We start from the raw sequence: 69032 nt of genomic DNA, 5'->3' as shown, positions 1-69032 counted from the left end.
GCCGTGGTGCCCGCTGCGGAGCCGCTGCCACCCTTCTGCCCTGCCGGCCGGGGTGCTTCTGGGGGGCAAACACCCCTAATACACTGCAAATGCCAAATAAGTAATCGATTTTGGCCAATTAATGTCTGATAAAAACTAATAACCCTTCTCTCCCTTTCTTATTACCGAATGACCTCCAGCAATCCATTAGGTTAACAAATGATGTGCGAGTGTTCAGCATGGCTAATGACTCTGGATTAAACCCGGTGACACCTAATTCATCAGTGTGCTCCTGCACTGCAGTGCCCATTACGCCTTGCTCTCGTCCATCGCCGCCGGTTTCTCACAGCACCAGTCGGCGTGCTCCTGGCACCCTTGCGTGGAGGCGGCCCCGGGGATGCCGCATGCTGGGTGCTGTGTCCCCTCGTCCTCTGCTTGCTCCGCCTGAAGCCACCAGCGCCTGTGCTGGACGGGACCCCGCTTCACCCGGCAGCCTGGCGCGGCCGCCCCGCGCTGCCTTCAGGGGCCGGGACTTCAGGAGAAGCCATCTCGGGGTTCAGGGACGCCGCAGCCCTGCGGTGCCTTGTGCCGGCACGGCCGAGCAGCCGGGTGCCGTGTGCCCGTCGGCCGTGGGCTGCGTGCATCTCCCCGCTCCACCACCCGGGCTGCTGCTCACGGCTCCGCCGTCCCCGCTCTCTACGTACACTGTCCTAAAAAGCTAACTAAGCTGAAATTATTTTCTTTCCTTAGAAAAGCCTTTAAATAATGTATCACCCTCACTTGCTGTTACTGAATGTTTTAAAAATCCAAGGGACTTTTCCTTCTCGCTCGTGTATTTGCATCTGTTTGTTGCAGGGCCATGAATTACCCTTGGCAGGGGTCATCAGAAATTCCCCTTCAAGGCGGCTGCCCTGGCAGCCTCACCGCAGCCGGCGTGCCAGGACGCTGGGCACTGCCTGCGCTGCGGCAGGAGGTGGGTGCGGAGCGGTGCTGGGCAGGTGGGCGAGCAGCACCCTGGCCGCCTTGCCACTGGCAGGAGCCCTGAGCCCGCGGCTCATTGCTGGCCCGAGGGGCTGGGCGCCGGCTTTGGGCACCCACCATCCCTGGCATATCCAGCTTTGGGGTGCGCGGTGTGTCATCGCAGAGCAGCGACAGCTTCGGGGGCACCCACATGCGGCACGTTCGTGTGCAGTTGTACCTGAAGCGTCTCGCCGTCGCGCTGCTGGAGGTCTGCTCGGTGGGCTTGTCACCCCCGTGAGCAGCCGCGCTAGAGCTGCAGGAGCTGCTGGCCATCAGCTCCGTTTTGATGTTGTGCTACATTTCCCGCGTCAGAGACGCACAGCGCAGCACTGACCCGCTCTGGAGCAGGGACCTACATCCCCCCGGGCGGGCGAGCGGCTGCGGGAGGGTGGCATCTCCCAGCTGTTAGCGAGGGGGATCACCGGCATGGCCGGGATGGGGTTGGCAGGGGCCTCGTCCCTTCCCCTCACCTCTCTGAAGGCAGACAGACGCTGGATGACCGCGGCGAGGGCAGCGCCTGGAGCCCCCAGCTCCCTCCCCGGAGACGTCCCCGCGGCGGGGCTCGGGGCTGGCCGAGGGCACAGCTGTGGCTGCCGCCCCCCAGGTGCATTCCCCGTGGGCAGCAGGAGCCCGGGCTGAAATCCAGCCCCGCCGCTCCAGAGGAGCCGTTTCCCACCCGCCTGGGTGCCCGTGGTCCTGGCTGGCCCTGCAGCTCCCCGTCCTGCATTCAAGTGACAGTGAATTGCAATTAAATTCGAACCACTGGAAACAGAGCCCCTAAAAACATCCTCCAAAGAACTGTACCTCCTGGGAAATGGTGATAAGAAGTTGCTGAAGGAAGGACAATTAAATTAGGGGAACCTTCAGCAAAGCAAAGACATCCTGTCCGGAGCAGTGAGGGAAATGTTTTCCTTTCTGTGCTGGTGCCGGACAGATTCTCATGTACTCTGCGAGGTTTTAAATATTATAATCAAAATCAACCTGGCATTTATTAGGCCGTCAGGGCTCCAGTGCTCACATCCCATTACGTGGTGTTCCTGCGGGCCAGGGCTCTTGGGCAGCTGGAGGGAGTTCACTTATTTGAGCCCCTTTCCTAGCTGGCTGAGCAGCCAAACTCATTTGCAACCTGAATTTCACAGGAAATTAAGCTCTCCCAAAAGGCCTAAAGAAGATATGAAACTGGGTAAATGTTAAACCTGCTAGAAATTCCTCCCATAAAGTTCCTTCCAGATACATTCCCCTTTTCCCTCAAGTGACAGTATTTTTGAATCATGTTTCCGTAAAGCACAGGCGCTCCCGGGGGGGCTGCCCGAGCGGCGCAGCCAGCCCCTGCCGCGGCTGCGGGTCCCCGGGGAGCTGCGGGGCATGAGCTGCTGCTCGGTCTGGCGTTTAGACCCTGCAGGGGCAGGGGCAGGGGCAGGGGCAGGGGCAGGGGCAGGACCTGGCAGCGCTTTGGGGACCGCAGCGCCCGGGCTGGGCAGGGCACAGGCTCCCCAGGGGTTTGGGGACGGGGATGGGTCGTGGCTTATCCCCACCCGTGCATCGGGAGCCAGCCTGCTGTGCCGCCGCATCAAACACCGAGACGAGGCACTGTATAAATATTACATCAAACTCCCCAGGTTGCTTTTCATGTCGGACCACCGCCTTCCAGCCGAGCCCTTTGACTGCGCTGTCGGGGTACGTGCACAGCAATTACTCGGGATGGCAAAGGGCTGCCGAGCGGAGGTGCGGCCGGGGAGGAGGAGTTGCGTGAGGTCCTGCCTGCTGCCCGCGGGCGAGGGGACCTCTCCCCGCTGCTGCTGCAGGGCAGCTGCGCGGGGCAGCGGCGTTTTCTGAGCGGCAGGAGCTGTTGGGGCGCACGATGCCCCTGTGCCTCGTGGCCCCGCTGCTCCGCACCGGCACCCACGGCGCAGGCACCGTGGGGCCGAGGTTGGCGAAGCGCTGCTGCCCAGGCCCAACACCGTGGTGATGGGTGCCTGCAGCAAGCCAACGGGATGCTCTGCGCAGCTCGGCGCGGTGCTGCGCTGGCGCAGGCTGTCCTGCGCAGCTGTGCCCTGCTCTCAGCCCTCTGCACCAGCGAGACCCAGCTCTCCCCGGCCGCCTGGGTCCCTGCTGGGCTGCTTGGCACCGAGGGCTTCCAGTGCGGCCACGGCTGAAGAGCCTTTCTGTTAGCCTTCACCCAGAAACACTGGCCCTGGGGGCAACGGCTATTGCCCAAGAGCTGCTGCAGGAAGAGAGGACCAGGGGAGGCTGTGGGCCGTGGAAAGCGAGGGGGGGTAAATGCAAAGAGGTCGGTGTGAAGCCAGTGCGCACTGTTCCCAGCACAGCCGGTAACGGGCAGGGGATGCAAGGCGGCCGCAGGAGGACTTTCCTTCCTGCAGGACAGGCCCCTCTCTGTGTGGGGTCTGTCACAGTCCCGGTGTGATGTGTGACCCCGTTGGAGGGCGGCACGGCTCGCAGGGCTGTTGTTTCTTCCATGCCAGCGGTGAATCACAAGGAGTGTTTCTCAGCCTTCAGTTAGCCTTGGCTTGAAATCTTCGTCCCTCTCCAAGGCCGTCTCCCGAGCTGGCGGGAGGCGTTCGGGACCTGCCGTGAAAGCCTTCCCTCACGCTGGCAGGGACCCCAGGGGCAGCTCTGCCTGGCAGGACACCGTGAGCATCGGCACCGGTGGGGCCGGGCGGGGGAGATGCCGGCTCGGGCCGGGAGCGGGTGCTGCTGGCCCCTTCCCCCCAGCACCGCTGCCCCCAGCCTGCCCGGTGCAGGGGAACGATGAGTTTGGGCAGCCCCAGCGGGTGACGACCCTTTCTGGGGAACTCGCAGCCCCCTAAGCTGGAGAGCAGGAATGTCTCGCCGCTTGCTGGGGCTGGGGCCGGCTCGGGCAGCGGCTCTTTCTGCCAGCCTGGCACTTTCTCCGGCTGCCGCTGCCGTTCAGGCTGGGGCTGGGAATACAATAAAGAACAGTGTAATATATGGAAATGAATCCCCAAACTCATACTGTGTCTGTTTTGCATGATTGGTTTCTATTAAATTACTGCTGTGCAAACACGCTGGCAGAGCCCGGTGGGTTTGTGCGTTCTCGAGAGCGGGAGTCTCCGCGCCAGCTGCTCCGAGACGCGTCTCCTGCGAAGAGCTGCTCACGCGATCGTCCTCTGATTCTCTCCCCCGCAGCATATTACTGTCTGCGATGATTCAGCTTTGAGCCTCTCATTTGCTTTAAGGGAGCATTTAATATTTAAATCCTTGTCACCAGAGCTGGAGGCTCCGAGCACAGTCGGCGAGGGGTCTCCTCCTCCTGCCAGCCCCCGTTATGCCAATGGAGCCGCGCATGGGCACTGCCAGGGGACCGGCCCCAGCCCCGGCCGGCCCCACGACGGCAGTGAAAGCAGCGCTCTTAATTACAGAAAGCCCATTTTCAATTCTGTTTCTTCTCTTACTTCGTCTTTTAATCCTAATTACAAATAATCTTAGATGTCAGTCTGAGGAACAGAGGAGCTCATCTGATGTGATGGCCCAGTCGTCTCTGCCGCCGCTCACGGGTTTGGCTGTGCCTCGTGCTCGGAGCGATGGGACTGGCTCTGGTGGCCGAGTCCTCCCTCCACCGGCTGCCAGCGGTGGCCGGGGCGTCCGGCCGGTGGAGGCCATGGCTGAGAGGACGCCACGTTCCCGAGCGCACCCCGGGTCTCCTGCAAGCCGATGCTGCTGTGCCTGTCAGCACCGGTGGGGCCGCATTCGCCAGGAGACCTGTGAGTCCTCGGGCAGCCCTGGAGGATGCGCAGCTCGACTGGGGGCCGGTGCGTCCCCCCCACGCTCGCGGCTGGGGACAGCTCTGAGCCGAGGCAACGCTCCCGCTCCCGCTCCCCTCTCCGCTGTGAGACCCTCCCAGCCCCGAGCCCAGCCGGGATCTCCCCGCCGCCCCGGTGCTGTGGGGCTCAGCTGGGGTGAAGTCCCCTCTCGGGGCATCCTCTCGTCCCCCCGGACCCCAGCGCCCACCCTGGGCCGCAGCTGCCTGCAGCGTGGCTCTGCCCGGCAGCGCTGCCGTGGCCGCGGCTGAAGGACGGCCGCAGCCTCCTCCTGGGCGGCTTCCCGGGGGCAGCTCCCTGCGCACACGGGCTCGGGCTTGGGAGCCAAGGGGGATTTGCAGAGCTGCAGGGATGAGAGGGAAGGTGGGAGCTGCTCACCAGAATAAGGTCTGTCCCCGCCACACCGGTTTCCGTGCTTGCTGACTTAGGGAATTACAGCAAATGAGCCTACTTTGCAGAAATTGAGGAAAATCCCATTTTGCAAATATATTTTCATGAGGTTTGCAACATCCTATGTTGCTTTGATGCATTTCACCCAACTTTGCCCAAGACTGAGCCACTGAAAAATAAACCCAGTGTCTTTGGAAGGTAATTGCGAACAGCAGGGACTCGACGTGGCTCCCCGCACTTACGCCAGCACCCGGCAGGGCAGGTAGGGCACTGGCGATAACCCGACGGCCTCGGTGCAGCTGCTGCTGCCGCTGGCCAACGCTGTTGGGTCCTGCTGCAACGGCCCCGGAGAAATCAGCTGGCTCCTGGAGCAGAGGGCTTCGGAGCGGCAGTGCCTGTCTGCAGGTGGGCGTCTGAGGGGCCGAGGGTAAAAGCTCCCAGCCCAATTCACAGCAAAAAAAGCTGAACAGCCCCGAAGACTGTAGGGAGAAGGATGAGAAGGGCTTCTTAGTCTTGTAGGCTTCCATCCGCCAGCTCCTGCCGCTTGCCCCGTCACCCCGACACGTGCCCGGCAGCTCCCGCTGCCCGCGCTGCTGCCCCGCGTGCTGGGCGGCTGCGCGCCCTGCCGGGAACGGCTCCGGGCTCACGGCTCGTTCCGGCCGGCCAGCCGCCAGCCGCGGCAGCGGGACTGCAACAACTCCTCCGATTTCAGCAAAGCTCTTTCCTGCGAGAGTTTACGAAAGAGGCCCCAGCCTAATTGGTGCTATTGCCGGCGCTGCGGCTAATTCTGGTGTTTTACAGCACCAGGGCTGTGTTTTCTATTGATTTCATAGGTTGCTAATGGTCTTTTTTGTACAATAAGAGGCTTCTGTGGGAAGAGCTTAATCCAGTCCTATCACAGGGTGAAATTGCACATCTTACTGCTTAGATTTCCAGGACGTGATCTGCTTTAATAGCAGAAGGACTTTTATCTAATACATTTAATGCTCCAATATTTTTATGGCACGACGGGTCCTAATTGAGCTGCGTTTCTGTACCAGGCGTGCGGGAGGCCGGGGCTCTGCTGGGGAGGGGGTGGAAGCTGTCATGGCACGTGGCAGCTCATGGGGACCTTTGCGGTGTGACCGTCACCTTCACCAGCCGCTGTGCCAGGCCCCGGTGCTGCCACGGACATGTGTTATTAAGGTGATCCTCACCCTGATGGCGAGGCTGGTGCTGAACCGTGCAGAGATTGGAACTTCGTTTTCCCCAGGGCTTAATTTTGTTTTTGTTTCCTCTCTCGGGCGTTGCTGCTCCTGCCGCTGCGCGGGAGCACCGCTTGCTGTCGGGTCGGGGGCTGGGGGGCAGAGCCCCGTGCCAGGCGGGGGTGGTAGGGGCTGGGGTGCCGGTGCACGGTGCCAGCGGGCAGCGCCGGCACGAGCACGGGCTGACGGGCACTTCTCGGGGCAAGGGAGTGCCGGGGCAGGGCCAGGCCCCGGGAACTGCGGGACGTGCCCTCCCGCAGCGCAGCGCAGCGCAGGGCAGGCAGGACGTGCTGACGTGGCGACGCAGACGTGCTCTCCCCGGCGTGCGGGACGTGCTCGTGCTCGCCCGTGGTGCAAGAGGTGCTCACCCCGCCACGCAGGTCGGCGTGGGCTGGCCCTGGCCTGTTTCAGCCGCGTTTGAAGCAGTCGGGCCCATCTTCTCGTGGGCTCGCGGTGGCCGAGAGCAGAGCTCCGAGGGCGGCGTGCGCAGAGGGGATGGGGCTGCGCCTTTGAATTAAGGATACAGGAGATATCTAAATGGGTTGTGATGGCCAGGATTAAAGGTTAGGAAATTTCTCTGAGTATCTTATGTAAATGAGGACTAATGAGGTTTTCATTATTACCTTCAATTAGCTTTTCCACAAGTAGTGGTGATTTATATGGTGTGAGCCTGGATGGCTGACACAGGCAGATACACACGCGGTGGAGCACCTTCATTAAAGCTGTTTTTAAAAATGAGTCTGCAATATGCAAATTACCTATTAAATGCTCAAGAAAAATATTTTAAGGGGGAAAAAAGGCACAAGCAAGGCACCAGCTCCGCAAGACCTCCGGGGTGCGGTGTGCCGGGGCTGCAGGCTGGGCTGTGCCGTGCCTGCCGGTCGTGCCGCGGGGGACGCTGCCGCCCTCGTGGCCGTCCCGCGCGGGTGAGTGCAGGGTGGCCCCGTGCAGAGCAGCCGTGCCCTGCGCCGGCTGCGTGCCCTGCGCGGAGGCCTGTGGTCCCAGGGGATCTCTGCAGGGGATGCTCCATCAGCTGTGGCCAGGGGTCCTGCGCGTCCCCTCCTCCCCTGCCCTGTCCTGCTAGCTGGACGCACTCTGGCAGCGTCACCTCCTGCTCCGCCACGTGCCGGGGACACGTCGGGTGTGGATGCTGAGCCCCCCCGCCTGCCTGCGGGCAGCTTCTCAGAGCCGTCCCGAGCGCTGCGGAGTTACCGGCAGCGCCGGCAGGGCCCGGGCAGAGCCTGCACCTCCCTGGCCTCCTCCAGCCTCAGCCTCTGCCCTGAGCCACCCTTGCCATCCCACGGGAGACAGGGCTGCGGGGCTGGCGTTAGTCAGGCAGCAGCCCGACCTCCCTCTTTTCTAACTCGAATGGAATCAGGAGATTTCCGTTGCCAATAAAAGACAAGAATCATCATTTCTTGTGGTTGCAGAGAGAAAGTGGGAAATGAGGCCTCCAGAACCTGGAACGTGTGCGGCAGGTGGTGAGAATGAAGGGAACCGCGCAGGGACATGTCCGGAGCCATGCTCAGTGAACCGGGCTGGGGTGGCTGTGCGGCCGTGGTGGGTGCTGCGTGCGCAGCGAGCGCGGTGCCGGGTGCTACCGCGGGGCCCTGCGGCATCCTGGCCCCGAGACCTGCACAAGGGGCGTTTGGGGAGAAATGTATTTAAACTGGAGCCAGAAGCAGCTCCCCTTGGAGCTTCCCTGTTGATCCTGAAGAGCAGGAAAATAGTGTTGGGTGGGAGGAGAATGCATCCTACCAAGAGAGAGGGGAGTGAGTGAGTGAGATGGCTTGGACAACTACATCCAATTAGCCTGACATTAATCCTGGGCAAACGGGTGGAAAAACTAATGCAAGATGCAACTAATGGGAAAATTAGACCCTGGGAATATAAATTCATGCCTGTCAACATGGTTGAAAAGAAGTAGGTCCTGTCAAACCAACCTGATTTCATCCCGTGATGAGATTACAAGTTTGGTTGATGGAGGCAGTGGCACAGAAATAATGGACTCCGGATGGTGTTTCACTCGGCGCTGCGATGCCCTGGTTAAAAGCTGGTGGAAAGTAGATTAGAAAATGAGACCGAAGAACGCATGAGGGAATATTGCTGCTGTCGCTGTTTTGCAGCTGGGTGGTGGTGGTGGCCCCGTCCTGGCCAGGGTCTCGGGAGCACCGGTGTGCGGTGCCGCGGCGCTGCGGTGCTGCGGTGCCGCGGTGCTGCAGGGCGCTGGCGCTCGGTGCTGTAGCAGTGTGAACGGAGGAGAGAAGTGAGTAATATTCACGCTGCTCTGGGGCAGTAAATCGCCCGGGTGCGTGTGTGCTGCCTGCCCTGAAGTTACGCCCTGGCTCTCCGGGGAAAATGCTTGTCTGCACAAAATGTCAAGTTTGCTTTATTTTCGCAAACGGTTACGTGAAGATGATTCTAAGTGTAGCAAAAGCAGCGGAAACTGTGCCCAAAGTAAGACCCAAATCCATCTGATTATGAATGGATTTAATTAACCACCATATTCCCTTTTATCAGAGCTCTAGCAACAGACAGATTTATGCAGCTCTTGCCTCATCCCTCCTCACCACTTCAGTGCCTCTTTCACGGTGAAGGGAGAGGTCCCTGGCTGATTTAGCACCTGGCTGGAGCCCGCGCTCTGCCTGGGTTGCTGTTGTCTCCAGCACCCGGAGCCCTGGGCAGGGCCTCGTGCCCGCAGCCCCTGTGCTGCAGCGTCGGCTCCTCTCTCCGTGGAAGCTGCGAGAGCTGCTGGGCTCCGAGCGGTCACCGGTGCTGCCGGGCGGGCACCATGGCCGGGCTTGCCCGGGATGCACCGCGGCCGGGGGCAGCCGACTGCTGCCCCACTCACAGCGTCTGCTCTCCGGACTCGGTTCCTCCTCCGGGAGTTTTCGGGCAGTTTTGGGACATGCAGTCTGCCACCCACCGTGCTGGGTGCTGGAGGACTGCCCAGCCCCACGCTCGTGGCCGTTCGCCTCACCGGCTGCCACGCTGCTGGAGCTGCGTGTGGGCGCAGGCACGGTGCTCCCCAGCCAGGAAGCACCGAAAGCGTGCCAGGGGCCAGCTAGCTTCCTGCCTGTGAGAACACAGGGCCTGCTCAAGTCCTTCCTTGCTGCTTTTTAAAGAGCACTTTTTTCTTAAAATCCAACCCTTGCACAGCCGTACTCGCAGACAGGTACAAATGACACGCCGCACTAAAGCACGTGGGGGAGAGGAAGCAGCCAAGGGCAGGAGAGCAGCGGGGAGGCAGCGCATGCACTGCTGACAGCCGTCCCTCCCTGCCTCCCTCCCCGCATCCCGAGGGGCCGGGGACGGCCGGCACGGATGCTCTCGCCGGGAGGGCTGAGCCGGCAGGGCCGTGCCGTGGCGGGGCTGCGGCTGTGCCGTGGTGGGGCTGCACTGCCCCGTGCATGCTCAGCCCCCGGTAAACATTACAGACCCCACGTGTCCTTCATGTGCAAAGAACCCCATTAGGGTGCATTAGTAAGCCATGACTGATTGCCTTTCTTCTCTAAAATAGTACAACAGCTTTTCAAACACACCAGTAATGAAAATTTTATTGCAGCCAGCTTGATCTCCTGCAGGTCTGCTGTTTCAAATCAGCGCTGGCAGGTCGGAGCCCACCCAGGGCCCACAAGAGCTGTCATGAAACGCTGAGTGGCTGCAGGGAGCAGCTCACCGAGCAGCGGGGACTTTGCTGGAGGTGCCGGCTGGTGCGCTCCGGGCAGCTCCTGTCCCAGCGGCAGGCTGCCGCGGGCACCGCGCGGCTGCTGGGGCTCCTCTGCCAGGAGCTGCACCGCCGGCAGGAGAGGAAGGCTGAGCTCAGAGTCCTGCGTTTGGGGTGCTCTTTGCAATCCCCCCAGCTCCGGCAGCTTGGCTGGCAAGGCAGACCCTCGCTGTCGCCCTGCCCTGTCCTGTAAGCACCCCACCGCGCCGTGGGCCTTATGCTCTCCCTGGCTCGCTTGTGGGGCCGTTCCAGTCCAGCTTCTTTCTGTTTTTCTGTCTCTTGCTGGCTGATCATCTTGCTGCCCGTTCATGCACCCGCTTCCCTTGCACCGCCCTGGGCTCTCATGTCTGTAGGCAATGGGTCCCCCCAGCTTCCCGCTGCATGCTGCTGCGGGATGCTCTCTGCCGGAACGCGGCTGCCGCCGTGGTGCAACGTGGTGGGGGGACGTGCATGCCGTGGGGTGCGATGGCCAGGGCATGTTCGGGGCTGCGCAGTGGCCTGGGGCAGTACCTGGCCAGTACACTGGGGCCAGCGGTGGCCCGGGTCTCCGCAGGATGGCGCAGGGAGCCTGGAGCGGTGCTCGGGCGTGCAGTGAGTAACGGCCCAACTCCTGTTTCCCCGGGGCTGACTTAAAGTGCAACAAAGCAGCACCGAGTGCTGGGGCTGCCCTGTCTGGGGTGACGGGCTCCCATGGTGCAGGCAGCGCATCATGGCCGGAGCGACTCGCCGCCCTGGGCCTGGCCACCCACCAGTGCGGCTTGGCCGCAGCGGCTGGAGGATGCTGCCTGTCCCACGCTCCCCAGGAAGACAACAGGCAGCCGGGCTGGTGGCTGCCAAGCACCCAGCAGGAGGTGCCTGGCTTCGGCACCGCCGCTAAGTTTTCCAATTTACCCCTGGAAATTGTTTCTGTCAATATTTTAATTTCATTTGGGCTGAGCAGGTGGAGTGCAGGCAGCGCATCCTGAGCAGATCGTTTGTCTCCCGCTCTGGATCTCGGCAGAGGCTCTCTCGGCACGTGGGATGATGCCGGCGGCTCCTCACTGGTGGAGCCAGGGAGCCGGCTGGGCAGGACGAGCTGGGGCAGGAGAGGACCCGAGCCCCACCGCCCCCCTCACCCGGTGCCCTGCTGCGGGGCTGGGGCTCCGGGGCAGGACCCTGCCCGGTGGCCGGAGGCAGGTCCGGGGTGGGGGCAGGACGGCGTGCGGAGGGACCTGTCGGTCCTTCCCGAGGGCTGTGCAGGGCTGCCACGCTCCCCCAGCGCCGTTCAAACGCCAGTGAGCCTGGAGCCGGGCTCGGCAAAGCAAAAGATCGCAGCGGGCTGCTGCGCCGTGCGGCGTGGCAGGGCGGGAGAGGCCCTTGCCGTCTCCTCCGCTTCTCCATGTGTCTGCAGATGCCATTTCTGCCGATGAGGTATGTTTATCTGGGGGAAAGAAATGCGGTGTTAACCAGATGGTGGGGCTAATAAATTGCTCAGGAAAGGCAAGCTAGTACATGCAGCCCGCGTCTCCTCTGCGTATCTATTGCAAAGTGCCAAAAGAAATCTGTCTCAGGAATTATTTCAGAGAGGGTAATTTCTGTTTCCCAGTTGCTGTCATACATTAGAAATATCTGAAATGCCTCCAGTTGGTTGCCAGTGGTGAGGAGCAGCCAGGGGCTGCCATGGATGAGAAGCACTAAAAGAAAATAAATTAGCCTCTTGCACTCAGCCCTTCCCTCAGCTGCTGAACCACAAGTGACAAGCGGCTGTTGCTTAAGTAACGACCAGAATAATGAGGAGAACAAGATCCGCAAGGGAATATTAACTCGGAGAAACAGCATTTTCTCCCCCTTTTGAAGTTTGCCCTCGGCAGCCCCCATCCTGGTGCGGAGGGAAGCTACGTCCCGCCAGCGCCGGCAGGGAGGGGTGCCGGGTGCCGGTGCAGCCCTGCGGCTGTCCTGCGGCATCCTCTGTCCCGCGCCCGCAGTGCCGAAGCTCTTCCCTTCCTTTCCCCGCACCAGTCCCGTGCCAGTCCGTCTCCTCCTGGCTTAGCCAGGCGTGAACCCCCCGCCGTGCCTCCCGTAAGCACCCAAAACCAGCCGCCTGCAACCAGGGGAAGCAATGCTACCGATGCTGGTGCCACGCAGCGCAGCACCGCTCGCACGCACACGCGCTCACACACCAGCCCTGCAACGAGCCCAAGGAGATGGGAAAAGGCCAGATTGGACTATGCAGCTAAACCACATGTTTTCAAGCAGGCTGGCACAAATTAATTTAAGCAAGTAGCTGGAGCAGCTAGAGGCTCATTAATGGCCATGTCTGAGCCCTCGCTTCCAGGCGACGAGGGCGAGAGGAGCCCGCCGCTAACAAGCAGCGAGGGCAGGAGCTGCAGCACGGGGGACTGACCGCTCTGCTGGCGGTCGCAGGGTGTTTCCAGGAACTGCCGCCGAGCTGACAAACAAGGAAACCACTTGTGAGCACCCAGGAGTAAACAAGGCGATGAGGAACAGCCCACACGGATCTGTCACGAACAAACCGCCTCATCCAGTCTAATTTCCCTCTAGGACAGCGACCGCTCTGGCTGCGGTGCCCGGGTGCTGGCGGGGCTGGGTGCAGGTGATGGGGCTTTGGTGGTTCGTTTGCGCCCGCGAGCAGCACCCTGGCGGGACCCGCTGCCAGGCGAGCCCCCGCGTGTCCTCCCGCCGGGGACCTCCCGCCCCTCCCGAGCCCTCTGCAAAGCCGCGGGTATTCGCTGCGGGTGTTGGTGGACGCAGCTGGAGAGGAGCATGCAGACGGCGGGACCTGCCCTGCTCTCACTTTGCCTACAGGAGAAGTGGCAGTGGGACTCATCTGAGCCTGGTGTGACTGTTGGCACGGGGCTGGTGCCTTGGTTCTCTTTGCAGATGCATTAGCCAGGGCAGCTAGCGGAACAATGAGATTTCCACCAAGAGGCACCAACGTCTCCTGCCCAGGGCTGCGCTGTGGGCTCATTCTGCAGAGCCTGAAGTGCAGGTCCTCTGTGCAGCCGGTAAAATGCAGCCCCACGTTTTCCATCGGTTCTGCAGATCGTCTCTTTAGAGTGCTGGGCGATCTCTGCTTCGGGTGCAGCCTGGCCGACCCGGAGCAGCGACAGCACTTCTGCTGCCGGGATGTGGCTGGCAGTGCACGCACTCCTGTTCTTTGGAGGCATGAAATGTCTTAATCATAGGCTTGGTAATGTGCACCCTGAGCATTGGCAATCTGTCCCCTCTTATTTCTCCACTTCCAGCTCACATTGCTCTAACTGCTGGTTTCACTAATTCCAGTGAATGAGCCGCTGCGCGGGGGCCGCTGGGGCTCTGGTGCTCTGGCAAAGCTGAGTGACCGCAGACTGGGACAGAGCCGGGCTGGGGAAATGGCGGGAGACCGAGTGGTGTCTCACACTATTTTGGATCTGCTTTGTTGGCAATCAGAGATGCTGTCATTCTGCGCAGCATCTCGGGCACCCTGCTAGCACCTGGGAACCATAGCGGTGTGGTCCTGTCCCCACGCTCTCCCCACACCTTCAGTGACGCTGCCCCATCGACTCCAGTTCCCGGGGCTCCGCTTGCATGTCCTGAATCTGTTTCTCTGGAGAGTGCTCTCCAAAAATTAGGCCCCCTGGAACTGCTTCAAGGTGAGCACCCAAAGCTGCCAATCGCTCCTGAAAGCACGGGCACGCTGTGCCACCCTGCTCGCTCCTTGGCGTTTCCTCATTATAAATAATCACCGTTACGGTGTGAGCCGTTCTGCTCCGGGTGACAGTAACTGTGCGCACTGCGACCGTGGCGGCTGGAAATGAGCGTGAGCGCCTGGGCTCGGTGCCGGTAAAGCGCCCGGCCAGGCACCCTCCTGGGGGCACCGAGCACCCCGGCGATGGCCCCAGGGCCAAGAGGAAGCAGAGTGAACCCGGAGGCTCATTGCGGCCCCTTTGCTCCGGCCAGAGCCGCTGGCACTGAGCTCCCCTGCGGCCGCTCCGTGGGCACCGTGCACCCGCCTGCCCTCCCGAGCTTGCCTTGCCGGTATTTCGTATTTCACAAAGCCAGGCGGGTGCGTTTGTCCAGTTCTTAAGAGGAATGACCTGGTTTTGAGCCCTGCTGTGTTGTAACGAGCATTTTAAGGAAGTTCATCCCTCTGACCATGTAAACTGGGAGCACTCCTGAATTTCAATTCCTTTATCTCCTCTGGCTGAGTCACCTGGGGAACGTTACCCTGACTTACTGCTCCTCGTTTGTATCCACTAACAATTATAGGGGGGTGCAATTTTGAGAACTACCGCGTTTCACGGTGTGTGATTAATGACGGAAATCTTCTGTCCCATTTAGCAGGTTGTTAGATACCTGTTGCAGCTGCAGCTATCCCCAGGAGGACGCGTGTTCACTTAATGTGTCATCGCAGCGAAAACAAGGCATTCTTCTACTAAAGAAAGGCAACAAAACAAACCTAAATGGGGCTGTAAGTTTTCTTTGTCTTGTTTCCCTCCGGCACCCTTTTCTGTCCATCCCACGCGTGTGGGCAACAGGGAAGAAGTGATTTCACTGTGTGCTCTCCCCAAGGGAAATACTGGGCTGTCTTCACCTTGAACTTTCCCGTGGGTGTAATCGATCCATTGAGCGGCTGGTGTTGTGGGGGCCGTGCTGCCCACCGCTGCGGGGCCGGGAGCGCTGCGGGCAGGGTGGCAGCCGCCGCCTCGGCTTGCAGGTGCAGCACGTCTTGCCCTGGATGGTGACGACCACTGCAGGGGCCTCCAGGGATGGGTTTCGCAGTGCTTGGCTGCTCGGAGGGAAGTAACCGCCCTGGCAGCCGCGCTGGCGTGCCTCTGGCGTGCCGCTGGCGTGCCTCTGGCCGCTCCTGCGGGGCTGCGAGGCCGCAGGTGGGGTGATCCCTCCGGCTGCTCCCGTGGCCGAGCCGTGGCGAGCAGCGGCGTGGCCGTTGCATTAATAATGCAGACGGGCACTTCTGCGGGGCCTTCCCCATCGGGCTTCCTTGGATTCACGTCAAGATCAGATTTTCTTGCTCCTAATCCTCCAGGGTCAACGCAGCGCAGAGGACTGTGCCACAGCCGCCTTGGCTCGCAGCGGGATCGCCGTCTGCCTGTGGGCTGGGGTGGGAGCCTGGCACCCCCGGGACGGACGGGGGCTGCCCACGTCTGGGGTCAGACCCGCTTCCCAGGGTGCGGGCAGCTCCTCGGGTCTTGGCAGTGACGCTGGTGGGAGCTGGAGGGGCTTTCAGCTCCTGCCGTCACCGGGGACAGGCCGCACCACTGCCTCTGCCAGGAGCCACGCGGCTCTGACGTCTCCCCTGCCGCGCTCCATAAATGCAGGGCTGGCTCTGAAAAACAAGGAGTATTTTGCAGGTGCTGCCTTTTGGGATGGAAGCAGAGCGTGCGCAGAGCGCGCGGAGCCGTGGGGAGCGCGTCGCCCGGCCCCGCAGAGGGCGGCGGGAACAGGCAGGGTCTTAGGATGGGCTCATCGGGGCCGGGCTGGCGTGCCCGATGCAGAGGGGGAATTGCCCCGTGCTGCCGGCAGAGCCCGTGCCTGCGCGTGGCCTGGCAGCATGCCATGGCCGAGCCGGGACGGGGACGGCGTGGCACGTCCGGCAGACGCAGGGCTGCTGGCTGCCGCAGCGGCTGCTGGTTGGGGGGGAGGCAGCTTTTGGCAGCGTCTCTGCCTTGGCAGGCTGCGGCCACAGGAGTGATGGCATTAAAATGCTTGTGTTGATCTGGCAGAGGCAGCTCTGGGACATCGACAGGCGATGTTTTGCTGGGAAAAAGGAAAATGACAATACTCTCCATCAAAATTATTATAGCGCTGTCCCTTAGTGTCAACAGTCTGAGAGCTGTGAGGGAGGTTTTCTTGTTTGCTTTTATTTTCCTAACAGGGAGAGTTTTAATGGCACTTAGCGCAGCTCCGGCCGCAAGGCACCTCGGCACCGAGCCATCCAGCGTGCCGGCGGTTCGTGCTAATTGCACCGAAGCGCACGGCATTGCTGAAATGATGCTCCCAGACTGGGGCCGGGGGCCGGCGTCGGTGTGAGGAACCCTCCCCGCTCCGCTTATTTCTGCAGAGACGCACATCTGAACAAGCTTGTCAAGTGAAATTTTCTGTCTGGTTAGAAATGGATTTTCGAGCTCCTCGCTCACATGTAAACATTTTTAGTGGTCCCCAGCCAAAGCAGGAACAGCGAAAGCAAACATCAGCCTGAGCAAACCCAGTCCCTGCAGGGAAATCACCGGCCACGGAAGGAAACAAAATGCATGATGGCTTCAAAAGACATCCATTAAACTGTGTGCTGAAGTGATTCATGGTGCTGGTAGTTAGACTTTAATTAGATCTTAATCGCGTAATTTTATCTTTGTTTTAGAAATTAGAGCTTAATGACTGTATTGCTCTCATAACAGCGCCGTGACTAAATACAGTATTATCACATGGCAGCACTGCAGCGGGCAGAGACGGGACAGAGATTATCTGCTGGTCTTGGATCATTATTTCTTAAATAAAGAAATGTATTTAAAATACACAAATCCAGCAGCACCTGCCAGCGCTCAGAGAAGGTTGGAGAGGGTAGGAGCTGCGTAAAGAGGAGGGGTACGGGCCCAAGCCCCTCTGTCCCAAGCCCAGCGATGCCCTTGCCCGTGGGAAAGGTGCCTCTGCCCTCTCCTTCCCGGGGAGCCCCCGAGCCCCGACAGCCCAAGCCCCGCAGAAGCTGAGCGAGGGCCCGGGGCTGCCTGCGCAGTGGGTGCCGCAGGCAGCGCTCGGGGGAGCGGGGCTCCCGTGCCGGGGCAAGGTCTGCGGTGGGACCTCCCGAAGCCCCGCAGCCCTCACGCCTTCTGCTTGCCACCTCGCCCAGCTCTGTCTGTCCAGCGCTGAGCAATTAGCGAGCAACCGAGGCCGCCCAGAGCGGGGCTGCAGCCCTCCCTGCCTGAGCGCGCCGGCTTCTCGCCCGCCGCCGGCCGGGGCCGCGCTGCTGCGGGGCAGCGAGCGGCTGGGACGGCCGCACCCCGCGAGCGAGGGGCGAGCGGGCGCCCGCGCGCTGCGGGCTCGGCCGGGCCCTGCCCTGCGCTGGGGGAGATGGGTCGCCCTCAGCCCGGCTGAACGGGGCCTCGAACCCCTCGTCCTTGGCCACGGAGCCGGGGCGTGAGCCCGGGCGCTGGCAGCCCAGCTGCCCGCAGCGTGGCGTGGCAGCAAGGGGAAAACGGTGCGTGTGATAACGAGAGATGGGTCATGGGCTTTCACTTCAGCTGGCAGGTCGGATCCTTCACGGGGTTAGCAGCAGAGTAATTAATCTCAATCACTCCTGGGCACTTTTCCTCTTCTGTTGCCGTTTAGGGCATCGACCCACTTGCAGACTTCCCCACCCTGCAGAGCAGAGCTGCCGTGCCCCGCAGCGCGCGGGGATGGACGTGCGCCGAATGGCAACGCCAGCGTGGACCATGCACTTTGCAAACGCATGCAGACCCTGGACGTGTCCCCCAGGAGGGAATTTTCTCCCTTGCTAGCTGTGGGGATACATCAGTACCAGCTGTAGGAGAATAATAAGCTCTCTGCCTCGCGTCCTACTCTTTATTTATTTTATTTTAGTTGAGTCAATGCAACTTAATTTTTAATTTAGTTGAGTCATTTGTAGGGCGAGTCCATATGGCAGGCAGGACCGGGACGACGCTGCCGAGCCACAGCCCGGCTCTGCAGGGGCACAGAGCCCAGCCGGACCCCAGGGCTGCCCCGTGGAGCCAGGATTCGCCCCATGCCCGGCGCGAGGGCTGTGTTCTGCAGAGCAGCGCATCCCGTGCGGCAGTGCCTGGCCAGGGAAGCAGCGGTTTCACTCAGGTCTCAGCTTCTCTTTGCCTTTGCGAGCTTGGTGAGTTGGCCCTGGACCCTGCCCAGGGCTCATCCTCGACCCACTGCTCGGGAAGGCGAAGCGGGAGCTTTGTGTCCCACGGCCGTGGTGATGCTGCAGCGGCAGCTCCCTGAAGCCGAGTGACTCCGCTGTCCTTGAGCCCTGCCCTGCCCTTGCTGCGGACGGCAGCGGGCCCCTTCCCACCTTCCCTTTCCTGCTTATTATGCCACATGAGCCACTTGAACTCATTACTGCGGCAGATTATAGGTCCCCAGGTAATAACGCATATTCAGATAATTACTAACAGATCCCCTAATAGGAATGAACTCAGTTGAATCCATTCAATCACTGGGTAAATATTTATACCTAAGCCATCCTTATCGCCAGCCACTGGAGCGTGCAGGAGCTGGGGTTGCTGTCCTCATGGCTGCGCTCGCTGCAGGAGCTGGCTGCGGTTAGCAGGGAGCTGTGCTGACCCTGCGGGCGCCGGCGTGGACCTGCCTCACGCTGTGGCTCAGAGCCGGCCGGGGACCCAGCGCCACGCGGTGTGAGCCCAACGCCACCCCAACTTTCCCTCCTCGGAGCCGGCGTCCGCCCCAGGCCAGCAGCAGCAGTCCCGCGGCCAGCCTGCCTGCCGCTGCCCACCGTGGCCGCTGCCGCCAGCCTCTGCCGGGTGAGCTGGAGACCGACCCCGTGGCCAAGCAGGGCTCTGGGCTCGCAGGCAGCGCTGCCTGCGTGCCCTGGTGAGATGTGCCCTTCCTGCCTCGTTTCTGGCTGCACTCACACCACCCTGTGCTGTTGGAGCCGCTGCAGGAACCAGTGGTCTTGCAGGGACGTACAGAGCATCGTTCCTCAGTCAGCGCTGAAGCGCTTTCGACAGGCGCTTTCGCAGCCGTCGCTGTGCACGGTACCTGCCACCGCCTGCCACCATCTGTTGGCAGCAGTTTCACGTGGCAGCTGACATCCTCGTGGGCCCTGCGAACTGCCGGCATGGCCGCCTGCGTGCCGGCAAGTGTCAGGCCCCCCCTCCCCGGTGCCCTGAGCCCTGGCTGCAGAGAAGTCACCCTAACTGGACCAGCCGGCTAATTAGCTGTCAGGTAATGAATTATGCAGCGATGCCTGGACTTCAGCGCAGTATTGATACCATCAGCTCCTCTCATTTCTACATGCTCCTGTTTGCTGGAGCGCTGAGCAGAGCCTGTAGAAGAACTTGGAAAACTTTCAAAGCAAATTAAATGTGTTAATCAGTTGTGCGCGGTGGCAAGTAACCGGGAGAGCAGGCGGGCAAGCTGGCACCAGCAGCTCTGCTGGCAACCTCAGGGACAGACGTCAGCTCCTCCTTTGCACAGCTTGCCGCCCGCCTTGTGCTCCGGGCAGGCAGGGGACGCGGTGCCCAGGGGCTCGTCCGAGTGCCTGTGGGCAGGGCAGCGGGGCCGGGAGGAAGGAAAGCCGATGCAGGGGTCAGAGGCTGGTGGTTCCTGGGAGCTCGGTGGAGACGCCTTTGCCCGGAGAGGCTGGAGGATTCCCGCTGGGGAAGGAGAGGACGGGCAGCGGGGTGCAGCTCCCCGAGCCTGTGTGTGGGACCCGTGCTGCGGAGGGATGCCTGCGGGCCCTGGGATCACTGCAGGCGCAGAGCTGGCACCCCAGGCAGCCCGTTTTGTGTCTGCGCTCTCTGCGCTGCCCAGGCAGGCGGTGCCGGCGTCGCTGGGCGATGCCGCAGCTGCACCCGTCCTGGGCAGTGGTGGCAGAGCCCAGGGGTTCAGCCGACAGCATGTCTCTCTCCCTTGCTGCAGCCTGATAAAATAATAGGAGGAAACTTGACCTACTTGAATGCATCAGCATCCCAGCTCTTCCTGAGCATTAATCATTTCCAAGGGGTTAGAGGTTTCTGTTAATGATCGTATTTATTTGCTGCCCAGCTCTGTGCCGGGTGGAGGGAGTGGGTGTGTTAGAAATGTGTGTAGCCCGATGCAGAGGCATGGCCATGGGGGGATCGTAACAGCCAACGCCAGCGGGGGTCCCGCTCCCGGCATCGCAGCACGGGGACAGGGCTGGGCTCCCCTCCGCGGGGCTGCCCCCACCCAGGGCCTCATTTGCATTCCCCATCCCCGCTGCCGCCAATAAACATGGAGCCAGCAGTGAAACTGAATCATGTTAATTAACAAGGAGTTAATCAAATCTCCTCGGTGCTCACGGCACTGTGATCCCACCTTGGTCTGGGAGACAAATGATGCTCCTTGTGCAACTGAAAATATCTGGGCTTCATTTAACATGCCGGTCCAGCACCGCAGCTGGAGCTCGCTGGCGGGGAGCACGCTGCCGAGCCAGCTCCTCCTGGCCGGGGCTGCCGGGCACTTGCCTGCTAATAAAGAATAATTGCAGAGCTCCCAGGGCGGCTCACGCCTGGGGTGAGGGTCTGCTCATCGGGAGACAGGGAAGGTAAATAACTAACGGAGATGCTAAGTCAAAGTTATGTCTCTGACTGGGGGTCCTGGGATGGTCCCACTGGGGAGGGGGTGTTCAGGGCCGTTTTGGGGACAAGAGGCTGCTGCTGGGCAGGAGCGGTGCTGCGGCTCCTGGGGACGTGCCAGCTGCTCCGCTCTCCACGGGGCAGGGCACTTGCCAGCCATGTAAATGGGCCCTGGGAAGGTTTCCCTTGACCCAGCACGTCTCAAGAGCTCTTCAGCGTGAACAGGATCAGGGACCACTTAAGTCGCATTCATTATGTTTAAGTATTTATGAGCTGATAAATATTAAACAGCTGCTCTCCGGGGTTCAAGCCTGAGTGAACCGATCAAAACATGGTACATGCGAAGGCCGTGGATGTGCTGCTGGGGCAGCCGGGGCCACGGGACGTGCTGCACCAGGGACGGCTTCACGCGGTCGCATGCAGCCTCCTGCCGATCGGCAGCGGGTGTCTCTTGGCACCTCCTGGCGTAGCCAGCGCCCTGTGCCTGTGCTACCGGCTTTGCTGGTGGGGCACAAATCCCGTGGGTCACCCCATGGCAACTGCAGGCTTGCTTTGTGCGGGCACAGCCGGCACCCAGCCCCCTCGTGCTCTGCTGTGACTCTGCAGCTGCCGTTAGAAAAGCACGGTTGAAGCTGGTGGGATTTACCTGGCAGTGGGACGAGGGTTTACGCAGACAGTGTCCGTTCCCGGACAACTACCCATCAGGGCGACGGTGCCTGTCCCTGCACTGCCAGGGAGGGCAATCCGAAATCCCGGGGTCCCTGGCCGTCCTAGAGCCCCTCTGCCACTCCCAGTTTCAGGGTCCCACTGCTGTCTGGGTGCTGAGCCCGGCCTCTGTGTCCTGCAGCACCCGGTGGCTGCGGCCCCCCAGGTGCCTCGTCGGTGCCCGTGGGAGGAGCAAGCACGTGAGGGGTTTGCTCGCCGTGTGCAAGCCATGGTGTGCAAGCCACAACAGCTTCCCGGGCACGCCAAGTGCTCCTGCCAGATGTGGGGGCTGGGGCTTTCCCCCGGGAGGGAGAGCTTTGGGGCTGGGATGTTCCTTCCCTCTGCACCGCGTCCTGCCCACGGCTCGTGGGGGGTTCACGCAGGTGACGGGCAGCTCAAGCCCCTTTGCCAGCACGGCGGCTGCAGGGCAGCGCTGTGTCCTTGCGTGCTCAGCTCCAGTTCTGGCATCCTGCTACTGCAGCCCAGCCCTCCTCCGTGGGCAAGCTGGGTTCAGCACGTTGACCCTGGCACACGTGTTAATCAGGTCAGCAAAAGGCCCCCTTCTCCTCCTGTCTTTGGACACTTTCGTCAGGGCTTTGCAGTACGCTCTAGCAAGGGTATCCATCACCCTTTACAAAGAAATAGGTGCCTTAAGTCACATACCTTCCGGCCCAGTAACAATTATACAGCGGTCATCACAATTTACATGCTAGCTTATAAAGTTTGCACTTAAGAAAGCGTTTTCCTTCCAGCTGTTACAGCTGTTTAATGGTGTGGGAGCTGCTCAGGGCGGCAGCTGGATAACGCAGGACACACTTTGCACAAAGCCAATTCCCTGTGATTGCACTGTGGGTCTCACTCCTGCTCAGGGCCGTAACGAGCGTTTTGTGAGCGGATGCGAATGGTCACAGACTGGATGGTCACGATGTAAGACCCCAACGCGCACCCCCTGACATCCCTGCTCCTCCGGGGATGCGGGCATGGCCCCGCAGCGGGACCCTCCTGCTTCCCGCAGGTGATGGTGGCAAGCCCGGCACGCCGAGCACCGCTGCTAGCCCCTGCCCGGCTGGGGAAGCTGCTCCAGAGCCCCCCTTCCCTGGGCAGCTGGAAACCATCCTCTGGTTTAGGCATTGCCAAACACACCGTGGCTGGACCTTGACCCAGTCCCACCCTTCCACCCAACGGCTCTCCTCCCTTCCTGACCACGGCCCTGCGTGCTTTGGCCGGATCTCACGGTGCTCACAAAGCCAGAGCTCCGAGCAGATTTAGCCACTGGGAGGGGATTAGTCCAGCTAAGCTGGTCCGCTTGAGATCACGCCGCCGCGTCTGGTGGGACCGGCCGACGTTTCGGGGCTCTCGGAGGGAGGAGGAGGCTAGTGAAGCACCGTGGTGCTCACCGAGAGCCTCCGTGCTCGGGGAGCGGTGGCTGGAGCAAGACCCGTGCGCAGCAGATGTGTCGCTTGTTTGCAGCGTGGACGTGAGCGGCTGTCCTGAGAGCGAGGGCAGCACCGCAGCCCTGCCCGCCGGCTCGGCCTGCCCACCCCTGGCAGGGAACCGGGCTGGACCCCCGCAGCCCTGCCTGCCCGGGGGCTGCGCAGTCCCTGCCTGTGCGGAGGCCGGGGCAGTGAGGCGGGGACGGCAGGTGGCTTGCAGGAGCTGGCAAGAGGCGTTTTGGGGTCCCTGGGCCCCTGCGCTAGCTCTCACGGCCGGAGCAGTGGCTCTGGCCCCCCACCTCCCCCGGGCTGGGGGCATCCCCGGCAGGGAGGACGCAGGCTGGCCGAGCCGGGGAGCTCCCTCTGGCAGCCCCTCTGCTCGGCGTCGGCGTCACCAAACCAGCGCTGCTCGACGTCCTTACCAAACCCCCCGCCCTGCCTCTTCGGAATGCAGATTGTCTACTCCGAGGCTTTTTAAGCCACATTTTAAGAGTTCCTAATGTGATAAGCATTTTCAGTACAGCCCTTCCTGAGCCCTCATTTGCTTACCCTTTGGAAATCTAATACTTGATTTAAGCACATTTCTGCTCCCTCCATTTGTAAGGACAAATGTAAAGTAATTGTTTGATATTGCAGCGGTTTCCTCAGGCTCCAGCTCTAATTTCCCACTAATACAGTATTGTCAGGGGGATCAATCTAACCCGGCACCTTCTGCCTCCTTGGAGTGGATTGGAAATGGCTTTTCTACTGCGAGGCTGGGATTTGTGAGTCTTGCTGTGAATGTTTTTCTTCTTTAAAGGAGAAATCGTACAAGAAAATATCCCGTCTTCGTGTAGCCGGCCGTTAATCCCCTGCTCTCCCTCTGCCTGCCCACAGCTGGCTCTGGGTACCCTCGCTGCTGTGTCCCCCCGCGGCTCCTGTGGCTGCTGCTGGATGATCGCGGAAGAGGTGCAGATAGGGCTCTGTTAGATATCCGTCAAGTGCAGCCAATTTTTTCCTATTGGAGCTTGCTGGACAGTAATCACTTCCAGTAGGGCCTCTTAAACCGGTCTGCGGTCGTGTTGCATCCCCACACGGCCACCGTGCATCGCGCCAAAGCATCCCCCGGCCCTGTGCCAGAGGCCAGAGGGTGCCTGGGGCCACGGCTCCCCGCAGTCACCTGTGCCCTGGTCCTGCTGGCGCGGGGCTCCGGACACATGGACCAATGGCCCGGGGTCTCCAGCAGCCTCGGGGCTGACGGCTCCCCAGGGAAGCCTGCGGCGCGCGCAGGGAGCAGCCGTGCCCCAGACTGAGCCCTGGTCCCGCCCAGCCGTGCCCCCTTTCCTGGGCGCTTGTCACAGCCCCGTGCCAGCGTGTCCCCGAGGTGCGCAGAGCCAAGCGGCTGCTCGGGCCGGGCTCGGGCCCATCCTCCCCGTTCTGCGTTTGCCTTGTGCAGCCCCAGCAGAAAGCACAGGTTTCAGAGTGAAACGTGTCCATAAGCCTGCCTCTGTGACCCACCAGCTCCGGGGGTGCCTGTGTCCCCACCCCACGCTGCGGGATGACACCGTGCCCTCCTGGGTCACAGCCACCCTGTGAGGACCCCCCCCCTTTTGCTGCTCTCCCCAGGCACTTTGCGGTGGCCCCGGTGCCGCTGGAGGACGAGTCTGAGCGGGGCTGGCCGGGAATCGCCCTCGCTGTACCCAGCCCCGTGCTGGCAGCGGGTGGAGGGGCCCTGGAAAGGGGGTTTGTCCCTCTCCTGTCGTACCCTGCGCTGTTCTGCCACCGAGCACGTGGGGACCTAACAGCTGCCAGTGCCCCCGGCACCAGCCCTGCTGTGGCACCCATGCTGCGCTGGCAAATGCAGCGGGAGCCTCCTGGCCTGTCTGGCCTCTCCTGGGCTGCTCCCTGCCCCGGGAGAGCCCAGCTGCAAAACGGCACCGCACCACTTTGTGCAGGCATGGGGGAGAGGCTGAAGGCTCGGGCTGAGATTTAGATGCTAGTGGTAAATTGCAACCTTTGACAAAAATGCCTGAGATTTACTACAAAAATCAATAGATGATTCAAACAGTCCAGAACTCGGAAAGGCAAATAACACCACTCCAACAAGAGCCGTTATTGATATTCATGAACAGTGGTGCTCATTACAGGGCCTGCTAACAGGTTCCTAAGATGGATTGCTGCAGGATGGGATGGAGCTACGTGTGTGCATCCACAGAGCGGCACTCCCCTGGCAGGCTGGGATCCACGCTGCCCGGCTGTGCCGGGGCGGCGATCAGCGGCTGGTCCCCGCGGCCGAGCCCTGCGGGAGCTGCCTGGGCCCCCGCTCCCCCAGCTGCTCGCGGTGTGCTGAGCTGGGAGCACAGGGATGCTGTGCCCGGCTGCGAGCGCCCGAGGATGCAGCCCATCAATCTCGGCTCCGGGCAGAATGCTGAGCTGGGAGAATTCCCCGTCCCCGAACGCGCCGGCAGTCAGAGGGCGGCTGGTCCCGGGATCGGCTCAGCGAGGTGTGGGGAGAGGTGTGGTGCTCGCAGGAGGGGAGCGACAGGGCTGACCCAGCTTGGGCGAGAGGAGCGCCGCGGGGCTTGGCCAGGTGTGGGGACCAGCGGCGGGGCTGGTGCTGAGGGCATGCCGGCAGGGAGCAGGGCTGGGGCGCAGCAGGACGGCGCGGGGGGCTCTGCTCCAGCCCTGCTTGGAGAAGGTGCGGCAGCTCCCGGCTGGCACGGTCATGCTGTGGCTGGGCGAGACCACGTAGGAGCTGCCTGGGGCACGTGCACCTTGACGCACGTCCCCGGTGCCCGGCTGCGGGTGCTGCGGGTGCTGCTCTGCTACGTGCAGCTGAGGCAGGGCGGAGGGGCTGCCTGCAGAGCCTACCCGTGGTGCAGCACCTCCGCCGAGCTGGCTGCAGCCACCGGGGAGGCAAATCAAAGGATAACCGTGACTAATGCAATGGGAGGTGTGCACAGGCCGGGGGGGGCATCTAGCAAAGCGTGCAGCACTTGACATTTCAGCGTAATCGTGGGCTCCTATAGAACAGCCCATTAAGTTCAACCATAAATTACTGCTGCTTGCGTCTAATGCAGCGTGGGCCCTCCCGGCGCCTGGCAGGTGGTGGCATTAACCCCGGGGTCCTCCAGCACCCCCGAGCGGTGCCGCCACCCCTGTGAAGGGCTGTGCCCCACATCCCCTCCTTGCCGTGCCAGGCTGATCCGCTGTCCTGCCCCGAGCCCCATGCCCGCTGCCTCGCCTGACCCGTGGGTGCAGTGGGGCTGTGCAGGGCCCCTGGCAGCACTGCACAGGCAGCGGTGCAGCACGGGGCTGCCCAGCCTTGCCCTAAGAAAAGCCCATGCATACGGACCGGTGGTAGCCGCTTTTATTTACACAAAGGGATCACATGCTGAACAAGGAAACTAGTGCCACTAAAGTACCCGTAACAGCAGGATTCTGTGCTTTATTCACAGGACAAAATATCGGTACAATATTTTTCATAGAATTCTTTTTCAAGCAGATACATCTCACTGTCCTTGTGGTTACACACTGCGCTTAAGTGACAAAAGGCAAAGTGGAGTGGCCGGAGCTCTGCCCGCCCCAGCACCGCAGCGGGACGCGGCCCCGAGGGGACAGCCCCACGGCCATTGCCCGCAGTCGGAGGGTGTCCGGGAGCGCCGGTTTGCTTTGGGACACAGAGGAGGGATGTGCCTTGGAGCAGCCTGCAAATGGGCTGCAAGATGGGGCCATCACCATGGCCCCAGGGACCGTGTGGCAAATGGGACCCCACGGAGTGAGCCACGGCACCGCTGACCTGCCGGGACGGGCAGTGCCTGCCGGGCACTCATCCCTCGGTGGCTGCGGCAGGACTCTGTCTCTTCCCCCATCTCGGCTCGCCCTGGAGCATCCCGGCCTCCCGAGGGCTGGGGAAGCCCCTTGCCCGCCTCTGCTCACAGATTCTGGGCAGGATGGGCTGGCCGGGGTGTCCTGGCTCCAGCCCCCCTGGCCCCCCTCACGGAAGACTGCAGCCTCACGTCACCGCCGCTCTGCTCCCAGACGCTTATTCCCACCTGAAGTCCTGCCCGACTGTTTCATAGAATTTGATATTATAAGGTCTATAAAAGTCCCGAAGCTGCTCGATCACCTCGGGGTCTATCTGCACGTGAGTCCTGCCTTTGGACTTGCCCAGGCAGCGAGGCAAGCTGCTGCTCTCTGACTTTTTCAGGCAAGGAAAACCTTTTGTCTTGTTGAAGTAGAAGTGCTTGTCCGTGATAACCCGTTTGATGCCCAGGAAGTCCTGGACTTTGCCCATCTCCCCGGCTGGGTCCGTGATCAGCTTCTCCCCGCTGACAAAGTGGATCTGGGAGAGGGGGAAGTACTGGAGCCAGCTCTCCAGGTGCACAGCGTACATCCCGATGCGGATGGCATTCCAGGACGTGTCCACCAGCCCCAGGCTGCGGTTGCGGAAGGACAGGCCCTCGAAGGTGGGGATGTCTGGCTTCTTGGAGAGCGTCTGCGTGTAGTCTGAGATGGCCCGGGTGACCGGGTTCCTCACCACCACGATCAGCTTCGTGTCCCGGGACATGTTGAAGATTCGCCGTGGTGCCTCCTTGGTGACGAAGTAGCTGGGGGTCTTCTCCACTGTGATCTGGCTGTCGAGCGTTCGCGGCATCAGGCTCCTGCAAGCGAAGCAGAAGGTGATGGTGAGGAAGGAGCCGGGCCAGGCGCGGCACTGGGCGGTGGTGTCTGCAGCGTGGGGCTGGCGTGGTGTCCCCTCCCGGCAGGACAAGGCAGGCACAGCTCCCTCCTGCAGTGCTGCAGAGGGCCCCTGGCCATGACCCGGGTCCATCCCAGCCCCAGGGGACCCCTCGCGCAGCGGACGGGGGCACCGGCAGCCCCGCTGGCACAGCAGCAAGCAGAGATGCTCGGCTCCAGAGGGAGGCCAGAGCCAGGCAGGACGGGGGGCAAGGGCACGGCCAGACTGCCAGGGACCCCGGGGCTGGGTGGCAGCTGGGGCTGCTCCGTCCCCATCATCGGTAAAGTCATTATCAACGTAAGGAAAGCGCCGGAGCTCAGTCTGCAGCCAGGAAGGGGAGCGGGTCCTGCCACCCAGCCCGGCCGCTGGCGCGGGCGCATGACGCAGCAGACAGTCTCTGCTGGAGCCTGTGCTCAGCCTTTCATCCCCCATTCCTACACCAGCTGCCATTTGCAAAAGAAATTACAGCGGCTCCTTCTGGAATTACTGCAGTTACACGGCATCTCTCCTCCCCGATCACACTACGGTGCACCCCAGCTCCCGCGCTCCCGTGCCACTGGCACCGCAGTCAGCACCGTGCCCGGGCAGAGGAGGGTGCCAGCCCAGGAGCGTGCGGGCCTCCAGCACCCACCGGCAGCACAGTCCCTTTGTCCTTCTGCCTTCATCCTGGAGGTGGGCAGGAAATCAGTGCTGCCTGCGCGCAACCCTTGTGCCCAGTGACGGCAAAGGCTGCCGGGGCCGGGCCGCAGGAGCGTGGTGGCTGTGCGATGCCACCGCCATGAGAAGCTGTGGGGAGCGATGGCTGCGTCCCTGGGTGCTGTGCTGCTCCTCCGGCGGGACCCGGGAGCAAGGGGCTGCCCAGGGACACGGGGCTCGTGCCCATGAGGGTATCCCCACCCTGCCGGAGGCTCGGTCAGGCCCAGCGGCTCCCAGATGGGGTCCTGCACGCACCCGGCTGTTTCTGGCGCAGGGAGCTGGGCTGCAAGGCCAGGGAGGGAGCACCAGACTGGGGGAAAATGTAGCATCCCTGCAGCCCAGCTTAGCACTAATTAAATCATTTGCTTTGACATGTGAACATCCAAATCAAATACAAACTAATGGGATGGAAAGATTTATAAATTGGTCTTGTATCACTAGAGTAAACTATCAATCAAATCCATCTCAGCCAGATTCACGGCACCACGGGTCCCCTGGCTGGAGCGCACAGGCAGCGCAGGCAGCCAGGACGAGGCCAGCGTCCCGTGGGTACCGACTGGCACCAGGACGCACGCCGGGGAGCGAGCTGCTGCCACGGCAGCTCCGGGCACGCAGGAGCCCTCCCGGCAGCAGTGCCGCGGCGAGCCGGGCGCCTGCCTTGGGGCCGCTGCCCTCCTGCCCCAGCCCCTCGGGGAGAGGCGCAGGCTGGAAGGGCACCTTCTATTGCAATTACGTTCATTGCTCAGAAGCATCTGCCACTTTTCCCACTTTGCGGTGCAAGTTGGTGGCTCGTGTTCATGAACTGGCTGGTTTGGATTCAGCTGTGCAGCAGAACATGGGCTGAGAGGCACAGTCAGGAGCTGCCTGGGGAGAGTTTTATGGGGAACTGTGGAAAGTGCCTCCAGGAGTGTTTGGTTTTCTTTTTTAACAGAGCCCGTATGTTTAACGCGAGGCGCCCACACGTGCCCGGCACAGAGCAGCACACTGGCTGCCGGAGAGCCCGTGGGCAGCCCAGCCACAGGCACCCCAGGGAGCAGGAGGGGTGTCCCCGGGTCTGCTCCTTACCGGGGCCACAGCAGGGTTCTTCCAAGAGGCAGAGCTCAGCCGGCTCGCTCCCCTCACGGACCCAGGGAGGTGCGCTGGTGCACAGCAAGCGCGTTGCGGTGAGGGGGAGTGGGCAGCGACGCTGCTGCCGTCCGGCCGCATCCGCGCCCTGGCAGTCCCGCGGCACCGGCAGCAGCCCTTGTGTGAGCAGGCGCGTCGTTAACGCAGCTCGTGGGACTCCTTGTGAGCCCCCCGCTCCCCCGCAGCGCATGTCCCCCCCGGCAGGGCTGCCCCGGCTGGGCACCGCCGCGGGCGCCCACCCCTGCAAGGGGACCCGGGGAAGGAGCCTGGGGAGGAGCTGGTGCAACAGTCGCTTTAATAGACGTGGAGCTATGGATGTCTGGGTAACCCAGTGAGGCCTGGAGACAGGAGCAGTCAGGGAAAGCAAACATCAGCAACCCTGGCTGCAGCAATTCAGCTGGAGAGAGCGAGGCACTGATTTATTCATGGGATAAACCCTGCACAACTGCCACGGCCATGCTGCCTCGCTGGCGTGCTACAACACCGGTGTTTCCGAGAGCCGCATCAGTCCGGTGACCGAAACCAGAGGAAACCAGAGGGAGGTTTTCCCTCCAGGGAAACCGGCAGTCATTGCAGGTCCCTAAAGCACGGCCCACAGCCACCGGCTTTGGGGTTTGCTCTGTAGAGAGAAACCCGATGAAAGACCTAACTGGGAGGAGACACAGCAGCAGCCTACAACATCCTGCGTGACAAGGGGACCGCGATGGAAGACCCGGGGCATCGCAGAGGGCAGCAGCACGCGCCGAGGGCGGTGGGTCCCCAGGGGACGCTCCCTGTGAAGGTGACGTGGGGACAAGAAGAGGCCGTGGGCCAGGGGGACTGGATGAGCAGCTGGAAGAGACCTGCGGAGAGCCACTAAAGAGACATGCCCAGGGGTCTGCGCCAGGCTGCCGCGGAGCTACAGAGGATGGTCAAGGCCGTCCTCGCTCCCCCAGGCGCTGGCACAGGGACACGGTCCCTGCACCCTGCACGGTCCCCCTCGGCGAGGGGACGGGGCTGCGCGAGGGGACAGGGGCGGCCTGTGCTGGGGCAGCGTGGCAGCCAGCCCGCGCTCCCTCACGCGCTCTTGACCAGCGTCCTCATTTGAAAGAGAACGAACTAATTCGTTAGCATAAATTAACAGGGCTGTTTTACAGTGGTACCTGAGCATGGACGTGGCTTAATTGGCCTTTCCTGCTGCTCCGCTTCAAACCCCATAAATCCCGATTACGATTCCCATTGTTTAACGGCTGTCAGGAAATGCTAATTTAGCAGCAGGCATCACGGCTGTATCTCCGTATCACAAACAAGTTTCATCATAAATCAGCGCGGGACAGCTTTGTAAGTGATTCACTATTGCAATATATTGGTGGAGAATCATAAAACTGCTGTTTCATTAATGGCTCATCTTCAGGCTTGTTAGACTTTCATTACGTGAGCTATTAGGTCCATGTATTCAAAAAATGAAATTACAGGTTCTAATCCATTATGAAAACCAGAAAATCTCTGCATAGTAAATTACTGAAATGAGACAAGAGTTGTTTTTTTTTAAATGGACTCCCAGTGTTTGCTGCTCCTGAACAACAGAGACTGCTGAGACAACAAAACACAACCCGAATAGATAAATAAATCACCAGTGAAACCATGCAAGGGGGAGAAATGTCACCCAGGCATTCATCTTTACGTTAACGGCGGGATCCCCAGGGCTGCAAGAGCGGGGAAATGCATTGCAAACTTAATTACAGTTGACTTTAAAATTATATTTTTGGACTTCTGCATTCACAGAGTTATTTGCATACAAATAACATGTCACATAGTTTTAAGCCCAGGACTCGCGTGTTTAGGTGTGAAGGCTCTCGGTAGCCGGTGCGGCCGCGGCTCAGGCAGGAGCTGCTCCTGCCGCTTCGGGGACCTGTCCTGGGCGCCCGCGACTGCTAAAGATCCCCAGCCGGCCCCGCACCGGCTCCTGGCACACGCTGAGTGAGCTGCTGCCAGGCGGTGCCAGAGCTGACGCCAGCACGGTGATGGTGACGTACCGGTGACACCGACGGGGAAGGATGGCTGGAGCTCTCACGGGTGCAGAGAGGAGACGCCAAACCTGCCGCTCTTGGGAGAGCTGCTGGATGCCGAGGAACGGTCAGCGGGCACCTCCTCCTGTACCGGGGATGAGGACGGTGCTGCTGGGAGGGGGATGGCGTGGCTGCCCTCACTACCCCACTATATAACGGGTGCTCCCGTGACGGTGGAGCTGGGGGATCACCTCTGCCGCGGGAGGGGCGGGGGCGGCTTTGGTGGTCCGGGAGGGCAGCGTGAGGCTGCTTCCCTCGGCCCCAGCCCTCCCCTCCGAGGCCCCTCGGTTCCCCCGCAGCATGACGGCACTGCCCACGCCGGTGTCACAGCAGCCGCTGCCAGCGCTCTCCCCATCAGCACGGTCAGGCTGAGAAACACCAAGGCTTCCTCCACCCGGCAGCGGTGCACATTCCATCCACACCATATCCTGGTGATGGGAATCTGCGATGCGGCAGAAATGGAGGAGGCCAAAACCGCTGATGCTGAGTGAATAGCAGGACAGCTTTGCACAGAAATCCTTAGGGACGTAGTGGAGCAAACTCCACTCCGGTCTTGCAGCAATGCCACGGGCTGGAGAGCGGAGCAGCCTGTCCCTCCCCTGCACCCGGCTCCCTCCCACTGCCCGGGAGAGAAAAACCACAAGGGAGGGTCACGGCGTGCCCAGCGCTGGCCCAGCCCCACCGCTCTCTGCAGAGGATGCTGTGCCTTGCCCCAGCCCGGGCTCCTGCCCAGCTGAGAGCTGCTGCCTGCTCCGCTGCCCATACCCACCCGCAGCTGCGAGACCCGAGACACGGCCTCGGCCCGTGGAGCATCGCTCCAGGGACGTGCGGGATGGGTCCTCTCCGAGGAGGGACGAGCCTCTGCGGGAGGTGTCGGAAGCTCTTCCTGGCAGTATTGGTGGGACGCAGCTCATCCCTCATTCCTTGCAGATGCCATTCAGCAGCCACAGGCTTTTCACTTCATTTGCTTTTCATTGCTCTTGCCAAGAAAGCCGATGCTCTGACCAACAGAGGCATTTAATTATCAGGGGCATCACAGCTCCCCCCAGGACAGTCCGTCAGTCGGGGGCTGCACGCACGCGTGCTCGACGGTGGCCCTACAAACACTCCCCGGGGCCGGGGCTCCCATGTGGCAGGACCTGTGAGCGTACCAGGGGGAGCGGGGGGCATCCCCGGCACCAGCCAAATCCCCTGCTCAACGCATTACTCTGGCTGGAGAGACAGCATTAATTCCTTTTGAATTAGAGATTATTTTCATTATAGTTACCCAATTCTTAAAGCCCTTTAGTGCCATTTGATATGGGCATTAATGCTCCCTTCCAACCTGCAGATTTAGAGGTTGCGTTTGCCCACGTTACTGGAGAGGGGACACAGGTCAGGTACATCCAGTTGCTGGCATGGCCCCAGGAAAGCTGCTCTCCCCTGACGCGGCCGAGCCAGCGTCACTATGCCCCACGGTGCCTGGGAGCTGGCATGTCCCTGGGCAGCCCCCACGGCCCCACGGCTGTGGGGCAGCAGCAGCGGAGAGCCCGGCCCCGGCTGCGGCTGTGCCCGTGCGAAGGCAGCACCTCGCCCTGAAGGAGTTAACTTTTCACCAGCACCTTTCCTAGACCTGAATTATTAATTTTCTTATAATCTGCCTTTGGGCACCCTGCGGCCCCTACAACACTCCCACATTAAAGAAACATGTGCTCCCTCGCTGGCTGCTCTCCTTTGATGTTGAACATGCGTGAAACACTCTCCCAGGGAGGAATTTGTACAAAAATTCATCAGACGATTGAGATATTGCAGATAAGGGTGCGTGGGGAGAGCGCCCATCCGATAATCCCGTTACAGCACCGGCCCCTCCATCCAGCTTGCGGAGCGCAGGGGAGAGTGGGGCAGCTCCCGGGTAAGTATTTGCCTGCTGCAGCTCGCTGCGTGCGAAGACGTAGCAGGTGCATCCCGGGCTCTCCTCGGAGGCTAGAGACTGACGTGTGCGTAATCCTGGACTCCATCCACTCATCGGCATAAAAACAAACTGTTTAATTTGGCAAAAAACCCTCAAGTGCTGGCTCTTGTGACGAGGGTTGTGCGCTTTCCCTCTCCCAGCTGATGTCGCAGGCTCAGCGGCTGCATCCGGGGACGCTGCCCACGCGCAGGCAGGGAGAGGGGAGCCCGCCAGGCTGGGAGTCAAAATCCTCCAGCACAAGCGAGCACCCGCTTGCTGTCCTCCCGGCAGGGCCGGTCCGGCTGGGGCTTATAGGGTGGTGGGGCAGCGGCGAGGGTCACTGCTCTGTGCGGCACCGGGGAGCTGGAGATGAGCACAGAAACTCTTGCAAGAGCACAGACTGGCATGAGGATGGTCCCACAGGACCGCTCCACCTTGACCGGACGGCAGGTCCCCTCCCCACGCCACAGCCTGCCCCTTGCCCCCTCGGCCGGAGCTCTGCGGGAGGGCTGCCTGCCGCACCGCCCCGGCAGGAGCCGGGGAAAGCCCAGGCAGATTCCCACTGGCAATGGCGGAGTGAGCCCGGCTGCTGCATGGGACTCGGCACCGCAGCAGGAGCCTGGCCCCGAGCTCCCTGCCCACTGCTGAGGGGGCTGCACCATGCCATGCTGTGCCATGCCATGCCACGCTGTGCCGTGCTGTGCCACGCCATGCCACGCTGTGCCGTGCTACAGGTGTGCACAGATGACAGCCACCACTGGCTCTCCGCTGGTGGCCCAGCACTGCTGGGCTCAGCAGGACCGCGGATGGCAGCAGTAGATGAAGGCTCAAGCAAAGCTACATGGAGGTTTAAGCAAAACTGGGTCAAGCACACGAGAAACTGGGGTGTGAGGAAGATAAAAAACTCTCCCTGGCTGAGCGACATCGCAGCGGGCATCTAGGACACAGGGACACCCCAGCCGAGAGCCACACAGCTGGCGGTTTGCAGCGAAAGACCCCTGCCAGGAGTTCAAGGGGCGAACAGGAATCCCCCGGCGCCGCTGCCATGTCCCTGATCCACTAAGGCTGGCAGCACGACAATAACGGGGCTGGGGAGAGGGCTGGCTCCGGGAGCGGGGCTCCTGCAGTGCTGAGCGGGATGGACTTGCTGCGTCCTCCCAGCCCGCACGCTCAAGAGATGCACCGTGTCCGCCCCAGGGAAACGCCGCCCCGAGGGACCAGACCGCAGCCCAGGCAGTGGCTGGCCCGGCCCTGCGTCCCCGCTGCCACCACCCCGTGCTAAGGTAGCCTCAGATTTAATGATGGATCGGCTACCTTTAATAAATGTTTATGTTCAAAGAATTTACACCAGTGCTCACAGACAGTTAATGAGGGACATTTCAATGCATAAAAGCAGTGTGAACACAGTAATTAACTTTGTTGCTGATTCATTTTTAATCATTTGAATGCTCCAGAGATTTGCGGTGCCCTTTAAGTCAACAAAATCTTTTCCAAAGGGCACGCTGCCGACGCCATTCGTGCACTCAAGCCAATGTGTGACTCCCATCTTCCTAAATAACTGTGCAGCGCTGAGTGAGGGTCAGACAAAGCCCAAGGCCAGCGCCGACGGGAGCACGGCTGGGAAGTGTCGGGAGACGAGGGCTTCCCAGCGCAGTGCTCGCGGAGCACAGCTCACCGGCCCTGCCGCTACTGCGGGGTCGGGGCAGGCAGCCCACCAGCGAGCGCACGCATCCCAGCCCGGCCTGAGCCCAGCCGCTGGGAGAGGCCCCGTGGCTCACGGAGAAAGGCTGGGGTCTCCCCCTCTCCCATTTCCAAAGCAACTCCTTCCATAGGTGAAACTTTAAAAATGAATAGTCATTAAAAAAAAAAAATCACCTAGTATGCCGCAGCTGCTGCAGTGATTCCCTAGTTAAAGGCTAGCGTCAGAGACACGTTGCCCACTTGGTGATCTTCCAGTGCTCAGGAGTGTGCAAATGGACGGGACAACATGCCAGCACCAAGAACAACCCACACCGACCCAGCGGTGGGTCCTGGAGACCCCACGTCACACGCCAGCGCTGAGAAAGAGCGACTCCAGCCATGTCTAACGTGCCTGCTGCCGGGGACGCACCTGGGACACGGTCATTGTGCGGAGGACCCAGGGCTGCAGACACCCAAAAGGGCCGGGTGCTGCCGGCTGCTTGCCTGGGTGGCTGCTCTGCTGCCAGAGGCTCTCGGGCACCGCCTGCCCCGGGAGCCTGCTCTGGGCCCTGCTCCCAGCGCGGCGGCAGCGGGTAGCGCACACCCCAGAGCACACACCGCGCGCAGATACCGCAGACAGCGCCTGACCCCCGCGATGGACGCCCAAGGTCACCAGGGACCGGCGTCCTTCACTTGTCAGCTTCATGAAGCATCCGAGCCCACGGCCACGCCAGGTTACGAGCTGGATTTTGTGCTACCAAAGCGAAGGTTAGAACAAATTGCAGCGTTTACAATCAAGGTCACGGAAGACAGAGCAAGAACGCGCATCATTAATATTGAAGGTTTGGCACCCTGCGTGGATTTACCTCCCTGCGTTTCTCCCAGCGCCTTAGCAGGGGAAGCCCTCCCGGGGCCTGAGCGAGGGTGTCCACTGCACCCAGGCCCACCCAGAGGAGGGCAGGGCAGGACCGCTGCCTGCAGGCAGACGTAGGCAAGGCAGCAACCAGGGAACACGCTGCCCGCAGGGCAGCTCCTCACACAAAAGTCTCTGCCGGAGGTTTCGTACCCATTCCTCAGAGCCAGGGCACTCTCTGAAGTCAAGGAAATTTCAAAGCATCCTTGAAGCTTGCTGCCTTCCTCTCTTCTTACTAATTAACTTTAGCAAAATGCACTGTCAGTCAAGCCCACAAAACAGTCCGCGTTGTTGGGCAAAGCCTAATGGGCTCCCATTTGTGTGTGAGCCAACCCGGCCATTAGCAGCGAGCAATTAGCGAGGCGGAGTGCAGGAGCCGGGGCTGTGCCCGCTCCCTCCTCTCCCTCCCGCAGGCACAGGGACGCGGGGATGGCGCAGCGCTGCTGGCAGGGCCCGCTGCCCCAGGACAGCCGCGGCGCCCACCGCTCAGAGCCCGGCAGTGCTCCTCGTGCCGCCGCAGCCCCAGCGGCACCCCGAAAGCAAACGCAGCGCGGGGGGCCCGGGGCAGAGCCCCGGCAGCACGGGTGCCCTCAGGGACCTGTCGCACCGGCGCGTGGGGAAGCCGGGGCTCGGCCCAAGTGCCATCCCTGGGACAGGACTCGGGCAGGTGGATCCACGCGGGAGCCAGACGGGGCTCTCCCCTGTGCCAGCGCCTGCTCCTGGCTCGGCTCCTGCAGACAGAGGCACAGCGGAGGCTGCCAGGCAGGAGCCTGCAGCTGGACCTGCTAGGAAAAGCCCCTCTCTGTGAAAATCACGCTGGAGCATCTGACAGGGTTACTCAGGAATCCTAGGGAGGAAAAGCACACCCTAAGATGCTGTAATTACAGAGTCACCACTCAAAGTTAACTGCAAATTAAACGGCACTGTCTTCCCTGTGTTCTGAAAAATATTGAAGGTTATTGGCACACGCTACCTGCAGCAGGAAAAGCTCTATATTGAACATTTAGTCCAGGATTGGTAATGAATCGATATTCCCCAGTAGCTGGCTGTTTGGTTTCAGTTGTCTTAAAACAGATCTTGCTAAAAATACCTTTCCTGTAGTGTATCTGTAGCTAATGAGGTGGATTAGAGAGGCTGATGGGAATTGGAAATGGCACGGGTGTTTTGGGTCTGAAGTCGGTGAGCAGGCAGCTCCTGGGCGGTGGTCTGGCGCGGGGGAAAGCAGAGGGGTCCGGCTCTGCCCAGCGTGCCGTCTCCCAGAGCGGAGGGAGCCAAGGCTGCCCGGGGCGATGGCAGGAGCTAAGGCAGGAGGCACCATGAAAACAGCAGCTGTGAGCAAGCACAACATTTGGAGCCGGCAAGGACAGGCGGATCAGGAGATGTCCTCTCCTGCTGGTTCTGCCACCTCCACGTCAGACCAACTCCAGGGCAGGGGAAAATGTGGAAAAACGGGAACTGATGTTTTTGGAGCATCAGAGGGGCTCAGCTCTCACGCTGCTCTCAACTGCATCAAAGACCTACTCGGTCCCTCCACTCGGCTCCCCACTGGGGCACAAAATGGGAAGGACGGAGCCGGACCGAGCGCTCGGCTGTCGCAGCAGCCAGGGGCTCCCGCAAGCGAAGTCTCTGCTCAGGACGGGGGAAGCCTTTGCCTTTCCATGGGGTCTGGGCTACCTGCAGAGCCCCCACGGCACCGCAGTGCTCCCCAAGCACAGGAGCATCACCTCTCCCTGGCTGGCAGCTGGGGACGGCCTCTGGCCCCAGCCAGGAGCAGCCTCCCCGCGCCGGGGTCCCGGCGGGGCAGCCCTTCACAGCCAGGTCACGGCGTCAGCTCTGCCCTTCCCCGGGACACGGCTGTCAGCAGGACCCTGCTCTCCTGCTCCCCGGCCTCTTGGCAGAGCGACAGGAGCTCATCACGCTGCGGGTTAGACCTGCTCCGCATTTAATTGCTCCACTTGCAAGGAGGAAAATCAATGCCACGTTTTATACATTAGCAGCCTCTGTGCTTAACTTTTGGCACATTTGTGAAGTTAAAAAAAAGAAGTAATAAAACCAGGGAAGTGTCATTTAATTGTTTTAGCTGAACTAATTTGGAGGCTCCGCTGCTCCGGCGTGATCTCTCCATCGATCCAGACACAAAGCCAGGCCCCGGGCAGCACGTTGCTCACCCGGCCGTGCTCCCACCGCTGCCCCTGCCTCGCTCAGCAGCTGCCTGTCGCCACTGCCACTCACTGTCACAGGCTGCGTCCCTGCGTCCCTCCCGGTCACAGACGAGTCCCTTCACATGGAGGATCCCAGGCTGAACCACGGCTCGGGGCGGGAGGTCGGCTGCTCGGTGCTCACTGCCGCAGCCCCTCGGTGCCAAAGTGTGTGCGGGAGGGGGACACGGCTCCTGCCTCCTGGACCAGCACCACGCTGGGTGCCCTTACGTGCCCCAGGCGGGGTCTGTCCCGGGGCGCAGCCCCTTCCCTTCATTCAGACAGGTGCCGGCAAGTGCTGCCCGGGCCGGGCTCTGTGGCCCCGGCCCTCCTGCAAGGAGCCACGAGCACTTCTGCAGGAGCAGTGCCACGAGGTTCAGTCCTGTGCTGCCTGCGAGGCTCCCAGCCCCGGATTCCCGCACCGACCGTGCGCGTGGGAAGCACAAGAGCCCGGAGAGTTTGCAGGGCCAAGGACTGCGTGGGAGGACCCCAGCTCAGGACTGGGGGGGCTGCTTCCCAGCCAGGCGCTGAGCACATGCAGCTCCCCTCTGAGCAAGGGACTCAGCCAGGACCCATGTCCGCTCCATCGCCTGTCCTGCTACTCTGGATGCTGTTAGACAAAGCACTGCTGCTCCTGTCCTTACAGCCTGTACTGCAGGGCTGCTCCCAGCCGCTTGCTTTTAGGCGATGCGGGATGGGTGACAGTGTCTGATGTCGAAGGGAGGGTGAGGGAAAGACACAGACCTGCCGAAGGGCAAGAGCAGGCGAAGGACACTGCTGCAGCTACTCTCCAAAGGCCAGGAGGAACTGGGCGTGCTGCAGGACAGCCTTAGGAGAGGGAAACACCTTCAGCGAGCTCCACCCGCGCCTGTCCTGGCTCTCCGTCACCTGCCACTGGTACTGCTGCAAAAGGAGCTGAACATTCCCGGCTGCAGGGTCTGCTGTGACCCAAGTACAACGCAGGGCGGCCGATCTGCCTGCGTCTGCAGACAGCCCTCCCCGTGCAGTGCCTGAGCCGCCTCCCCGGGCGTGAACCCCAGCTGCAAGGGCTGGAGCACCAGCCCAGTGCCCAGCAGTCAGGTGCTGCTCAGAGCAGCTCCGATCCGCTCACGGTCAGAAAGCGGCATCCTCACGCCACAGGCACGACTCACGCCTGCCCAGCAAGGAGACAAACCAGGATCCCAGCAGAGCTGGGAGCGAGCCCCATGTCACGGTGCCCCTGACGCGTTTGGCAACCGATGAGCACTGCCCTGCTCTAGAACAGGGGACAACGCCGCTGGGAAACCACTGCTGAGACAGAAGGGCAAGCGAGCTCGGTGTGTGGCCCCGCGGGCTGCCTCCCACTGCCCGCCATGATGCTCCGAGGCACTGACCGCGCCAGACGTCCTTTCTCCCTGCTGCGAGCTCACAGGCACCTGGGGCCAGGCCGAGCCCTCCTCTGCCTCCTGAGGCTGATGCCCAGCAGAAGCACTGCAGCCCTGCCCGAGAGCAGCCCAGAGCTCCTGCAGCGCTCCACAACAGCGCAGCAAACCACCACCAGTACACTGGGTCAGACACCGCGGGGATGAACTGCCTGCAGGACCGAGTGTGGGGCCACAGGCAGGGGATGAGCCCACGGGTGCTGCGACCTGCTCTCACGCAGTACTCGCTGCCTCTCCGTGAGCACCCCTGTGCTCCTCACAAAAGCCTTTACTGAAATTAAAATCCCACCATCTCCTGCTGGAGACGCACTCGCTGTTCTCTGCAAAGTACCAGAGATCTCATCTTATCCACACTTATCTGAGTTCAGAGAGACAAGACGGCGGAGGACAGGGACTGCCCCTCTCACAGAGCCAGAGATAAACCCTGACGGCAGAAGGGTGCTGAGGCACGCTGAGCGGGGCTGCAGGGAAGGCAGCCGTGCCGCCCCGTGGGCTAGTCATTCGCTCGTGTTTCAGAGGCCCCTTCACGCAGGCAACTGTTTCCTCAGCCGGGATGGGAAACCCGTTACCGTCCCGGCTCCAGAGCCCCTTCCCGGCTCCAGAGCCCCTTCCCGGCCGGGCTGGGGCTCGGGCGGCTGCAGCCGCAGCGCTGGCAGCGCTGGCGTGGGCTCCGGCAGCCACGTTCCCACGGCCGGGAGGGCAAGAGCCGCGCAGGGCTGGGGCACGGCTGCCCTGCCCGGAGCCAGCCCGGCCCCGACCCCGCTCGGCTCTGCAGGAGGAGGAGGAGGAGGAGGAGGAGGCGGGAAAACTCCCCGAGCGCGGCCGGGCGACAGGCTCCGCCGGCAGCACAACGCCGCCCGCCCGCGCGGCCCGGCCCGCCCGCTCCCGCCCGCTCCCGCCCCGCCGGCTCCGCCGATGCCGAGGGGGGTGGCAGCGCCCGGGCGGCCCCGAGCCCCCGGTCCGCCACCGGGAGGGGGCGGGGAGAGGGCGGGGGGGCGGTCGCGGCCGGGCAGGGCGGGGGTGCCCGGGCGGGGCGGGGGCCGGTCCGCGGCGCCGCCCTCACCTGTACCACTCCAGCCCGCGGTCGTAGTTCCTGTCGAAGAAGTGGGGCTCGGTGCCCAGGGCGCGCACCTCGGGGTGCGCCCGGATGAACTCCAGCACGGCGCGGGTGCCGCCCTTCTTGACGCCCACCACGATGGCCTGCGGCAGGCGCTTGGCGCCCGGGCGGGCCGGCCCCGGGGGCTCCCGCGGGCGGCGGGCGGGCGCGGCGCTGCCCGCGGGGGGCTCGGCGGGCGGCGGCCGCCCGCACGGCCGCGACTTCTGCAGAAGTTTCTTGGCGGCGGCGGCGCGGGCGGGCGCGCAGCGGGCGCGGGGCGCGGCGGGGCCGCCGCAGCAGCAGAGGAGGCTGTAGCAGAGGTAGGAGCAGGAGAGCGACAGCGTGAAGAGGACGAGGACCCTCCGCGCCAGCCGCCGGGACGGAGCCGGAGCCGCAGCCGGGGCCCGCCCGCTCGGCGCCCTATGCGCCATGGCTCCATGGGGCCGCGCCGCCGGGCATGGCGCGGCCCGGCCCGGCGCGGCTCGGCGGGGCGCGCCGCTGCCCCCGGGGCCCCGCTGCGGCGGCGGCGGCGGCGGCCCGCACCCCGCGCGGCCGCTCCGGCATGTCCCGCGGCTACGCGGCGGCGCGGCCGGGCCGCCCCGGGGGGCTGCGCCCGCCGCCCCGGCCCCTGCGCGCCCGCGGCCCCGCCGCCGCGGCTCCCATCCCCGGCGGGCGCGGCTCGGCTCGGCTCGGCGCGGCGCGGCGCTCGGACGGCGGCGGCGGCGGCTCCGGCTCTCGCCTCCGCGGGAAGTGCCGGGGCAGAGGCGGCTGCGCTGCTATTTAAGGGGCCGCCTGACGTCAGCTCCTCCCGGAGCCCCCGCGATCGCTCGGCGGCCGCAGCCTCCCCCGGGCCGGGCCGGGCCGGGCCGCCGGCACCCGCCGCGCAGAGCCCTCCCGCCCGGGACGGGGACGGGGCTGCCGCGGGGCCGAGCCCGGCCCCCGCCGGCTCTGCCCTGCCCTCCCCTGCCCGGGCGCGGCCCCGGTGCGAGCATCCCGCCCCGGGCCGGTCCCCCGGGCTCCGCCGTGCCGCGGGGGATGGAGGGCAGGGACGGAGGCGCCCGCGGGGGCCGCCCGGCCCCGCGGGCAGCTCCGACCCCGCAGCGAGTCCTCACCACCCGGAGCAGCGGTGCGGGGCCCGGGGCACCCGCGTCTGCCCCCGCGGCCTGGGCCGGGACAGGCGGGCCGGGAGCCGTGCCTCCCGCGGCCGCAGAGTCCCCGGGCCAGGAAGGCGAACCGGCGCCGGGAGCCGGGCAGACAGGGCTCGGGGCCGCGCACCGGCGCGGCTGGCGGCAGGCGGGGTAGCCGCTGGCAGCCAGGCAGCGCGCCCGGCCGGGCCCCGGGGATCCTCCTTCCCGGGTGCCGGAGCCGCTCTGGCCCGCAGCCAGCGTCCTCCGAGGGAGGGGACGGGAGCGAGGGGGGGCCGGCCCGCACGGCAGCAGCGATTGCCGTCCTCGGCAGGGGCAGGAAGAGCAGCCATGGCCGCTGTGGCACGGCCGAGTGAGTAAGGGGGAGAGGCTCGAAAAAGATGCGAGAATTGAATTTCTCTGCCGGGCCGGGGATGCTCAGCGTCGCCTGTACGGTTTGCGATGCCCTGCAAGCGGGCTGACCCAGGCAAACCACAAGGCTGTTGCTGGGTGTGGGTGCAGGTTGTCGCTCTGTCCCTACCCCCCTGGCTCCCTCTGCTTGGCACGGCTTCCTTCCCTCTCGCACCCTGACATCCCAGGCTTCTGCTTGGTTGCTCATGCTACAGCCAAAGGGCTGTGTGCAGCACCGCTTAAACCTCAACAGTCATTGTCCCTGCTTTCTCAGCACAGAAAGCTTGTTCAGCTGCAGAAAACCACTTGTCTTGTTACTCGGAAAGAAGGATGATAATGGAGGGAGACAGGCAAAAAGTGCCAGCCCAACACAAACAAGGTTGCTGCAAGCTCCCTGGCAGCCAGTCCAGGGAGGGGACGAGGTTTCCTCCTGTCGGTGCAGGTGTAAAGAAAGATGGCAAAGATGGCTGAAAAGCAGTGCTCTCCACAGGTGTGGGAGCAGTGGGATTGGACCTCCCTGGGAGTTTAAAAATAGTTTCTTAAGGACGAAAGTCTGCTGGCTCAGGAGAGCTCTGGAACTGGAGGAGAGGGGCTGAGTCCTCGTGGGGCCAACCTCATCACCCTGATGTGCCACAGTGACCCACAGGCGTTTTGCATTTGGGACGTCTGGTACCATGTTTGCTGCTCTGTGCGACAGCCGCTTCTGCCCACGCGGGTTGGGCACCAGCACCCCTGTGCGGGTCAGGGGAGAGAGACAGAGCCGTGCATCCAGTGTCAGCCCGGAGGAGCCAGCCAGCACTGGGCTATGCCTGGCTGGTGTAAACTCGCCCACGTCTGGTACTTCCACCGGGCCATACGCCCCCCACCTGAGCCGGTGCAGCGCCGAGCAGGGAGGCGGCACTGAGGGAGCCCAGGGGCTTCAGCCCCTCGGCCGGGGGATGCCACCCTGCCCGGGCAGCGATAGCAGGGCAGGAGCGGGGGTACCCGAGGGGCCGGGCATTGGCAGGCTCCCCTTCCAGCGGCAGGAGGTGTCCATCACTCAGTTCCGCTTCATGACAAACTGCCAAAGTAGATCTGTGGAAAAGTTGCTTTTTCCATTTTTAGCCATTTTATTGCCTCCATGTGGTGATCCAGCCCCGGCAGCAAACACATTGCTTAAGCATGAACATTAGAGGCGTCCGGATAAATAAAGCTGGTGTGGATGCCTAGACACCTCCAGGTTTCTCTGCTTGCAAGGGAGGAATGTTTTGTAAAGCTGACAATTTTGCTTTCAGTCTTTGTATCTTTGCAGGGCATGTCTTTTCCATGACATGTTTGCTGTTTACTCCTGACTCCACGTAAACAACAGCTTTCTGGCACTTTCAGCACACGCCCGGCCCTGCCACCTGTGTCAACAGGAGCCCCAGGAGTCAGCCCCGAGTGGGATCCCCCACACGGGGGGGGGGGGAGCCAGTCACCGTGCCGCTGCCGGAGCTGCCCCGGCGTAGTGGGAGGCAGGAGCCCACTGAATTGCTGCAGGAGATTCCCCGCTCATCAGCCAGCGCCTCGCAGCACAGGGGCTGGAGGAACCACTGCTGCGAGCTCTGGAGAAGGTCCTGCCCCCCCTTCACCCATTCCTGAACTGAGCTGGCACTGTGTTTTGCTGCCAGCCTTACACCTTCCTCTCCTTTGTCTTCTTTTCTCCACCTCCGTTAGCCCCCTTGCAGGCTCCCACCGGTGCCCCCCTCTCCTCCTCACCTCTCCTGGGTTCCTGGCTCTCTTCCCAAGTTGATCTTTCCCATCCTTTCTCCATCTCTCCCAGGCTCTCCAATCTCCCTGCTGGGGTGGGATTTACCAAAGCAGCTCGAGACCCCGCTGCCTTGCCCGGCATTACCCCTGAAGGCCCCTCACCGAGTCCTGTCCCTCCCAGGCCAGTTGCAGCTCATTGCACAGCCCTGGACGCTGGTTTGCCCCAGGACAGTTTCTCTGAATGCCCCCAGGAAGCCTCTCGTGCCCCTCCCTTCCCACCCTGCCCAGGGCAGCACCCAGCTCACGGGACCGCAGGGGCTGTGGCCAGACAGCACTCACGACACAGGCACTGTGGAAGGGATTTGGAGCTTGTCCCTGTCCCTCAGCCCTCTTGCCTCGCTTCCCCCCGAGGCACTGATCATGCCAGGCCATGAACTGACAGCAGGCAAGAGCCGCTGCTGAGGGGCTCCTGGCTCGGTGGTTTTGCCAAGGAGAACCCGGTCCAAGGTCTCATCCCAAGCACAGGCAGCTGATGGGCAGGCAAAAAGAGAAAGACGGCGGAAATGTAGGGATCAGAAGATTATTACAGAAATACACAAAGAAAGTCTGTGCCAGGAGCACATGAAACCTATTAAAAAAAAGGGAAGCAATAAAATGCATACTGGAAATAGCAAATAAGATTAAAGGTGATATTCTACCCTTGATGTCTTCAGGTTGTAGCAGAAGAGATCAAGGTTAGAATTCATTTCCAGAGCCAAAAAAAGTCCTCGGGGCCAAAGTGTCATTGTTAATCCAGTTTTCTATGTCTAATATGTATGTCATTAACAACCTTTTGATTCTGAGCTGACAAACTGCCACCTTCCTTTGTGCTGGGAATTGATGGCTGAGCAGTACATGTACCTGGACAGGGGGGATCTTCAGTGCCACAGGGCAGCTGCGGCTGAGCTGCTCCAGCTTCACGGCCCTGGCAATGTCCTTGAACGCCTGCACGAAGCCTCTGCCGCGGGGTCTGCTGCTTTCGAGTGTCTCCCAGTTCTCCCTGTCCTGGCAGGAAACTTGGAGCTGGAAAAAGGACATTTCAGTGTTTTGCAGCCAGGAAGCAGAGGAGCGAGGGACACAGCCGAGCCAGATCTGTGGGCAGCAGCGAGGTGCCCGGAGCGTGCGAGGACAGGGGTCAGGGCTGATGGTGCTCGGAGTCCTGCTGCATGTCCCCCCGGGCCACTGCGGGTGCTGTGATGGGGCGCGTGCCAGCGGGACCCAGCCATTCCCAAACACTGGGAGCCCACTGGGACTGTGTCCTCTCTCCCGCTCCAGCCAATGCCGAAGGCTCTGGCATCACTGCAGTGGCCGTCGGCGCTCGGGTGGTTCTCCCTCCCTCCTCTTCGGTGCAGCCCTTGCACCATCCCAGCCCTGGAGAGAGCCCGGGGCTTGGCGATGCGGAGGACGGAGGTGATATTCAGTCCCATCAGCTAATGGCACTTCAGCTGCCCTGGCCTCAGAGCTGCTTCCGAGGGCTGATCCCATCTCCCACAGCCCCCTCAGCTCACCACCACCCAACTCAACGCCGGCTGGCAGGTCTCCCAGCTCTGAAGTGTGGGGTCTCCCCAGGGCAGCGGAGTCCAAAAGTGCCTGTCAGACAGCAGGGTGGAAGCGGAGACTTTCCAAGCTGCCTTGAATTGAGTCTGAAACTCCTGTTAAGCCTCGTTAATCAGTTGTAAATGCACTGTATTCTGAATAAGGCCAGAAACAATAAATTTAATTTTGACTCTGACTCAAGCTACTTTGGTCCTAATTCTGAGCCTCTTGCCCAGCTGGAACAGCCAGCCCTGGCCATGCTGCACAAACTCATTTGATTCTGAAATGCATTTTTAAGCAGGATGGAGCGGTGCTTAAAAGCTAAATGGCTTCCCTCGGCTGTAATCACTGCTAGCGGAGTCCTGGAATGAAAGGGATAAAGTCTGGGGGCGGGAGGAGGTTTTAATCTTGCTGAGTAGATTACAGAGATTACTGCAATTTAATCCTTACGTATCTGTCACTGACGCTGCAAAGACCATAACTGGAGGTGGGCAGGGGTGCACCGGTGCCCTCCGAGCTCCTGCCCCTCGTAGCGGACAGCCGTGCCACAGCCCCGCCGCCCACCATGCCGGAGGCGATGGCTGCTCCCGCTGGGATGTGGTCCAGCGGGCACCGACCCTAGCGCTGCAGCTGGCAGATGAGGATGCCAGGTGGGGCTGACCCTCCGTCCCCAGCCACGACTGGGCAGAGGAGGCAGCCGCCACGGGACCGTGGGCCAAATCCAGCCCACGGGGCTGGGCACCTCCTGGCTGTGCTGGGGCTGGAGATGCACGAAGGCCTGAGGACGAGCTCCTGCCACGAGGATGACCCACAGGCTCCTCATGTCCTGGATCCTCCCTCTCTCCACCACGAGCATCCTTCCTACCCTTGAAGGAGCCAGAGGCACCTCCCTGGTGTCGGAGGGCTCTGGGTGGCTGTGCTGGGTCTGTCTGCATCTCATGCCGCGGAGCCGCTGTATGAACAGCGCGGTGCAGAAAATGATGCAGTCGTCAGAGTTCATCTGCACACTGCAGCAGACAGGGACCCTGTAACCGTCCTCTGCTCCTCATCATTACACCATCACGCATGAAGCTCTCCCAGGCTCTCCACAGCAGCTGCTTAGGTTAAATCTCATTATCATTCCTTGGGGATCACAGGGGCAGGAGCTCGTTCTCCAATAACTAGAAATATCTCTTTGGCTCACAGACCTTCACAATTATATTTAACTGCAAATGAGGAATCTGTACTCAAACACAAGCTGGTAAATTTTTTTTAAAGCTTGTTTTCAGTGTTGCCTCATGTTCAGCCCAGCTCTTCTATAGCTTTGTAACCCCTTCCTTGCCTTACATAAACTTTAAGGCAGAAAATAAGAAGCAAGCTGCCCCATTCACACTGAAGGGAGAGAAGCGGACAATTCACACTCACTCCCGACACTCCTGTGTCCTCTGGCACTGTCACTGGCTGGAGGAAGGCCTGCCCTCTTCTTCCTCACTGCATTGGGGAGACCCTCTCCCCATGCCAAGAGATGTCGCTCCCCATGTTGGAAGCCACAGGCAGGCTAAAAAGCCACACAGAGCCACGAGAGCAGGGTGTGCTGGCAGAGGTCTCAGGCTGCAGGAAAGCCATTGCTCCAGGGTGAGCAGCCCCCCAGCCCAGGAGGTGCCTGCAGGGACCCCAGCACCCACATCAACCTACCTGCACCATCTCCTGGGGACCACTGGGCACCTGCAAGTGGTTTCCTCCTCTTCTGACCCCTCTGGGCAAGCAGCCCAGTGGCTCTGATGCTGGGGGGCCCTGGGACCACCCAGGCATGGCAACAGAGCACCCACCTGAGCCTCACCCGAGCTCCCTGCCCTGTCCACAGGGCCAGCCCACACAGCACCAACCCCACTCCTGATACACCCACACGGCTGGAAGCTTTTCAAGCCTCCCCCACGGTCAATTTAAACATCCTGACTAATCACCTCCACGCTCCTCACCTGGGGCAGCGGAGCAGCCCAGAGGAGACCTGCACCCACCAGGTCTCTCCCTGGGGATGCTCGTTAGGGACCCAGCTGCTGGGCTCGTCGGGCAGCCCGGGGAGGGACGGTGCGGCCACACCAGACGCAAGAGGTTGTGACAGGCAGAACAGCAGAAGCTTCAGTGGCAGCTTTGCACTAAAATTAACTTATTTGAAAGCAGTTTCTGGTGCATTTCCACGGGAGCCCAAGCTGTGAGCAAGTGAAGCACATGGGCGGGAGCGAACAAGCGACGTACTCCCCGTCTCGGCGAGCTGCAGGCAGGGACATGCGGCGTGTGCGGGCAGCTGCTGGGCAGAGCACGCTGGCAGCGCAGAGCTGCGGGTCGCTGCCAGCCCGGGCGAGCAGGAGAGTCTGCGGGGCTGGATCCGTCCTGCTGTGCACGACGGGCCGTGCCTGGAGCAGGGCTCCCGGCGGCTCGCACTGCCCGCGCTCTCCTCCCTGCAAAACCACCAGCATTGACACCTCTCTCTGGCTGTTGGGAACAGCCTAAACCAGCCGCCGGTGACATTGCGGCGTCCTCTGACTGCGCAGGAGGTGGCAGATGTGGCGACCGGCGGAGGGGAGGCGGGAGGAGAGCGCCCGCTGCGAGGGGCTCCCAGCCCGCTGCTCACAGGCTTCCCCAGCCCGGTGCCCTCCTGCAGCTCTGCTGGGCAGCGTGGCCAGCGACCAAGAGCCCCCTCCGGCCCGGCCTCCCCTGCTGCGGGTACTAGTTCCCATTACGGCCCACGCGAGCTCCGGGGAGTAAATGCACCTCAAGGAGAGGCTCCGTCTGCTTTCATATCAGTCGATTACGCCTGCCCCTGCTGAGGGTCCCAGGGGCACGGGCTGCCCTGCACCTCCCCGCATCGGGCGCCTATACCGCCGGAGCGAGCGCTAACCGCCCCGGCTGGGGCAGCGCTTGGGGAGCCGCAGCTTCACCGCACTGTGCCGCGAGGAGCCGGCGGGGGCTCGTGGTGCCCCAGCTGCTAAGGGCTGCTGGTCTGCCAGCACGGGGCGGGACGCACATTGGGGCGGCCGCGCTCCAGCTTCACCACGGGGCGCGGCCCCGAGCCCCAATTCATGCTGGTGCCGCGAAGCTGCCCCGGCTGCCAGGGCCCGTCGTGGCACGGCCCAGCAGCACCGCACGTGCGAGGCGCGGGAGGAGCCGCATGGCTGCGGGGCTGCTGCTCTACCTGCCGGTGCGGCCGCTGGCTGCGGCAGACGTGTTTCCTGGCAAGCGTGCATCCTTCAGATCAGAAGCGCTCTCCAGCAGGAGCACTTTGAAACACCCTGCCTGCTATTTTTAATGGGATTGAAAAGAGAACAAAACCATTTAAGAACTTGAGGAATCAAAGCAAGTGTCCCCATGTCACACCCAACGCTCACAGCTATATCCTGATTAATGACAAGAAAGAAAGGGGAAACAATATTTAATCACACCTTGTTTATACTGGAGCCAAAAATCAAAGCACTGCGTTCCTCTTTCATGAGAAAAACGAGGTGGGCATTTCCCCTCTGGTGATTAAGTTTCCCAGTACAAGCACATCAATTTCCGTGATTTGGCACGGGGTCCTCTATCACACCACAAACGAGGGCTTCCTTAGCAACAAAATATTACAAACACCGAGCCAGATCCATACACAAGACACCGATGTACATCTATCATTTTGTCTGGATTATCTCAATATGCTTCTCCTTGGGGAGCTGGAGATAAAGCAGCTGCAGCCAAACCACCGTTAACAATCGGCACGGCTGCAGCAGCCCTCAGCCCAGGACACCCCAGTGCTCCAGCCACCATCCCCGCGTTCCCCGGGCACGCGGCCCCGCCTGGGCACCGCTGCCCACGTGTGCATGGCCGCACTCGTGAGGTCGGCGAGGCCCGGGCGGTGCGGGGCACGAAGGCTTCAGTGGGCCGAACCCGGCGGGCTGGACACGGGACCCCGCGGGGCCAGACCCCGCGGCGCCGGCAGCAATGCCGCGGTGCTGCTGCTGGCCGTACCTGCGGCCGGAGCCAGGTCCCGCGTCGCTGCAGCCGTGCGGACCCCCGTGCGGAGGAGGGGGCGGGGCGGGGTCTCAGCTGTGGCAGCGGGCGAGAGGGGTGACGCACCCAGGGACCGCAGGAGCCGCCGTGGGGACACCGGGTCAGCTCCCCACCCAGAAAAGTGGGTCAGGCAGAGCATCACCCCCGCAACGCTCGGTCCCCGGCTTCCCTCCTGCCCGCATTGATTTGCTCTGGATTCCTTGATTAATTACCCTCAGAGAAATGCAAGGTCTGTTAATTACCCCTGATTAATTAGGGTGAACTTTTAATTGTATCCTTAAGCTGAGATGTGCCGTTCAATAGGCTCCATAATTAGTGACCCAGCAATCTCTTTTAAACCAATTAGCCCAGTGTAACAAGTGAAACGAGCCGGGAGCTGCCCAGTGGGCAGGGGTGCTCCGGCGGTGCCCTGGCACGGCCGCGCTCAGCTGGGCTGCGCTGGCTGTGCCACGGGGACGGCAGAGCGGGCAGCGGTGGCTGCCAGCCTCGCATGGGGCCCTGTGAGCCAGCGCCATCCGTGCAGAGCTGTCCCCGTGCTGTGTCCCCCACATCCCATGGGACACGGCAGTGGTTGCAGTGGGCCTGGCCCCGGGGTGCAGCGATGCCGGGAGGCTGCAGCGAGGGGCGGCCGCAGCCACCTCCGCTGGCAGGGACTGTCCCCATGCCCTCCCCTCCCTGGGGACCCCGGGCAGGTTTCATGTCCCTGAGGAGCTCCTCTGCGAGCTGTGATGTACCTGGTTAAAAACACAACCCAGCCTCCATCCAGAGACGGGGAGAGGCAGGGACTGATCGGGTTTAAAAAGTCCTTTCAGCTCTTTGATCGACTGACATCCCCCAGAGCTGGCAGCCGCTGCAGAAATGCCCTCGGGGGCAGCGCTGGCAGAGCCAAGGCCGATGGCTGCGCCGGCTGCCTGGGGGCCCCACGGATGTCCCCGGCGTCGCGGCGGCAGCTCCCGGCCGTGGCACGGGTGTGGCACCTCAGGGTGCCCCAGCGGTGGCTGGAGCGTGGGGACGCCGTGCCTGGCAGAGGGACGGCACCCACGGTCAGCCCGCTGCCCCGCTCGCCCTTCCCCACGAGGTCCTTCCGTCCTTCCGTCCTTCCGTCCCTCTGCCTGGCACTTGCACACTTGAGCAAAAGGCCCGGGCAGGCAGAAGAAAACTTTCTTCCCATTGACATATTTTCATCATCTGCTGCAATTTAATATCCAGGTCAGGAAGCAGGCGGAAACCAGCCCCGTTGTCCTGGCTGATGGGGACAGGAACAGTTGCTTATGAGCGCTCGTTCACCGAGTCAATTAACTGCACCAACAAAACGAGCCGCTCGCCCCCTCCTGCTCCCGCTCCCCTCTCCTGGCAGAGCTGAGCGGGTCAGGCCGGTGGCGTGGGGAGCGCAGGGAGGGACGGCGCAGGCACCCCGGGCCACGCGCTGCCCGGGGGCAAAATCCTGCAGAGAAACTGGAGCAGCACGGGCTCATCCCGGGGCCGGAAGGGCAGCACGTGCCGGGGGCAGGAGCGGGGTCCGGCCATGGTGAGACCCCCAACTCAATCCTTCCGCTGGGCTGGGGGGGCCGCGTCTCAGACACGCCTGTGGAAACGCTCCAGCTTGTGCTAAGCGGGAGCCAGAGGTGGGGGGCTGCGCCTTCCCCAAAACCCCAGCTCTGCCGGTCAGGTGCAGCAGCCGCCGGCCGTCAGGCTCGGCAGCGGGGCACTGCCGGCTGCGGGCGGGGGCCAGATCCCGTCCTCTGGCTCCGCGCACTTGTCCTGCTGCCCCCTGACAAACGGTCCCCTCCCTGCCTGCCTGGCGCCACGGGCGCTGCCGCTGCCTGCCGCTGCTGGGAGACTCATGTCAGAGCCGCCTGGGGCCCAGAGAAGTCATTAGTAATTAATTTGGTTTCTAATCCTCTAATCCAGCTGCTCCTTGATTTGATAAGCAAAAAATCTGCTCCGGCCACATGGTCCTTGTTCCATCCGATATCTCCCCTCGGAGGCACTGGCAAGGACGGGTGCCACCCCGTGCTCTTTTCATGCGTCCCCAAGCCCAAGGGCCAGCCCGCCACGCTGCTCTTCCCCAGGGCAGAGGACTCCGGCATCCTGCCCAGCCATGCTGTGCCATGCTGTGCCATGCCGTGCCATGCTGTGCCATGCCGTGCTGTCCCATGCTGTGCCTTGCCATGCCGTGCCTTGCCATGCCGTGCTGTCCCATGCTGTGCTGTGCTGTCCCGTGCTGTGCCATGCTGTGCTGCGCCATGCTGTGCCATGCCGTGCTGTGCTGTGCCATGCTGTGCTGTCCCATGCTGTGCCATGCTGTGCCATGCCGTGCTGTGCTGTCCCATGCTGTGCCATGCTGTGCCATGCCGTGCTGTGCTGTGCCATGCCCAGCTGCTGGAGCAGGTGCAGGGGACCGCGCTGGCCTCATCCTGCTGGGCGCAGGCGCAGGACTAAAGGGGTCGGACCCCAATCCCAGCCCAGAGCAAAGGGGCTGACGAGACCATGTGCCCCCCAGCTCGTTCTTTACTGGACCTGCAGCCGAGGCAGGACAATTCCCACTTCTGTTTCAGGGCTGAGTTCAGAAGGTACTGCACACCGCGGGGCGCGAGGTGAGGAGCCTTCCCTGTCCCACTGTCCCACTGTCCCACTGTCCCACTTGGAGTGGGCAGGGCCACCAAGTGGCTGTGCTCTGGTGGCAGTGGCTATGAAACCCCCCCTGCCTGTGGCACAGCCGTGGTGCCGTCCCAGGGGCTGCACCCCATCGTCCGGTGTACCCAGCACCCCGGGCCCTATTTCTTCTCTAAAGCAGCGCAGCAAAACAGGAGCCGTGTGCCCGGTCCGGTCCCCCCCACCCTGCCGGCTCGGCGGGCACAGGGCCACAACGCCACCCACGGGGCCGCCGGCCATAAGCTGACCGACGGAGCAGTCGGCAGTGGGGCTGCGGCACAAAACAGGATGAGGGAACATCACAGATGAGAGGCCAAATCCTTCATTAAATCCCACATTAATCTCTAAGAACAGCGATGTCAAAAATCTTAGCAGCAAAATTAAATTTTGTAGCTATATTTCAGCTGCACAAAATCAATATTAATTACAGTGAGAGAGACACTGCTGCGAGAGGGCCTGACCCACTATTTACCCACTGCAGTAAAACTCCAGCTTGGTAACTTGTTTATATAAAATAACTGCACATGTTTTTGTGGCAAATGGCTTCCAATCTGGCGGGTGTCAGGGCTGAATACAGATGTCGCTGGGACAGCAGAGGAGAGGCACCAGGGAGCAGCGTGCGGCCGGGGCCGGGGCGGGTGCTGAGCAGGGACCGGGAGGAGAAGGTGGCTGTGGGTCCCCGGAGAGCGGTCTGTGGGTGGGCTCTGGTCCGGCAGCACCATGCCCGGCTCCCGGCCCTGGGCTCCACGGCAGCTCCTGCGCCGGGGCCGTGTGCCCTCTGCACCGGGCTCTGCTCCTCGGGGATTTACTTTCATCCAGAACAAAGCTCGTGTCAGAGGGTTAAATCCTGTGTTTAAATGTATTTTCCTTTCAGTTACATTAAAAATGAGTCCCAGAGTGCCACGAAAACCCAAGTGGGACCTTTCCTGTTCATCAGCCCCCTGGGCAGGCTATTGCCTTCCTTCAGAAATCCTGTTTTATTCGCTCCGCTTTGGTCAGCTATAACCAGAGACAAGCTGGAGCATGGTCTGCAGCAGAGCCTGCCTGCCTGCCCTGCCTGCCCTGCCCGCCCTGCCCTGCTGGGGCTGGGTGCTCTCCGTGGCCCCTCTTGCCCAAATGGCTTTGCCGGGGGCACGTGCAGGCAGGGCTCCGGGCTCTGTCCCCCTGCCCAGCGAACCCCAGCGCTGCCTGGCGCAGGCAGCCTGGCTGCCCGTGCAGGGGCTGCACCCAGCTGCAAACAGGCGCCTGCCGGTGGGGAGGTGGGATGCGTGAAGGAAGGGGTTTGGTCTGAACGGCTCCTGTCGGTGTGGGATTTGGGAGGGCAGGGAAATCGTTGCAACTTAGTCATGAAAACTTGACTCGCCCATGTGGGAAAAGCAGACCCCAGCCGTGTAGGTGAGGATATCCCCGGGCAGGTCACTGCAAAGGGATGCCTGCCAAAAATCCAGCCGCTGGACTTGCAAGGACCAGGCTGCAGGCTGTGTGTCCCCACGGACACAGCTGGAAAACAGTCAGGGGCGGAGCGGGACGTGCCTTTTGCTGGAGCAGGGGCAGGGGCACATCTGGCGGGGCAGGGGCACATCTGGCCGGGGCAGTGGCCCAGCTGCCCAGCTGCCCGGTGTGTGGGCAGCCTGTGCAGGAGCAGGGGTGGGCAGGGGTGTCCCCGCACGCCCCGACCCCGCGGCTCCGTGCTCGCCAGCACCCGGGCCCCGGCCAGGCCAGGCATGGGCATCCCGGGCTGCCTGTCGCAGGCAGTTAGTGTCACATTAGGAGATGATCCAGAACAGGGAGTTTGGGGGCAAAGGAATTAAAATGGGAGGGAGAGTTTTAATTAGAGAAAGAAGTCAGAGCCCGTAATCAGCCGGGTGAATGACTGCCCGCTGTGGGGAATTCTCCGTATGTCAAATGGCATCAATCAAAATGCCACTTCTTATAAAGCTGCCTCTGCGCAGGAGGGGAGGCTGCTCTGTCCCTGTGCCCAGGGCCGTGCATTGTCCCCAGCTGCGGTCCCCCGGGCTCCCAGGCACCCCACGGCGCAGGGGAGCAGGGCCAGGGCCAGCCTGTCCCGTGCCCCCTGCGGAGCTGGCACCGGCAGCCCTGCACCGGGCTCCTGCGCTGGGCTCGGTGGCTGTGGCGTGTGGAGGGTCCCGCTGCGCCCTGCTCCGGGGACCAGGCACGGGACGGCTTCTTCGGGGGCCATAACCGGCTCCTGTGCCTATCTCCAGGCTCATCACAGGTAACGGTAATTGCTGCAAACCTTTTTAGTTGTCAGAAATACAACGGGAGAGCGTTTCCTGGTGTGCTGGGGCAGGAGGTGGTGTCTGGTGAGCAGGAGGCTGATAAACGGCTCCCTTTGGTCCTGCGTCCACCCTCAGCATCCGCAGCCGCAGGGGCCCTCGGCAGCCTGGGCAGGCAGCCCAGCAGCCTCGGCGATGCCAGTCCTGGGCCCGGAGGAGAGGGGGCACGGGCTGGGAACAGCGGGACCCGGCCGAGCCTGGTCTGACGGCCAGAGCCCAGCAGCAGCACTGGGGCGCGGGAGAGGGGGGACAACGGGCTGGCTTTGGCCACCTTGTTCCTGCCGCATCTCGCTCTGCTGTGCGCAGGCTCCGGTGACTCACCTCCTGTCCATGCCGGGCTGTGCTCAGCTAACATCTGTAGGGGTTCCTATAGAAACATATTTCATGCACCAATTGTTTAACAGTGTGGAGGTAAAACGGTTCATGCTCTGCATTTCTGCAGGAGAGCAGCTTTCCTGGAGACAGAGCGTTGGAGGGGGAAGAGGACCGCTGCCGTGCTGAGCCGCAAGGAGGGCCAGGCCGAGCCGCGCGGGACGCGCAGACGCAGCGGGAGCGACGCGAGGCTGAGGCAGCCCCCGCAGGGAAGTGCCCCTCCTGCCGCTGGGGCCGCGGCCGTGGGCAGCGGGCCAGCACGAGCAGCCGAGGTGCCGCCTCTCCCAGGGTCTCCCCTGCTGTCTCCTCTGCGCTGGCCCAAGGACTGGGTCACGAGTACGCCCTGAAGGGCTGCGCTGTCCGCTGCCTGGGGCTCCCTGCCCCGTCTCCCCGTGCGCAGGGTGTTCTCACTGCGCCAGCAGCTGAGCTAAACACTTTTGACTCTATTTATTACTAAAAAATTATGCAACTGGGTCGTGTTCTTGCTATTTTTTATGCATGAGCCAAGCAGCAAATTCCATTATTTAAAAAAACTGTTTTAGCTAGTGATGCACTAGACCACGCAAGTAAATGCCCAAAATAATTCCAGCTGACACCTTTATGAAGGCAGAGTGAAGTTTAAAGTCTACACAAGCCTTTCATTTGTAATCTCGCATCCCTCCTAACTGGCTTCTGGGAGCTGCGCTTTCATCTGGCTCTTTAATCCCCTTCGCTGGCTGTGCCCAGGCCCGGGGGGGTGCAACCCCCCGACCTCGGCGCAGGACTGAGCCAGCAAGGGGCCGGGAGGCTGCCCTGCTCCAGCGCCTGCTCGCGCACCCGGGGCAGGCTGTGGCCCGGAGACCCTGCTGTGACGGCAAACAACATCTGCCAACATCTGCAAACATGGCACGCGGGGCGGAGACGCAAACCGGGAAGATCTTTAAGGGCAAAAATCGTGCAAAGAAATAGGGAGAGGCTGAGGCCCAGAGGGAGCCTGGGGGAAGCTCCCGGAGGTTCCGTGCAGCCCCTTGGGTGCCCTCCCACCCCCCGGGTGCACAGGGGGACCCTGGGGACCCTCCCCAGGTAGAGGCAGGGGTCGTGGGGGACCAGCCCGCTGCCCACAGCCCCCTCGGAGACGGCGCAAGGGGGAAGGCGCTGCTGAGCGCAGCCCCCAGCGAGGGACGGCGTAGGAAACGCAGGCGCTTCGTCTCCTTACTGCCCATCGCCTTGTCTCTGCCTATTTACTGACGGTTTTTAAACACACATCTACCCGTGGCCGGTGGCCGACGCTTTGTCTCTCTGAAGGCTGGCTTCGCCAGTGGCTTGCTCCGAGAGGCAGCGAGCCTGCAGTTAATCACACCAACCTGATTATTTCCAGCTAAATTCCACCCTTCAGCCTGACCTTGCTACTTTAATGAACAGGACGCTGAGATTTTTCTTACCATAAAAAATTTTGGTTGACCCCAAAAGTAAAAGATGACAAACAAACCCTGATATAAATAACCTGGCCTCTGGAAAAAGGCATTAAAGGTAACTTATCAATTAGCCGTTTTCTCACCAATAAATCACCGTACTGTGGCATCTGACCCTGGCTAGGCTGACATTTCTATAACCCATTTGCCACCGTTCATGTATTAAATGGCTTCCAGTCACCCTAAATTTGGAGATTTTAATCTCCTATATTAAGTCAGTGGTTCTTAGTAATTCACTGAATTTATTTTTATTGGCTTTGTAAATCAGAGTTATCCATGTCAGTGACCGTGGTCAGGGAGAGAAGCGTTTGTCTGTGAAATTGGGTTGACACAGACCATTGACTGCAATGATAACAGGTGATTTGCAGGGCTGGCTGGACAAGCCATTTACACCAAGCAGATTATAATATAACAATAAAAAGGTTTCATTACCGGAAAAACAGTCGAAGCCTCGGCACACCTGGACGAAGGAGGCAGAGTGGGGAAGGGGCACCCGTGCTCCGCCACGCTGGTGCTGAGCCCCTGGGATGGGGACACAGCCGAGGGTGCAGGATGGGCTAAACGAGGGATAACGCCTCTAACGTCAGTCTGCCTGGATGCCAGCCTGCGCCCGCTGCCCTCTGCCCAGGGGCACGCCGCTGCGTGCTGCTCCTGCTGCAGGGCTGCCCTGCGCCCGGCGGGCTGCGGCATCCCCCCAGCCGCTGAGACTGTCCTGACCTGGGAGAACGGGAACTCCCAGACAGTGAACAAGCGCCATTCTTAAGGGCTATTGTGATTATTTAATTGGCTTCAGGCTAAACATCGATTCCTGCAGAGAAATGGGCACCCCCGGGAAAACAACCCGTAATTAATATGTTTGCCAGCCCATGCTGGTGCTGCCTTTGAACATGCTCCGGCATCAGCACCTGCGGCTGGAGCGCACGTGGGCTCGGCGAGCAGACACGGTGGTGCATCGGCCTCTTCCCGGCTGCCCCGTGAGCGGCCCCCGAGCTGCACCGGGCTCCCCGCGAGGGCAGGGCTGAGGCGTGCCCGCTCCCAGCAGCGCGGCTGCGCCCCGGTCCCCGCGGAGGGGACGGAGGGCGTAGGGGCACCCCCCGCACGGCGGGCGCTGGGGCGGGCTGCGGGCTGAGGGCGCAAGCCTGGCGCGAGGAGCGGCTGCGTGGCGGCTGGCACCGAGGCACGGCTCCACCGGCACTGCGCTTCCCGGTGGTGCGGCTCGTAAATCTGAGGCTGAGCAGTGGCTGGAGAGGTGGAGGAGAGCAGTGATTAACTGAGCGTGCGGAAGGTATGGCAGCCATCCCAGCCAGCTCTGCTGGGAGCAGTCATCGAGGGCTGTCATCAGCTGAGATTTACGCACAGGGCTGGTGGTAACTGTCTGATCTCCTCGCACGTTGGGGATGTGCTCTGGCGGGTGCTCCGTGGATCAGGAGGGATGGGGCTACGAGCCAGGAGCAGCTCAGCTCGGGTCAGGAGGAGCAGCACCGGGATGAGGGTCTGGCCGGCCCCAAGGGACCCAAGCCGGGCTGGGCTGCACAGGGGCTGCGGTCCCAGCCCCGGGACGGGCGCTGCCCCACGGCCCCGCGGTTCTGCCGCAGGCTCACGGGCGCCCAGCTGGGACCCGCTGCCCGATCCCGGAGACCGCTCTGCAGCCCGCGCCCCACGCGGCCCTGGGCACCGGGAGCTGGCCCGGGGCTCTCTGGGCACTCGTCTCCCCATGCGGGGCCCTGGGAGGCGAAGGGCTCTCGAGGAGACGTCTCACCCGTCCCTCTGCCCACGGCAGGCCCTTGCATTCAGTGCGTGGGAGCTGAGCCACTGAGCCGCACAGCCCGCTGCAGCAGGGGATCAAACAGGTATGGACCTGTCGGACATTTACTGGCCCTGTATAATGTATATAATGTACCACACATCTGCCTGCGATAGGAAGCACCGTTAGAGACAGTTTGTTATTTAATGGCCCTTCACAAGAAGGGGAATGAGGGTGGCGAGGGTGGCTGTGCCACCTCGTTCTGCAAATCTAGGTAGAAGCCTTGTCTGAAACGTTTACTCATCCCTGTGAAAGTGCTCGCGATGCTCCGGCGCAGCTGGAGGGATGCGACGGGGTCTGCGCTGTGTAGAGCACCTTGTAGCTGCTGGTGAAGCACATCCGCGGGTATTTAGGAGTAGCAATTCCCTGGCAGAGCTGAATAATGTCACCAGCTGTTGAACACGTGCCAGATGACCTTTCCCTGCACTCTCCACGAAATCCCATTAATCAGAAGAGCAGAGCAGAGCTAAGAACTCTTTAACAAAATTATTGTAATCTCTGGGTTTCTCATTCATCATGCAGCAGCTCAGCAGCCTCCGTACTCCCTGTGGGTGTTAGAGGATCCCCCAGTCTTTGCTTTGAAACACCCTTCCCCTTTCTTTTTCTGTCCTTTAGCTCCGCAGGCTTGTGGTTCCTTTGCCTATTAGAGCTTTGCAAATTCCCACTCACCAGGCTTGCAGGTTTGCTCATTCTTAGCGGGCACCTTATGGCACCTTCCCAGATCGCTGGCAGAGCGGCAAGAGCCGTGGGGGCTGCGAGCTGGCAGGTGGGGGTGCTGCTGCCGGCTGCCAGCGCAGCAGAGGAGCCAGGAGCGGAGGAGAGGCAACGCAGCGACCCCGTCTTGCTGGAGGGTGGCGAACCCCTCCCTGTAGCAAGTGCCCGCACGTGTGCGCACGCGTGTGCAAGGACGTCCTCTCAGCTCCGGTGCAACCGCCCCGGCCCGTGGGGGGATGCCACGCGTGGGGCCGCGGTGCTGGGGCTGCCTGGCGCTGCGGGACCCCCGGCCTCGCAGGCGGCTGCAGGGCTGCAGCTGAAGCACTTTGCAGAGTCCCTGGTGAGCCGGTGGCTCGTGGCGGGCCACGCTGAGCTCCTCCATCATGGGTGATTCGAGCTGACTTGGGTCTGTGAACCAGAGCCACCTCTGAATATTCCCACTTTAATCAGGCTGTCCTCTGGGGAAGGGGCTTGTCAAAGTTGGTATTTTTGCTGCAAGACGAAAGAAAAAATATGTAAATGAGAGGCAGAGAGAGAGAGCAGATTTACAGCTGTGATCGGCTGCCTGGCATGGAAATTCCCAGAAAGGCTTTTGCCTGGAGCACACTCAGACAAGCGGCTGTTAACCCCGGGTCCGCAGGACCTGTAAGCGTCCTGCACTCCTCACGGGGGGATGTGAGGCTGAATTAGCCCTTTTCCCCAGGAAAACATGAGTGCTGCCGGCTGCTGCTGGCACCGGATGTCTCGGGAACGGAGAAACATGGGCTGCTCATGGCACGCAGGCACGTTGCTCCCCAAGCACCAGGGAATGCAGCTCCGTGTTCCTGGCGGCCCCGGTCCCGTGCCGTGCCGTCACGGCAGCGCCAGGCTGGGGACCTCCGTCCCGCACCAGCAGCGGCGTGAGCACCCTCAGCTGCAGCTCCTGCTCGCACTCGTTTAACATGCAGGAACCTGTGACAGGGCTGAATCCCTCAGATGTGTGCACAGATCTGGCGCCTTTGATTTGAGGAGTCTGAGCTTGTCCTGGTGTTTCTAATGAGGGTGCGCTGCAAAGCAATAGGATCTGGATTGCTGCGTGATGCTGTATTTCCAAACTAACAAGAAAAGGAGATCAGTCGAGGTAACGATTTGCCTTTTCAAAGCTTTGCAAGCAACAAAACACGGGTCAAATGCAGACAGGAATAATTCCGGCCAGAGCTTGCCTATTGCCCATGCGGGGAGCGCGGGGGCTGCTCTGCCCGGGGCCCTGCCAGCGCCCGGTGCGGGGCCGTGACGGGTGACGGGCAGGCAGGGTGGGAGCTCTGCCACGGCCACAGCAGGTCCCATCCCGCCTCCGCTGCCCTCCCGCGCACGGCTGCCGGCGGCTCAGCCACCGACCCGGCCTCGCGCCCTCGCTGCCGCGGCCCCTCTCCTCCCACGGGCAGGGGACGGCTCCAGCCCTGCAGCAGCAACGCCCAGAGCCCCCAGCGCTGCACGGCTGCTGCCCCGTGAGGAACCCAAACTTCCCTTCCTGGGCAAAGATCTTCCTTGGTTGTTGGTAATCACAAATCAGGACGAAGAAAAATTTTCAGATATCTTGTGGACTGGACAGCTGGGGAGAAAGTGAGTTCGGAGACTGTGGAAGGATCCCACCGGAACATTGCAGCAGGGTAATGTGAATGTGACAGTGTCTCGTAGAAGAGAAAATACCGCAGGAAAGCTGGAACAAAACAACGAGGGAGAACTGTAATGAAAGATGGCATTTATACTTCAAATCATCTCCCGTTTTTCCGCTGAGAGTTTCATCACTGCTGACACTTTACTTCAGAACACCTCAGTGTCAGCGAGCCGGGGCTGGCGGTGGGAGGTATTTGGCCGAGAGGGTCTCGACCAGCTCCGGGGGCAGCGCCAGCCGACGCTGCCGGCGAGCTTCCCCCCAGGGGAGGGGGCCGGCCCCTGCCCACTCCTGCCAGCCTCCCGGCCAGCCTGGCAGCCTGGGGTTTGGGCCCCCAGCGGGCAGGCGCTGGGGATGGGGCTGCGCTGCCGGTTTGCCCAGCTCCGGTCTCGTGCGTTTGTTTGTCACGGGCAGGCCATGGTGGGCACGCGACTCCAGCAGCCCCCGGTCTCCCTGCTACCTTGCTGGCCGGGGCAGAGCTGCTTTCCAGGCAGGTCTCTACCCCAGGACTGGCTGCTCCTTTGGCTGCAACTGCAGGATCCCAGAGCTGCTAATTACCAGCTCCAGCCTGGCTCTGCCTTTTAATCCATGCAACATCTCGAAGAATTAATTTTCAGCTGTAGAGCAGCATTCAGAAATATCCCCCGGCGTCTCCCTTTTCAGTAAGTCCCAGCTTGCAAGGTTCGTGCTTAATTAGTGAGTTAAATACTCCAGAGCTCAGACTGGCTTGTTGTAACTCAAGTCCTCTCATGCTGCGGCATCCCTGCAGACACCCCCAAGCACAGAGGACGGCGCTGGGCTCGCGGCAGGGCTGAGCCGAACGCGTGGGGAGCTGCCGGTGGGGCGGCCGCCCCTCGCCCAGGCTGCACACTGCGGGTAGGCGTCAGCCTGGCGTGGCCCTTCCTCCCCTCCGGCGGCTCGGCCAGCACGGGGAGGCCTCTCGCACACCGAACGTCAGACACGGGGGGCTCAGGAGCAGGGAGCAGCCTTTCTAGGGACGATTTTTACCCCCCTTCAGAGAGTGGCAAAGATGGACCGAGTGGTCTCACATCCCTGCTCCCACCCCACGCCTGGCTCTGGCACTGGAACAAGGGGCAGGGTGAGCAGCCCGCCAGGCACCGGCGGCACCGGAGCGGTCGGTATTTCCAGGGTTCAGAGCATGAAGGTGGTTGCAGTGATGGGGGATTGCTTCAGCACCGAACCGAGTGCCACTGTCCCCGTGGCAGGCTGCAGCCTGGGGCTGGGGTCCGTGGCCGTGCTGACCCACGCCGCAGAGCTGCTCAGCCCTCGGTTCGCTTGGTCACAGCGGGAGACCCACGGCCCCGTGTGGGGAGGAATGGGCGACCAAAGGGAGATGGGGACTTTCCCGGGACACAAGCCCCGCTCTGAGGGCCCGGGGAAGGTGCAAAGCAGCGGCGGCAGCAGCGCGGCTCCGTGCACCACGTTTGCCAAGCCAAGTCGGCGGAAGAGCGGAAAGCAAAGGACAGGTAACTCACAGGACCCATGGAGTAAAACACCGACGACTCAAATGCAGCAATTTTAAAAAGCATCTATCACAGCAGAGCAGTCTGAACTCTGGCCCCGGTGAAGGCCAATTCTTCATGAGTAATCACTAGGTATAAGTACAGCACATCAATAATGCACATATTGATTGGCTCCAATGCTGCGCCACATACGTGCTCAAATCAATAATCCTGCTTAAGTACATGTACCACAAAACTTTCAAGAAATACCACCCCTACACTTCAGCACAACACCGGGCTGTCACCTCCTAAATGTATTAATTGACAACGCTCCCGTCACAGCCGCCTCCAGCCCCGGCCCTTCCCGCACCGGCAGAGACCCCCCCCAGCCCCCGCTGCCTGCACGAGCCCCTGCACGAGCCCCTGCGTGAGGACGACGCTGCCTCTGAGCCGGGCCTTGCCCCCAGCGCAGGGGAAAGGAGCCCGCTGATCACAGGCACTGAGTCCGGGGACGTGGAGAGAAGCAGGAGCGGGGCGTGGGGATGCGTCTGCAGGTGCAAAGCGTGTGACAAGCTGAAAGGCGGATGCAAATGGCTGCGCCGTCAGGAGCAGCGGATGAGATGAGCTCCGTGGACCGCACAGTTCAACAGTTTATTTCAGGGCTGTTAAACACTGGTTTACATATTTATTAAATTGAAGACAGTTTCTTCCTGTGAAAGCGTATCAGTGATTACTCTGCCTGACAAGCAGCCGCCGTCGGCTGGACACGGCGTCTGACTTGCAGCGCTTGGATTTTCTGTGTTGCCCTGCGATGGTGCTGCTCAAGCCGCTCAGCAACAGCCAGGAGTCCTCAGAAGCGATGGCTGAAGGGAAGATTTAGGAAAAAACCATCACGATGATCCCGGCACCAGGGTGCTGTATTCTGCGTGCCTGACATGGCACCTCTGATTGATGAGTCCTTCACTTCACTCCAATCTGTTCAGAGTTAGGCAATGGCAATCATTTTTTTCAAGCCTTGTCATATATAAAAGCAATTGAGTCAGCAGGCACCAGTTGTCTGGCACAAGAAGAGATTATATTTTTACAAGGTTTTGCAGAAGGTCTATAAAAGTTTGTTCTTTCTTTAAAAAATAAATACAGATATGTCAACGCCTCTCTGAAAAAAAAACCAGAAAAAAATTAAACTTGCAAATTGAAACATTATGTCTGCAAAAGATGTGCCTAAAGAGCCTTTTTATCACTCATATTGAATGACAAGGATTTTGTGTATAAACTGTGTTTCAGGCCAATGCCTTTGGAAAACTGGGAATTTCCCTGATAGTTCTGGTCCCAGGTTGCGGAAACGCTGCTGTTGCTGTATGCTTTCTCCCGCGGAGGAGAGCAGATGGGCCTGGGTGCCCGAGAGCACGTGCCAGGGCTCCGGCGCGCCCGCCGGGGCTCCCCCCGCTGCCCCGGGCAGCAGGACCGGCGATGCTCGCTCCGACAGGGCTGGGGGGGCCGCAAGCTGCTGGTGCCCCCCAGCTGGGTGGCAATGGCCAGCAAGGCGGGGACAGCCAGCCAGAGGCAGAGCTGGGGCTGGCACCGCGGTGGCACGGTGATGCCCTGGATCCATAGGGAATCCCCTCAGCCCCTCGCGGAGGGAACCTCGCGGGGCTGGGATTCCCGCTGGGGACCGGAGCAAGAGCCGAGACGGAGAGCGTTGCTCCTCGGCTTGCACTGCGCCCAGCAGCGCCAGGCAGCACCCAGCTGCACCCCCGAGGAGGCCCCGGGGGGGCTCTGCCGTGCTGCTGGCGTCGGTTCATTACCGCTGGTCGCTCGGCGGCTGTTGGAGCCGTAGGAAACGCCAACGTGAATCTGCAGCTATGGATTTTTTTTTGACAGAAGCTGACCCCTCGGGGTTGCTGTTCATTACGTGTTCGAGAAGGAGCTACTGTAGTTATAGCAAATCTTTTTATAATGATCTTTCATTGTAGATGTAGAGTATTAATTATCAGAAGGTATTAAAAAAAGCATTAGCCCTCTGACCCCGGGAGATGCACACGGGCTTTTCAAGTGTCTCCCGCAGATCTATGGGGGCCGTGGGCTGTTCATCAGGGCAGGGACAGGCGCCACAGGTAACGGGCGCCGGCACCGCTCATTTGTGGAGCTGAGCCTCCGTGCCGGGGGCCATCCCCGCCGGCAGCCCCTTGCCCTGCGCGGAGCAGCCGTGCCCCCTGCTCCTGGCAGCCCCTCGGGAGCAGGCTGCGCCCAGCACCCTTTGGGATCGCCCGACTCCCCTGCCCCACCGCAGCCAAATCTACCTGGGGGCAGAGACCGCTGAGCCCAGGGACGCTCCCTGCCCGTCCGCCCTGGGGGGGAGGTGATGGGCACCGTGGGGCTGGGGTGGCTCTGGCCCTGGAGGAACAGCCCCCTGCGCCCCTCGGCCCCCGGCTGCCCGCGGCACACAGCTCTGGTGGTACCGGAGCACCACGGGCAGCCCCGCTCGCCTCCCATCTGGACACGCTCTTTCTGTGCTTGAAATGCATGTTAAAAATTTGCCTTCGCCTTCATTAATGCTGGAATTTATTGCAGAAGAGAGAATTTCTTTATTTTAAAAAACCTATAGGTGGAACACAAGCAAATTGCTAGCTTTTACTAGCATATAAACTGGGAAAAACCTTTGAGATACATCTACATTACACTAAACTGCATCCATAATTCATACCTAAAGGAGAAATTTTTAGCTCCCTCGGAGGTTTGCTGGTATCTATTATTGATGGGACCATGTTAGGCAACAATAGGCTCCCTCTTATTCACACGCCATTTACTGGTTGAGTCAGGCTGCAGCACCTCCGCTCAGCAGCATGAGCTCTCAATTAGATTTTTGCAAGGATTTGGAAGGGATTTAGTTAAGAAGCTGAAGTGATGTGGACTGAGTCAGTTGGGAGAGTATTTCTAGAGGGATTCCCGCTCCCGGTGGTTAATCAATAGATCAGGAACGCAAAAGACACTCGGAACAATTAGTTTCTATTCAGATCTCTGAGAGCAGCATTTGCTCAGCAAAACTCTGGGGATACAAGTGTATTCTGAACTGGGAATGTTGTAATCCGTTAATCGCACTGACCGGAGGGCGGGTGGCCTGCAGTGGAGCGGAGAGGCTTGGGGCGGAATCACCGAGCCTTTAACTGTGCATTATGCTGGCGGGCCTCAGCTCCCTGCCTGGCAAGTAACGACCGCCGTGGTTGCACCATTTGCAGACCTTTCAGGGCCAGCTGGATGGAGCCCAAGTGCTGCAGGGAGCAATTGTCCCCGTGTCCCCAGCTTTTGGGCCGACGAAGGTGGCTGCATTTCCCTCCTGGGAGGTCCCAGGTCAGCATCCGGACCCAGGGCTGCTGGGGAGCCTGGAGCTGCTGAGAGGCCAAGAGCCCGTGGCCGGTGCTGCCAGGCTGTCTGGCAGGGCCATGGCCATCCCCAGCCCCTGCCACGCGGGACGGCCCCACAGGGCGAGGATGCACCAGCCCTGCAGCCCTCGGGGTGGTCCGAAATGGCTGGGGAGGGATTGCACGGACTCTAAACCAGGAGCATTGGCACCGCCAGCCCCAACCCCTCTCTCCCTCCTTTCCCAAATGCGAAATTTAGCCAAAACATTCCTAAAGCAGCTCTGCGACTGGCAAAGAGCAAGAGAGATGGTTTGTGAAAATGCCTGTGAAATTTGCTTTTCTTCTGAAAATTTTTGAGATTTTTTTTTAAGTCAGTATCCTGGTTTCGGCTGGGACAGAGTTAATTTTCTTCCTAGTAGCTGGTACAGTGCTGGGTTTCGGATTTACTATGAGAATAATGCTGATACCACACTGATGTTTCAGTTGTTGCTGAGCAGTGCTTACACTGGTCAAGGGCTTCTCAGCTCCCCATGCTCTGCCGGGCGCACAAGGGGCTGGGAGGGGGCACAGCCAAGCTGCCCCAAGGGCTATTCCATACCATGTGGCGTCATGCGCAGTATAGAACCTGGGGGGAGCTGGCCGGGGGCAGCGATCGCTGCTCGGGAACGGGCTGGGCATCGTTCGGCGGGTGGTGAGCTTGTTTTTTTGTTTTTCCCTGGGTTTTGTTCCTTTTTCTCTCCCTCTCTTGTTATTTTCCTTTTCATTACTATTATTATTATTATTATTATTATTATTATTATTATTATAATATTTCAATTATTAAACTGTTCTTACCTCAGCCCACGAGTTTTCTTACTTGTGCTTTTCCAATTCTCCCCCCCATCCCACCGGGAGGGAGGAGGGTGAGCGAGCGGCTGCAGAGTGCTTGGCTGCCAACTGGGGCTAAGCCACAACAGTCAGTCAAAAATAAAAATCAGATCTTGAAATGTGCCCCCCCATTATGGGGCACCTCGTCTCCAGTGACAGAAACGGGGCAACTCTGGCCCCGGCGAGCCCCGGCAGGGACGGGGTGGGGGGACAGTCCCACGGCCAGGGCCGGGCTGTGCTCTGGGACACTGAAATCCCTGCTCCAGCGCTGGGGTGAAAGGGAATGTTTGGAGAGAAGAAGATGAACAGACAGCAGTTCTCGTCATGATTATAAATTAAGGAAATGTGTCTAGCACATGCACGTATTTACGGAGCACGTAGCAGTTAGCTTAAATCTAAGATAAAGGTTTGTTAACATAAAAATCCCATCCTTCCCAACCCATCAATTCTAAATTGAATTAGATCCAGGAACCACAATGCAAATCTCAGGGCTACAAATCTCGCTGACAATATGTTTTGTTCCACAAACAGATGCAAAGCCAAGTATAAAACCACACAACAATCCTCATCTGACAGATTTCCCTTTGATTAGCTTTTAATTGCTCATAAAGATTTGGGTGGTTTACGTCTTTTCTGCACGGCAGAGGAGCAGCATCCCGGCAGGGCCGCGGTGATGCCCAGCCAGCAAACCCAGGCTCCTCCGGGAGAGCAGCGCTCTCGCTGCCCGCCCAGCCCGCCTTGGGTGCTGCTCTCCGGCTTGGGTGCTTCCCTCTGCTTCGGGTGCTTCGCTCCGGCTTGGGTGCTTCCCTCCGTATCTCCCCCTCCCCAGTTTATTTCAGTGCTTTAGGGAGAGTCAGCGAGAGTGGAAACAAACGATTGCTGAAGGAGCTGCAAAACAAAATCTTTCTGGCACAAAACACACCCGTCGTGGCTCAGAGCCAAGGTAGTTCTTGCAGAATTTCCCCGGCGTTACGCAGATCTGAGGGATTACGATTTGCCCCCCCTTGCTGGCTCAGCTGGAGCAGGGGGCTCGGCGCCGGGGCAGAGCTGGCCCCGTCTCTGCGCTCGCAGAGGCCTCCGGGTGCTCTCTCGGCACCCGCCCTGCCCGGGAGAGCCGGGCGCTCCGGGGTGCGGTGCCGCGGGCGCAGGCACAGAGGCTGCTGCCGGGGCGGTTGGGGTGCAGGCACCGGCTGCCCTGCCCCGGGCGTGCGGGCAGCGGACCCCTCCGTGCCACCGCTGCTGGCAGCGCCCACCCCCACGAGCTGCAGGGAGGCGGATGCTCGCTTCCTCCTCGCCGCTGGAGCGAGCACCAGGATTAGCAGAGACCGAGCGTGTCAGGGGTCTCATGTTATTGTTTATGAGAGGTTTGCGTGAAATTTTAGGATTTACAAAGTAGTCGTATCATTTAATCCTCTTTAATGAGGTTTGGGGATTTACGGGCCAGACATATTCATTTGCAGCTCGCACAATTAACCTCGGTTAACCTATAAAGAAAACTTCAGGATAAGTTTGACTTCTCCAATTATTAAAGCCGGGGATTGGAAGAGCGGCAGGCAGCCCGCCGTGCCCCCGCTCGCTCACGCTATTAACTACCGCGTACGGAGGAGCCGGCGGCAGCCCCCCGCCCCGTCCCAGGAGCAGTCCTGCCTCCCAGCTCTGCAAGTGCTTGTGCGCGCTCCTTCTCCCACACTTTGTCCAGGGATCAGGCGTCCGCGCTGAGCCGTGGCAGAGCTCGGCAGCGCTGCCGGGCCAGCAGCAGCGTCCGCTTGCGCCGGGCGCTCGCCCGCCGGGGCTCTGGGCCGGTCCCCGGGCAGGTCCCCGGGCAGCTGCCCCTCTCCTCCCAGAGAGGCACAGCGGGCGCCCGCTGCCTGGCCGCGCTCCGCCCCCCGGCCGGGCCCCTCGCCGCCCCCCGCGCAGCCCCGCACCGCGGCCGCCGCTCAGCGCCCGCCGCGGCCGGGGCCACGCTCAGCCAGAAGCCACGGCAGGGACGGCCACGCTGCCGGGAACGGAGCCGGCCGCGGGCGGGTCCCACCCGGGAGCCGCAGCGGACGTCGCTGCCGTGGCTGGAAGCCCTTCGCGGGGACAGCAGCGAGGGCGCGGGGCTGCTCGGCCGCCAGCAGCGCGGGAGGGCAGCCAGACCCGCGCTCCCGGGGAGCGGCGAGGAGACAGCGCACGGGGCCGCGCAGGGTCCGGGGCGCCGGGAGCAGCGCCTCGCCCTGGGCCCCGGCTTTGCCGCGGCGCTGATGGCCCCCAGGCGCCCACCCGGAGCTCTCGAGCGCACGGGGGTCCCCGTGGCCCGGCCGGGGGGTCCTGGGCTCCGCCGCCCCCAGCCGCGGCAGTGCCCGTGCGGGCGGCAGCGGCCGGGGCAGCGCAGCCGGTGTCTGGGCCGGCACCCGGCGCGTTGGGAGGACAAAGCAAAGGCGCGGCGGAGCGAGGCGTGCGGCGTGCGGGAGGGGAGAGCCCTCGGCACGGGAGGGAACACCTGGGCAGTGTCCCCCGCTGGCGGCGACATCTGGGCAGTGCTGCCAGCCTTTTAACGTCCTCATAATTCCACAATAAATCAGTATGGTAATTTCTCTCTGCAATAAAGGCCCTATTCCCGTCGCAAGCTCTCATAACCGGCACCTCGATCTTTCTGTGCTCTTTGCTCTTTATTACCTTTCAATGACTTAAGCCCCTGAACTGAATAACTTCATCAAGGTGTCAGCCTAAACAGATTTTTCCCTATAATGGCCCAACTCTCACAGGTTCTTAATGAAAAATATTGATTCCGAAGGATTAGTTGCAGATTTATGTGGTGGATGCTGATCCCTCTGTCACCTGATACCTTATCAGTGGATGAAGGAACTGATCCTCCCCACATGGTTTTAAAAAAGCAATCACAGACTGTGTCAAGCAGGAGCTTATTCCCAGAGAAATGCATATAATGCTGTGTCTGGATCAGATACGATGCTTAACAGATAGCTAATAGCGGGGGCTGAGGAACCGCCAGCGTGGCCAGGCCAGTTTGCATCTCCCTGCCCGCTGTGGCTGGGCAGAGCCGGCGTTGCCGGCAGCCGGTGCTGGTCCCGCTCCTGGGGGGCACGGCACGGCCCCGGGCGCAGGAGGGCCG

The 69032-nt window shown here is 61.5% G+C and overlaps 1 protein-coding gene across 1 annotated transcript; it reads right to left on the bottom strand.

Moving 5' to 3' along the window:
- Positions 1-26095: 26095 nt before the first annotated feature.
- HS3ST2 (heparan sulfate-glucosamine 3-sulfotransferase 2) lies at positions 26096-40857 on the bottom strand. Its single transcript, XM_072878107.1, has 2 exons — positions 40394-40857; positions 26096-27242 (listed from the first exon to the last, which is right to left on the bottom strand). The coding sequence occupies exons 1-2, from the start codon at positions 40855-40857 to the stop codon at positions 26624-26626; spliced, it is 1083 nt and encodes a 360-aa protein (XP_072734208.1). The 3' UTR covers positions 26096-26623.
- Positions 40858-69032: the final 28175 nt, after the last annotated feature.

Source organism: Ciconia boyciana, chromosome 13, assembly GCF_034638445.1.
Source record: "Ciconia boyciana chromosome 13, ASM3463844v1, whole genome shotgun sequence".
Lineage (NCBI taxonomy): Eukaryota > Metazoa > Chordata > Aves > Ciconiiformes > Ciconiidae > Ciconia > Ciconia boyciana.
This window is presented reverse-complemented; position numbering and strand designations above follow the sequence as displayed.

What these genes read in the sequence shown, in the direction of transcription:
- HS3ST2 (XM_072878107.1), bottom strand. Translation starts at nt 40,857, where the DNA reads ATGGCGCATAGGGCGCCGAGCGGGCGGGCCCCGGCTGCGGCTCCGGCT. An exon ending in CGCGGGCTGGAGTGGTACAG is followed by an intron (nt 27,243 to 40,393) that starts GTGAGGGCGGCG and finishes CTTCGCTTGCAG; the next exon opens with GAGCCTGATGCCGCGAACGC.